Consider the following 72089-nt stretch of genomic DNA (forward strand, 5'->3'; position numbering starts at 1 on the left):
AACCCAGTGCAGTAATTAATATGATAGGAAAACAGATCATCACTATTTGCTCAAAATGCAAATACAAAGATACCATCTACTTGGCACAATCATACAGCAGCAGCAGCTCATAGCAACTCATCATACAGCAGCAGTAGTCTGCAATTCATCATATACCAGCAGCAGCTCATAGCAATTCATCATATAGCAGCAGCAGGAGCAGCTCATAGCAATTCATCATATAGCAGCAGCAGGAGTAGCTCATAGCAATTCATCATATAGCAGGAGCAGGAGAGCTTGTAGCAACTCATCATATAGCAGCAGCAGCAGCTCATAGCAATTCATCATATAGCAGCAGCAGCTCATAGCAACTCATCATACAGCAGCAGCTCATAGCAATTCATCATATAGCATCAGCAGGAGCAGCTCATAGCAATGCATCATATAGCAGCAGCAGAAGCAGCTCATGGCAATTCATTGTATAGTGCATCAGAATGAAAATTTGGCAAAAAATCAGAGGAGATCCTCACCTTGTTGGATGAGCTCATCCTTCAACAGCACCTCAAGGCCATGGCCTGGGAGGAGGGGAGGGGGAATAAGGTGCCTTCTGCCGCAGTGTGGCATCAGCCGTAGTTGTGCAGCACCCGCCGGAGTAGTGCGTTGGACGAACCACAGTGGAGCAGCTGCTGGAGACCATGAGAATGAGGGGCGGCGCCAGAGGGAGGAGCATCCAGGGAGATTTGCCCCTACCCGCCGGCCATGTAGCCTAGCTGGACATAGCATCGTCGAGGACCAGGCCAGATGGGACCAGTGGCGACGGCTCGCTGGAGGAACCCTAGTGCTGCAGGCAGGGGATCGAGGTAGAGGGAAAGGGGAGAGGAGATGCAAGCGGGTAGGGCAATGAATGCTTGCGTGTTTGTTTTTACTTGAGGGTCAGGTGTGACACGGGCGTCGGCAGTTGCATTTTGAGTGTAATATAGGCAGACAACATAGTCATTTCACTATTCCCCTTCCCTTCAATTTTTAGTGAGGTTCTACCCGAAACACCCCCCTCCAAAGCGAAATTAGTTAAGCCCAAGCCCATAACTCAAAAATGACTTCTTTACATCTTTTATGGCTTATTTTGACAATATGCCCTGAAAAGGCGAAATCGAACTGGCCCTTAACCTGCAATTCAATTGTGCGTGCAATGATGAATCACTCCTGCCCGCTATCTGTACATTTAGGCATCATCATACATGGCATAACCTAATACATGTGCATTCCATTGTAGAATCTGGAATATGCAATGTTTATGTTAGTTCATACGTTGCACATGATGTTTAAATGCCCCTTAAATCTGGTCAGTCAAGTGATGGTCTTTAATCCTCCTTCTTTGCTTCTTTTCTTGATATGTAAGATTTGCTCACACATCTGTTCAATTGCTTGTTTGCATCAGCCAGCCATACTAGGACGGTTTGCTTTGATTACTTGTTGTTCTTGACCTAACACTCTAACAGAGCTTGTCAACGATTTAAACACTAAGGGCTGCTATAGTGGGGCCTTGTCTAACTCATAGGTGACATAAAGGTTTGGCTGTACACTACAGTAGGCTCTCCAAGAGTACCTGGAGATCCAGTTCGAAGGTATGCCTAGTTTTTACATAGTGCAGACATAGTAAATGCTCATTTCATTGTGTGCAAGTGCAAGAGATGTGGCATGTTTCATTATGTGGTGTTGTTTTGTTATAATCTCATCCTTTTGTGTTCACAGACTGGAAAGTATGCATATTTATCTTCCAAGGAGACGAGTAACTAGTTGTGTCACCTTGCAGAGGGGGTGCAATGAAGATAAGATTGAGGATTTCCAAGTACAAGATGTTAGGAAGGAGCCTTGCAAGAGAAGTAGGAGCTGCGCTGAGCCTCTTCAACCTGCTAAGCTAAGTCACTGTATGCAACTCAACAGTTCAATTCCTTGTTTGTTTCAGGCATAGTTAATTTTCTCTTTTCAATTGCTTTATTTGTCCTCAGTTAATGAGATGCCCAAATAATCATGCCTGATGTTCGGTACTTGTATCACTATTAGTTGACATAATTAAAGGCCTTACCATTTAATTACTCTGCCGAAGTGTGCCTCAAGCTTTGAAGTCTATTAACCAACTATTATTGCATGAGGCTCACAATCTAGTTTATACTACGCTAATGATTGCATAGTTTTGCCTGCTGTAGTATGTTTGTATGAAACCCTCTGCTGTTCATTATGCTCCCTAAGACTTTAATTGAGGCACAGAATGGCCAACTACTTGCTTACTTATACGCAATGTGCTGTCTAAATTTGTAACTTGTCTGTGTTTTCGATTGGGCCCCAACATCATGCTCCTCTGGTGAGCTAAGAGGGATTTCTGTATGCAGGCTGCACAGACTATCTTTTTTATAATTTTTAAAATATCACCTGCTTATGCTTCATGACGTGTAACATTTTTTTTTGAAAGTGACGTGTAACATTATTGTTAGTCCTGTTTTGCCATGTAGTACAAAATAGTGTCTTGTTCGCTTCACTGTTGTAACTATATTTTTGCCCTAGTCATGTGTACTTACAGAAACATTTCAGGATGAAGTGACATCAACACAAAGATCTGCGAGCAGTGCGGCATGGCCGTTAGCGAATGATTATGGATTGGAATTGGAATGTGCTGATGTTCTCGAGCATCAACTAGAGGTGGCAAGACAACATGTACATGATTGTCAACGTATAATCAACAAGTTGAGACTGGACATGCAGGTATTAGATGCAGGAGTCAAAAAAATGAAACAAGACACTGAGGTAACCATGAAGGAACTGGAGATTTTGCAGACTGAAATTTGTGCTATCTGAATCCGGCCAATCCTATTTTCTGAAGAGATTATGGTTCAAATGGAGTTAAGTTGATGCGCGTCCATGATGTATGAGTTGTATTTGCCCAGTGTATGTAATTTGCTGTTTGTGTATGCTTTATTATCACCTGTGCCGAACCATAATGCCCAGTGGGTATAATCGGCTGTAATTTCTTTATTGTATAGTGTAGGATTATTCTACCTTTCTATGCCTTGATCTCTTTGTTATATAGTGTATGCTTTTTAGAGGTGATAGTAGTGAGTAGGATAATTCTTTGAATATGCTATATCGTTCAAACGGGGGCCAACTCGCCCGACCATGGCCCTTCACGGGCCATCGGATCCATGGGCCTTCTACGTCTCGTAGGATCCATGGGCCTTCTACGTCTCGTAGGATCCATGGGCCTTCTACGTCTCGTAGGATCCATGGGCCTTGTACGTCTCGTAGGATCCATGGGCCTTCTACGTCTCGTAGGATCCATGGGCCTTCTACGTCTCGTAGGATCCATGGGCCGCCGACTCATTTATGGGTCTTGTACGGGCCTTTAATGGGCCGTAGACGGGCCTTTAATGGAAATCGTACGTTTTATGGGCTGACCATAATGGGCCGTTAATAGGCCGTATTTGGTGATGCTATGAAAATGGCCCAACAGACTAATGGTCCACAAACGGGCCGACTGTAACGACGGGCTGAATTTGGCCCACAAGCAGAAAATGACAGTAACGGGCCGTAAGTAACCGAATGCTGCAAATGAGCCCAAGAATAAATGGGCCCTCAGAAGGTCGAAAGTTAACTTGGGCTGGAAACGGCCCAACGGAATAACGGGCCGTTAATGGGTATAAAGTGATACACTGTTCGTTACGGGCCAGTTTCACCACGGGCCGTTAATGGGTGTAAAGTAATACACTATTCATTACGGGCCAGTTTCAGCACGGGCCGCTAATGGGCCAAGAGTTACAAAGGGCCTCATATGGGCTGAAAGACGTCATGGGCTATACATGGGCCAGAAGTGAAAATGGGCTGGAATCATATTGGATGGCCCAGATGACGCTACTGGGCCTAATTCGGATAGGGCGTAACGGGCCTTGGGTTAGCGGGCTGTAAATGGGCTATATGCGAACAGGTCGTTAACAGGCTTTCCATGGGCCGGCCCGCCAGCTTTTGACCAAGTCAAACGGGCCGGCCTTTTCACAGGAATGGGCCACTGTTGGGTCGTGCCATGTGTCGACGTATCATAGGCGCCTTCTGTCCAGTGAGTGGATGACATCTGTCCCAACGATGAGCCGACACGTGTTTCCTCTAGCCAATGATGATTTTACATGTGGAAAATCCCCATTGGTCGGGGCTGTTAACGGGTTATCGGATCCAAAACCCGACCCGATAGCTTAACGGTGTTCCGTTACGGTGGATGCCACGTGTCGGTCACCCTTGACGAAAGCACTTCTGTGACGCGCGATTTATCGTCATGGAAGTGGACACTTCCGTGATGATAATTTTGGTAATGTCATGGAACACTTCTACGACAGCACAGGATCTTGCCCTTCTCTGGTCGCTCGACCACCAGCACCGTGCTGACCGCCCGTGAGGTCGCGGCTATGTAGAGTAACAGCGGCTCCTTGTCGGTCGGCACGGCCAGGACTGGTGCGGTGGAGAGCATGCGCTTGAGGTCTTGGAAGGCCTTGTCTGCCTTGTCGTTCCATTCGAACGGGCCCGTCTTCTTCATCAGCTGGTACAGGGGTAGCGCCCTCTCGCCCAGCCGGCTTAGAAACCGGCTGACCGAGGCCAAGCATCCGGTGAACTTCTGGACATCGCGCAGCCGAGCCGGCTTGCGCATGCGCTCGATGGCCTTGATCTTCTCCGGATTCGCCTCAATGCCGTGTTCCGAGACGAGGAAGCCGAGTAGCTTTCCGGCCAGGACGCTGAAAACGCATTTTTTCGGGTTAAGCTTGACCTTGTATTCGCGGAGGTTGGCGAAGGTTTCCTTCAAATCGTCGAGGAGCGTGAGGTGCTGCTTGGTCTTCACCACGATGTCGTCCACGTATACGTGGATATTGCGGCCAAGTTGTGGCAGCAGGCATTTCTGCATGCAGCGCTGGAAGGTGGCGCCGGCGTTCTTCAAGCCGAACGACATGGTGATGTAGCAATACGCCCCAAAGGGCGTGATGAAGGACGTCTTCAGGGCGTCGGCCGGGTCCAGCTTGATCTGGTGGTAGCCGGAGTAAGCGTCCAGGAAGGACAGGAGCTCACACCCAGCGGTCGAGTCGATGACTTGGTCGATCCGCGGGAGGGCGAACGGATCCTTGGGACAGGCCTTATTGAGGCTGGTGTAGTCGATACACATGCGCCAGGACGAGGACTGGATTGGCCAGCCACTCGGGGTGAAACACTTCCATTATGAAGCCGGCCGCCAAAAGCTTGGCGACCTCTTCACCAATGGTTCTTCTCTTCTCTTCGGAAAATCATCGTAGGGGTTGACGGACAGGCTTGGCGTCCTTGCGGACGTGAAGTTTGTGCTCGGCGTACTTCCTCAGGATACCCGGCATGTCCTTGGGGGTCCATGCGAAGATATCCCGATTCTCACGGAGGAAGTTGACGAGCTCGCCTTCCTATTTGCTATCGAGGCGGGCGCCTACGACAACGTACTTGCTGCAGCTGGGGTCTTCCGGGTTGAGCTTCACTTTCTTGGTCTCCTTGGAGGGCTTGAAGGCGGCCTCGTCGGCTGGGTCCGGGGTCCGGATTGACGCGGTGGAGGCCTCGCATGCCAGGGCGACGATCCGGTCGAGCTGGCGCCGCTCCTCGGCAATGACCAGCGACTCGGCCAACTTGGCACCGTCTCGGGCGCACTCCAGGGACTTGCGGTAATCGCCGGTGACGGTGATGAGGCCCTTGGGACCCGGCATCTTCATCTTCAGGTACGCGTAGTGGGGAACCACCATGAACTTGGCGAGCGCGGGCCGGCCCAGCAACGCATGATACGCGCTGGTCAGGTCCACCACCTCGAACCAGATCGGTTCGCGCTGGAAGTGGCTGCTGTCACCGAAGAGGACATCTAGCCGGACCCGGCCAATGGGGGAGCAGGAGAGGCCGGGTACGATGTTGTGGAAGATCATTCGGGTCGGCTCCAGGTCCTCGGCCTTGAGGCCGAGCTTGGTCATCGTGTCGCGGTAGAGGATGTTGATGCTGCTGCCGCCGTCGATGAGGACTCGGGAGAACTTGCATGTGCGCCGCGCGACGATGGTGGGGTTGAGGACGAAGGCGTAACCACCCGGGCTCGGCATGACTGCCGGGTGATCCTCCGAGTCCAGGTGATCGGGCGATCCGACCAATGCATGAACTCCGGCTTGGCCGGGACGACGGTGTTCACCTCCTGCCGAAGGAGGCGCTCGCTGCGCTTGTTGTCGCCGAGGCTGGTGAAGACGACGTAGGCCGCACTCTGGTCCGGGTAGGCGTCGTCGCGCATCGCGCCGCCAGCTAGAGGCGGCGGTGGAGGCGGAGGCGGCTGTCCCGCGCCTGGAGCCGGAGCCGGAGGGGGCGGGACGTCGCCCCTCATGATGCGCTTGGTGATGGCGCACTGCCGAAGCGTGTGCGTGGAGGGTCTTGCGCCGATGTGGTGCTTGCAGGGGCGTCGAGCATCTGCTCGAAGCTCATGGCGGGTTGCCATGCCGTCTTGCCGGTTTGCCGGCGCTTCGCCGCCGGGTCCGCCGTGGGCTCGGTAGCCGGTTGTCGTGACGCGGCGCCGGCTGGTCGGCCTTGCGCTTGTTGTTCTGGTGATGCTACTGCCGGCTGCTTTCGCCGGCCGACTTCGGAGGGGGAACCGGCTTCGCCTTGCCGGCTTCATCCAGCGCCACCTGGATCTTCATGGCGGAGTCGGCGTTGGCGTACTTGTCCGCCGTCACCATGAGCACGGCCATGGTGGCCGGCTCGGAGCGTAAGAGCTTGTGCTTGAGGAGGGTGCCGTCTCGGCACCCGCTGACAAAGTACTGGATCGCCTGGACTTCATATACGCCCTCGCAGCTGTTCCGGAGCTCGGTCCAGCGTGTGAGGTACTCGCGACCGGTCTCCGTAGGCCCTTGCACGCACATGGCGAGCTGGCTAGGGCGGCTGGGTCGCTTGTAGGTCCCCGTGAAGTTGCGGACGAAGGCTTCCTCGAAATCCACCCACGTGTTGATGCTGCCCATCGGCAGGCTGTTCAACCACGTGCGGGCCGACCCTTGGAGCATGAGCGGTGCGTAGCGCATGGCGAGACGACGATTGGCACTGGTGATGCCAATGGCCGTGGTGTAGTCGATGAGCCAGTCTTCTGGCTTCACCGTCCCGTTGTACTTGGGGGTGTCGCGGGGGAGCATGAATCCTTTGGGGAAGGGCTCCTCCCGGATGCGCGGGCCGAAGCACGCCGGCCCGATAGCGCCGCTCTCCTCCACCTCCAGGGAGCGAGCGAGCTGATCGAGGCGGTGGCGAGCGTCGGTGTCGTCGATGGCGCGTGGACCGAGTCGACTTGCGGCTAGGCCACGGGGGGCCGGGTCGGTTGGAGCCGGACGCCGGCCATGCTGGCCGGGTCTGCGCTGGGTCTCTAGGGCGGTCTCATCGCCCAATCCGCCGGCGGTTGTAGCGGCCGGGTCGCGCCGAGTCCGGGCTCGGCTGGAGTGCGCCTCGCCAGGTGGCGAGGAAGCGGTGTGCAGAAGTTCGCCGGGCCCGCCAAGGCAGGCGGAGCCGGATCCCGCCGGCTTGGCGAGCTGGTTGAGGCGGTCTTGCTGGGTGTTGGCAGCGTGGAGGAGTTCACGCATCCGCCCGATGCGCTCTTTCAGCTCCTCACCCGCGAGCTGGTCCAAGCCGACTGCGGCCGCCTGGGCAGCGTGCATGTTCTTCGCTGGGGTCTCGTAGACGGTTGGGACGGCGCCGAGGGCCCGGCCGATCGCTCCTCCCCGGGCATGCACATCGGCGACCCGGCTTGGCTCGGCCGCGGCGGGCGTGAATCCGTAGGCGGCATCGCGCTCCAGCTGAGCGGCGTCCAGGCGACGCTGAGTGGCGGCGAGCGTCTCGGACAGGTCTAGCATCTGCTCGCGTCTTTCCTCGAGCTGGGTTCGGGCCTCAGCGACGTTGGTGGCGTCAACGTCGGTGCCGATGGGGATGCGGAGGCTCTGCATCACGGCACGCAACGGATCGGTCGGCTCAATCCGATCGGCCGCGGCCCTAGCTTCGGCAGCCTTCCTCGTCTTGCTCGACGAGGAGGAGGAGCCGTCGCCGGTGACGAAGACCTCCACATGGACGTCCATTGCCCCGGCGGAAACGCTGCCGCCGAGGGAGAGGGGAGAGTCGGAGTAGCTGAGCACCTCGCTGGGGTACTCGTCGGCCGCGAACGCATCGAAGATGCGCAGCGCGGCAAAGGAGGCGACAAGCGCGCCGACGACGTCGTCCGCCAATGCGACGGACTCGTCGGCGTAGGAGAAGGGCCCCGTCCGGAGCATGCTCCCGGCCAGCTCCTCGAGCTGCCCCACGGTGGGTGCCAACTGTCGTGGTGGGCGCACGGTAGATGCCAAGGGATGGCTAAAGAGAGGACGAGGCTCGAGGGCGCTGGTGGGCTCCAGAGGCGAGGTTGGCATGAGCAGGCGCGGGACGCCGGACATACCCAGGTTTGGGGCTCTCCGGAGAGATAATACCCCTAGTCCTGCCAAGTATAGTTGGATGATCGATAGTACAATGTTGCTCCTGGAGCTGTATGGAGGAGGAAGGAAGCTGGTCAAGGCTTGGGCTGCTCCTTCTCTCCGGTGTTGTTGTTTTGTGGCTAGTCCTCCTGCTTTCCCCCTCGAATGATCGTGGGCTCCCGGGGGATTTTATAGTCCAACCCCCCGGGGGTACAATGGTAATGTTATAAGTCGGTGGGTCCGTGTTGTCGGTGTCCGGGGACCCGGGCTGGGCCCCGCTGAGGGCTTGTGGTTCGCCGGGTTCCCCTAGGTGCGGGCCCCACGAGCCTAGGGGGACTGTGCGCCGTCTTGTCGATCGTCAGGGCGTGGCCGAGTTGAGTCGCGTACAGTGCTCTCCGTCAGGTTGTCGCTTGCTGTCGTCAGCGGTGAGGGTGGGGGCACTGTTGCCACGCCGGCCCTGGTCAGCGGGTAGGTGAGGGGCACTGTTGCCACGTTCCTGCTGACCAGAGGCATGGGCGGGGCACTGTTGCCTCGGTCATCGTTGATTGAAGTCTCGTCCCCATCATACGGCCTGGATGGGACGGGAGTTGACCCGCGCCTGGGTTGCGTAGCACGCCATGGGTGGCGCTGGCTTGGTGAGGGGGCTTTGGCCATGCCGAGTTCGGCTGTCTTGCGCCAGTTGTCGGGGCCGAGTCGGCGTGTCTTGCCGGGTCGGCCAGTCTGGCCGGCTTGCGGGGCTTGGCCGGGTCGAGCGACCCGGCCAAGCGCGCGCCGGTATTGAGGGGCGGTGCCAGCCCCGTTGCTTATAAAGAGGATCCGGGTTCCGTTGCCTGCCCGGGGTCCATCCCCCCGACAATGATGCTCTCTGTACGCTTCAATTCTTGTCTATCATGTGAGCATCATTAAAATTATCAATGCCTAGCTAAAAGGGCGTTAAACGATAGCGCTTGTTGGGAGGCAACCCAACTTTATTTTTAGTTTTTTTACTTTTTGCTTCTGTTTAGGAATAAATATTTGTTCTAGCCTCTGGTTAGATGTGTTTTTATGTTTTAATTAGTGTTTGTGCCAAGTTAAACCTATAGGATCTTCTTGGATGATAGTTATTTGATCTTGCTGTAAATTCCAGAAACTTTCTGTTCGCGAAAACAATTGTTAAAAATCACCAGAATGTGATAAAATACTGATTCCAATTTCTGCTGATCAATAAACAAATTGCCTAGGTCGTCCTATTTTGGCTGAGTTTTTTGGAGTTCCAGAAGTTTGCGTTAGTTACAGATTACTACAGACTGTTCTGTTTTTGACAGATTCTGTTTTTCGTGTGTTGTTTGCTTATTTTGATGAATCTATGGCTAGTAAAATAGTTTATAAACCATAGAGAAGTTGGAATACAGTAGGTTTAACACCAATATAAATAAAGAATGAGTTCATTACAGTACATTGATGTGGTCTTTTGTTTTCTTTCGCTAACGGAGCTCACGAGATTTTTCTAAGTTTTGTATTGTGAAGTTTTCAAGTTTTGGGTGAAAGATTTGATGGATTATGGAACAAGGAGTGGCAAGAACCTAAGCTTGGGGATTCCCATGGCACCCCCAAGATAATCTAAGGACACCAAAAATCCAAAGCTTGGGGATGCCCCGGAAGGCATCCCCTCTTTCGTCTACTTCCATCGGTAACTTTACTTGGAGCTATATTTTTATTCACCACATGATATGTGTTTTTCTTGGAGCGTCTTGTATGATTTGAGTCTTTGCTTGTTAGTTTGTCACAATAATCCTTGCTTTACACACCTTTTGAGAGACACACATAATTCGTAAATTATTAGAATACTCTATGTGCTTCACTTATATCTTTTGAGTTATATAGTTTTGCTCTAGTACTTCACTTATATCTTTTAGAGCATGGTGGTGGATTTGTTTTATAGAAACTATTGATCTCTCATGCTTCACTTAGATTATTTTGAGAGTCTTAAATAGCATGGTAATTTGCTTAAATAATCCTAATATGCTAGGTATTCAAGATAGTAAAAACTTTCTTATGAGTGTGTTGAATACTAAGAGAAGTTTGATGCTTGATGATTGTTTTGAGATATGGAGGTAATAATATCAAAGTCGTGCTAGTTGAGTAGTTGTGAATTTGAGAAATACTTGTGTTGAAGTTTGCAAGTCCCGTAGCATGCACGTATGGTAAATGCTATGTAACAAGTTTGAAACATGAGGTGTTCTTTGATTGTCCTCCTTATGAGTGGCGGTCGGGGACGAGCGATGGTCTTTTCCTACCAATCTATCCCCCTAGGAGCATGCACGTAGTGCTTGGTTTTTGATGACTTGTAGATTTTTGCAATAAGTATGTGAGTTCTTTATGACTAATGTTGAGTCCATGGATTATACGCACTCTCACCCTTCCATCATTGCTAGCCTCTTCGGTACCGTGCATTGCCCTTTCTCACATTGAGAGTTGGTGCAAACTTCGCCGGTACATCCAAACCCCGTGATATGATACGCTCTTTCACACATAAACCTCCTTATATCTTCCTCAAAACAGCCACCATACCTACCTATTATGGCATTTCCATAGCCATTCCGAGATATATTGCCATGCAACTTTCCACCATTCCGTTTATCATGACACATTCATCATTGTCATATTGCTTAGCATGATCATGTAGTTGACATAGTATTTGTGGCAAAGCCACCATTCATAATTCTTTCATACATGTCACTCTTGGTTCATTGCATATCCCGGTACACCGCCGGAGGCATTCATATAGAGTCATACTTTGTTCTAGTATCGAGTTGTAATCATTGAGTTGTAAATAAATAGAAGTGTGATGATCATCATTTTCTAGAGCATTGTCCCAAGTGAGGAATAAATAAATAAAAAGAGAGAAAGGCCATAAAAAAGAGAAGGCCCAAAACAATGAGAGAAAAAGAGAGAAGGGACAATGTTACTATCCTTTTACCACACTTGTGCTTCAAAGTAGCACCATAATCTTCATGATAGAGAGTCTCTTGTTTTGTCATTTTCATATACTAGTGGGAATTTTTCATTATAGAACTTGGCTTGTATATTCCAACAATGGGCCTCCTCAAGTGCCCTAGGTCTTCATGAGCAAGCAAGTTGGATGCACACCCACTTAGTTTCTTTTGTTGAGCTTTCATACATTTATAGCTCTAGTGCATCCGTTGCATGGCAATCCCTACTCCTTGCATTAACATCAATCGATGGGCATCTCCATAGCTCATTGATTAGCCTCGTTGATGTGAGACTTTCTCCTTTTTTGTCTTCTCCACATAACCCCCATCATCATATTCTATTCCACCCATAGTGCTATGTCCATGGCTCGCGCTCATGTATTGCGTGAGGGTTTATAAGTTTGAGATTACTAAAGTATGAAACAATTGCTTGGCTTATCATCGGGGTTGTGCATGATGAGAGCATTTTTGTGTGACGAAGATGGAGCATGACTAAACTATATGATTTTGTAGGGATGAACTTTCTTTGGCCATGTTATTTTGAGAGGACATAATTGCTTAGTTAGTATGCTTGAAGTATTATTATTTTTATGTCAATATGAACTTTTATCTTGAATCTTTCGGATCTGAATATTCATACCACAATTAAGAAGAATTACATTGAAATAATGCCAAGTAGCACTCCGCATCAAAAATTCTGTTTTTATCATTTACCTAGTCGAGGACGAGCACGAATTAAGCTTGGGGATGCTTGATACGTCTCCAACATATCTATAATTTTTGATTGCTCCATGCTATATTATCTTCTGTTTTGGACATTATTGGGCTTTATCATTCACTTTTATATTATTTTTGGGACTAACCTATTAATCGGAGGCCCAGCTCAGAATTGCTGTTTTTTTGCCTATTACAGAGTTTCACAGAAAAAGAATATCAAACGGAGTCCAAACGGAATGAAACCTTCGGGAACGTGATTTTCGGAACGAACATGATCCAGGAGACTTGGACCCTACGTAAGAGAAGCTTCCAAGAGGCCACGAGGTAGGGGGGCGCGCCTGCCCCCCCCCCCCCCAGGGCGCGCCCTCCACCCTCGTGGGCCCCCTGTTGCTCCACCGACGTACTTCTTCCTCCTATATATATACCTACGTACCCCCAAAGATCAGATACAGAGCCAAAAACCTAATTCCACCGCCGCAACCTTCTGTACCCACGAGATCCCATCTTGGGGCCTGTCCCGGAGCTCCGCCGGAGGGGGCATCCATCACGGAGGGCTTCTACATCAACACCATAGCCTCTCCGATGAAGTGTGAGTAGTTTACCTCAGACCTTCGGGTCCATAGTTATTAGCTAGATGGCTTCTTCTCTCTTTTTGGATCTCAATACAATGTTCTCCCCCTCTCTCATGGAGATCTATTCGATGTAATCTTCTTTTTGCGGTGTGTTTGTTGAGACCGATGAATTGTGGGTTTATGATCAAGTTTATCTATGAACAATATTTGAATCTTCTCTGAATTCTTTTATGTATGATTGGTTATCTTTGCAAGTCTCTTCGAATTATCAGTTTGGTTTGGCCTACTAGATTGATCTTTCTTGCAATGGGAGAAGTGCTTAGCTTTGGGTTCAATCTTGCGGTGTCATTTTCCAGTGACAGTAGGGGCAGCAAGGCACGTATTGTATTGTTGCCATCGAGGATAACAAGATGGGGTTTTTATCATATTGCATGAATTTATCCCTCTACATCATGTCATCTTGCTTAAGGCGTTACTCTTTTCTTATGAACTTAATACTCTAGATGCATGCTGGATAGCGGTCGATGTGTGGAGTAATAGTAGTAGATGCAGGCAGGAGTCGGTCTACTTGTCTCGGACGTGATGCCTATATACATGATCATACCTAGATATTCTCATAACTATGCTCAATTCTGTCAGTTGCTCAACAGTAATTTGTTCACCCACCGTAGAATACTTATGCTCATGAGAGAAGCCACTAGTGAAACCTAGGGCCCCCGGGTCTATCTTCATCATATTAATCTTCCAACACTTAGTTATTTCCTTTGCTTTTATTTTGCTTTTATTTTACTTTGCATCTTTATCACAAAAATACCAAAAATATTATCCTATCATATCTATCAGATCTCACTCTCATAAGTGACCGTGTAGGGATTGACAACCCCTTATCGCGTTGGTTGCGAGGATTTATTTGTTTTGTGTAGGTGCGAGGGACTGCGCGTAGCCTCCTACTGGATTGATACCTTGGTTCTCAAAAACTGAGGGAAATACTTACGCTACTTTGCTGCATCACCCTTTCCTCTTCAAGGGAAAACCAACGCAGTGCTCAAGAGGTAGCACTCAACACTCATCGGATCGCATACATCAGTATGTATTATTTCCAATAAGTCAGTTGCTCCCTCCATTGTTCCGGAGAACGGAGTCTTAGTCATCTTGCCTATGAGGCATGGTTCGCAAGCATCAAGTGATTCCAAAAGCCCATCAGCATGGAGTTTCTTCATGCGCTTTACACCAATATGACTTAAACGGCAGTGCCACAAATATGTTGCACTATCATTATCAACTTTGCATCTCTTGGCATCAATATTATGAATATGTGTATCACTACGATCGAGATTCAATAAACCATTCACCTTGGGTGTATGACCACATAAGGTTTTATTCATGTAAACAGAATAACAATTATTCTTTGACTTAAATGAATAACCGTATTGCAATAAACATGATCCAATCATATTATGCTCAATGCAAACACCAAATAACATTTATTTTAGGTTCAACACTAATCCCGAAGGTAAAGGGAGTGTGCGATGGTGATCGTATCAACCTTGGAATCACTTCCAACACACATCGTCACCTTGCCCTCAACTAGTCTTTGTTCATTTTGTAACTCCTGTTTCGAGTTACTAATCATAGCAACTGAACCAGTATCAAATACCCAGGGGCTACTATGAACACTAGTAAAGTACACATCAATAACATGTATATCATATATACTTTTGTTCACTTTGCCATCCTTCTTATCCGCCAAGTATTTGGGCAGTTCCGCTTTCAGTGACCTTTTCCTTTGCAGTAGAAGCACTCAGTTTCAGGCTTGGGTCTAGTTTTGGGTTTCTTCATGGGAGTGGCAACTTGCTTGCCATTTTTCTTGAAGTTCCCTTTCTTTCCCTTGTCCTTTTACTTAAAACTAGTGGTCATGGCAATCATCAACATTTGATGCTTTTCTTGATTTCTACCTTCGTCGATTTCAGCATCACGAAGAACTCGGGAATCATTTTTGTCATCCCTTGCATATTATAGTTCATCACGAAGTTCCAGTAACTTGGTGATAGTGACTACAGAACTCTGTGAATCACTATTTTATCTGGAAGATTAACTCCCACTTGATTCAAGCAATTGTAGTACTCAGACATTCTGAGCACATGCTCACTAGTTGAGCTATTCTCCTCCACCTTGTAGGCGAAGTACTTGTCAGAGGTCTCACACCTCTCGACTCGGGCATGACTCTGAAATACCAATTTCAGCTCTTGGAACATCTCATATGCTCCGTGACATTTCAAAACATTTTTGAAGTCCCGGTTCTAAGCCGTAAAGCATGGTGCACTAAACTATCAAGTAGTCATCATACCGAGCTTTGTCAAACGTTCATAACGTCTGCATCTGCTCCTGCAATAGTTCTGTCACCTAGCGGTGCATCAAGGACACAATTCTTCTATGCAGCTATGAGGATAATCCTCAGATCACGGACCAAGTCCGCATCATTGCTACTATCATCTTTCAACTTATTTTTCTCTAGGAACATATCAAAAATAAACGGGGAGCTACATCGCGAGCTATTGATCTACAACATAGTTATGCAAATACTATCAGGACTAAGTTCATGATAAATTAAAGTTCAATTAATCATATTACTTAAGAACTCCCACTTAGATAGACATCCCTCTAATCATCTAAGTGATCACGTGATCCATATCAACTAAACCATGTCCGATCATCACGTGAGATGGAGTAGTTTTCAATGGTGAACATCACTATGTTGATCATATCTACTATATGATTCACGCTCGACCTTTCGGTCTCAATGTTCCGAGGCCATATCTTCATATGCTAGGCTCGCCAAGTTTAACCCGAGTATTCTGCGTGTGCAAAACTGGCTTGCACCCGTTGTATGTGAACGTAGAGCTTATCACACCCGATCATCACGTGGTGTCTCGGCACGACGAACTGTCGCAACGGTGCATACTCAGGGAGAACACTTGTAACTTGAAATTTAGTGAGAGATCATCTTATAATGCTAACGCCGTACTAAGCAAAATAAGATGCATAAAGGATAAACATTACATGCAATCAATATAAGTGATATGATATGGCCATCATCATCTTGTGCCTTTGATCTCCATCTCCAAAGCACCGTCATGATCACCATCTCACCGGCTTGACACCTTGATCTCCATCGAAGCATCGTTGTCATCTCGCCAACTATTGCTTCTACGACTATCGCTACCGCTTAGTGATAAAGTAAAGCAATTACATGGCGATTGCATTTCATACAATAAAGCGACAACCATATGGCTCCTGTCAGTTGCCGATAACTGTTACAAAACATGATCATCTCATACAACAAATTATATATCATCACGTCTTGACCATATCACATCAGAGTAAGCCCTGCAAAAACAAGTTAGGCGTCCTCTACTTTGTTGTTGCAAGTTTTACGTGGCTGCTACGGGCTTAGCAAGAACCGTTCTTACCTACACATCAAAACCACAACGATTTTTCATCAAGTGTGATGTTTTAACCTTCAACAAGGACCGGGCGTAGTCACACTCGATTCAACTAAAGTTGGAGAAACAGACACCCATTAGCCACTTGTGTGCGAAGCACGTCGGTAGAACCAGTCTCGCGTAAGCGTACGCGTAATGTCGGTCTAAGCCGCTTCATCCAACAATACCGCTGAATCAAAGTATGACATGCTGGTAAGCAGTGTGACTATTATCGCCCACACCTCTTTGTGTTCTACTCGTGCATATAACATCTACGCATAAACCTGGCTCTGATACCACTATTGGGGAACGTAGTATTTCAAAAAATTCCTACGATCACGCAAGATCTATCTAGGAGAAGCATAGCAATGAGCGGGGAGTGTGTGTCCATGTACCCTCGTAGACCGAAAGCGGAAGCATTTAGTAACGCGGTTGATGTAGTCGGATGTCTTCGCGATCCAACCGATCCAAGTACCGAACGCACGGCACCTCCACGATCTGCACACGTTCAACTCGGTGACATCCCTCGAACTCTTGATCCAGTTGAGGCCGAGGAAGAGTTTCGTCAGCATGACGGCGTGGTGACGGTGATGATGAAGTTACCGGCGAAGGGCTTCGCCTAAGCACTACGATGATATGACCGAGGTGTGTAACTTTGGAGGGGGGCACCGCACACGGCTAAGACAAATCTTGAGTGCCTTTGGGGTGCTCCCCTCCCCGTATATAAAGGAGGGAGGGAGGAGGCGGCCGGCCTAGGGGGCGCGCCAAGCATAGGGAGTCCTACTAGGACTCCCAAGTCCTAGTAGGACTCCCTTTCCTATTCGGAGTAGGAGAGAAGGAAAGAGAGGGAGAGGGAGAAGGAAAGGGGGGCCGCGCCCCCACCCCTTGTCCAATTCGGTTTGGGCAGGGGGAGGCGCGCGCCACCTCTTGGCCCTTCTCCCCTCTCTCCACTAAAGCCCAATAAGGCCCATTACTTCTCCCGACGAATTCCCGTAACTCCCCGGTACTCCGAAAAATACCCAAATCACTCGGAACCTTTCCGATGTCCGAATATAGCATTCCAATATATGAATCTTTACCTCTCGACCATTTCGAGACTCCTCGTCACGTCCGTGATCTCATCTGGGACTCCGAACAACCTTTGGTCATCAAATCACATAAACTCATAATACAAATCGTCATCGAACATTAAGCGTGCGGACCCTACGGGTTCGAGAACTATGTAGACATGACCGAGACTCATCTTCGGTCAATAACCAATAGTGGAACCTGGATGCTCATATTGGCTCCTACATATTCTACGAAGATCTTTATCGGTCAAACCGCATAACAACATACGTTGTTCCCTTTGTCATCGGTATGTTACTTGCCCGAGATTTGATTGTCGGTATCATCATACCTAGTTCAATCTCGTTACCGGCAAGTCTCTTTACTCGTTCAGTAATGCATCATCCCGCAACTAACTCATTAGCCACATTGCTTGCAAGGCTTATAGTGATGTGCATTACCGAGAGGGCCTAGAGATACCTCTCCGATACACGGAGTGACAAATCCTAATCTTGATCTATGCCAACCCAACAAACACCTTCGGAGACACCTGTAGAGCATCTTTATAATCACCCAGTTACATTGTGATGTTTGATAGCACACAAGGTGTTCCTCTGGTATTCGGCAGTTTCATAATCTCATAGTCTGAGGAACAAGTATAAGTCATGAAGAAAACAGTAGCAATAAAACTGTAACGATCATAATGCTAAGCTAACGAATGGGTCTTGTCCATCACATCATTCTCCTAATGATGTGACCCCGTTCATCAAATGACAACAGATGTCTATGGTCAGGAAACTTAACCATCTTTGATTAACGAGCTAGTCTAGTAGAGGCATACTAGGGATACTTTGTTTTGTCTATGTATTCACACATGTACTAAGTTTCCGGTTAATACAATTATAGCATGAATAATAAACATTTATCATGAAATAAGGAAATAAATAATAACTTTATTATTGCCTCTAGGGCATATTTCCTTCACCTTCCCCCTCTATGCTAAACTCAACCCACTCTGTTCACAAATTCTTCATGTGCGTTCTACTTGAAACCCGTTCAAAATCTTCATTGTGTCCTTGTCAGCTGAAGAAATTGCGAACGAAACATTAAAACTTTCGTATCTGAATTTTTGGCTTTTGCCGCTCAAACCGTTCCACATCCCATGATAGAATTTATCTATTCACCCACGATCTTACACGATCTCCACCTCTCAGTACGTGGGTGACACATGTCGCTAGGATGAGAAGAGTCAGGGGCACGTTCGTCCATTTTCCTCGGGCGAGAGGTTTTTCACCTCGGCTATAAATACCCCTCACCCTCCTCAGACTACATTTACCCCGCTCGACCTCTCACTCCCTCGCTCAAGCTCTCGAGACCTAGTGCCGCCGCTACTTTCATCGTCACCGGTGAGGAAGAACTTCACTGCCTCGACCTCGTCGCCGTCATACTCGCGCCGGCCGCGGATTTCTTCTCTCCGCCGCCGCCATAGCTGTCTTCCTCTGCCAAGTTAGGGCATGGAAGATCTGGACTGACGAACTTCCAATCTAACACTCCCAGTTCGTCGTGTTCTTCGTCAAGGGTAATTAAAAGTTACTTTTACTTCCCTTGTTGATTTTGATGATTTCCATAAAATCTTCAAAAGGTGTTTATTTCTTCAACTTCCACCCTTTAAACACCTCACACAATCATCTATTCTTGATCTGTTTCTCTAAGTGACATTTTTCTTAAAGATTCCTCAATTGTGTGAATTTCTCAATCCATACAACTCTGGAACCTAAGTCAAAGAATGCTTAGTGAAATTCCTCAAGACACATCTAGTCAAATTTCTCAAACTTGTTCATTTTGCAAAAACTTCTGAGAACGCATATGACCTCTCCAAATTCTTCGCACCTATACTCTGTTCACAGGTACACATGTCTGCTACTGAATCACTAGGTTCTCATCAACTTAACTCATTTGCAGCGTTCCTCGAAGACAAATTGCATACCTCTTCAGAGAACTCGATTGTTCAAAATCCTCGGCTGAAGAAAATGGCAGATGGCAAGAAACCTCAGAAGGGAGGCAAGAAACCGGAAGTAAACACTGCATTTGAGATCCCTGGTGACAACTATGCAGGATACTGCACACCCCCTGAGGAAACAAAGAATGAGCGCAAAGTGCGCATTCAGAAGATTGAGAGGAAATGGGCCAGAGAATGGAGGGAATATCGCTATGTCACTCCCAAGTACATGAAGAAATTCGCTGTACACTCTCCTTGCCCAAGACCTCCACTGGCACCTAGCCAAGAAGCTTATCCCACTAGCCTCAAGCACGGTGAGGACTATCCTGATGAATGGGCCAAGCGGCAAGAAAAATTGGCCAAGGTGGCCAAGGAAGCAGTGAGGAAATTCAACGAAGACTCTGTTGCTGCCGCTGCTGAGGCCTCTGCTAGCAAGCCCAAGAAGTCTATGAAAAAGAAGCCGGCTCGCAAGCCCAGTTCTTCAGCAATGCCCTCACGGCCAAGTTCAGCAATGCCCTCACGGCATATTCCTCAAGCTGCTCCAGCTCCTCCAACTACAAAGTCCTCAGCTCCTTCGGCAAAGTCCTCAGCACCTGTGCATATCGCCTCGTGTCAAAGGACCACAGGCATCTCAATTGCCTCAAGATCCTCTGCAAGTTCTTCTGCTCCTCCACAGTCCTCAACAGGCCCCACCTTGCTGAAGACCAAGGCCACTGCTGGACGAGGCACTAGACCAAGTCCTCACAAAAGGCAAGTTGTCTTCCAAGTACCGTCAGATGAAGACGAAGCTGATGATGACAAACTCGTTGAAATCATTAGAGATAGACAGCAACAGGCCGCTAGAGCCAAGGGCAGTGTTGTGCCACTCTTGCTGGATTCGAAGAAGATCCTGGACTTCATTGATCTCTGGCACAAGGACCCAAACACTCCCTTGCCAGAATTAAATCTCTCACCTGGACAAAGTCATATGTTGACGGCTTTCATTGCAGAAGAAAAATGGAAATTTGAGAAAGCCAGGTCGGTGAAGAAAGCTCAGTACAAGAAAGAGCGCTTTCTGAAGCAAAATGTTCTAAAGCTATCACCTGATGAACTTGTTGCTCTGCAATCAGAAATCAAGAAACTCAGTGATGAATTTTACGCATATCGTGCAGAATGGCTTGAAGCCAAAGTTAGATTTGTTAGAATGGCGAAGGGAATTGGAAGTAAATCCCTTCATCAGAATGGCTTGGAGCCAAAGTTAGATTCGTCAGAATCTCAAACGCACATTGAAATTCCTCAGGCTGAAGCATCTGCATAGCCTACTGAAGAACATGCCAGCACTGCTGATGAAACTGAAAGTACCAGGGCTGATGAAGCCATTCCAGCCGCTGATGAAATTGTCAGGGCAACCACTAGTGTTGCGCCTGAGGATCAAGTCAGGCCAGCTGAAACATCTGTTGTTGTGCCTGAAGCAACTGAACAAGCCAGGGCAACTGCATCAGTTGCGCCTGAAGAAAATGCACCAGATTCCTCTGCTCCTCCTGCACCAACGCCAAGACCTATCCTTCCTTCTGCATCAGAAGCGAAGAAAACCAAGGCTGCAGAGCGAGCAATAGTGAAGAAAAGGAAAGCATCTGCTTCCTCAGAGTCTTCTGCACCAAAGAAGGCGAAGACTTTGACAAGCTCATATGACAATCCAATTGATGTTGTTCCAGTTTCAAGCATGCCATCAAAGGAAATCATTCCTTTTGGTGAAGATTATGTGATCCCAAGCGGATCTAATGAAGATGTTCCTTCTGCTGCTTCTTTGGAGCAGTTGGATGAAGAAATTGAAGTGGATGATATCCCTTCAACCCCACTTGTATCATCGCCCATGCCTCAGTTCACGGCTGAAGAGGCAGGCGTTGAAGAATTGGGTGAAGAAGAAGAAGACGTGGACATTGGGAGCACCACTCCAGTGTTGAATGATGACTATTGAGAAAGTCGTCACCCCAATTCCCCCATGTTCACCCCTCTGCAACAGATTCCTCAGTCCCCAGTCCAAACTGAAGAAATGAATACGGGCTCTGATGAACCTCAAGCATATGTTCTTACCGTCCCTGAAGAAATTCCAGCCACTAGTGCTGATGTTCATGCTGCTGAAGAAATGAAGACCCAGGCTGCTACTGAAGCAAGAACTGAAATTTCTCAGCCTATGGCTCCTGAGACTGTGATTCCAGAGGCTGTGAAGACATTGACAGATACACCTCAGCCCAAGCCGAAGAATCCCTTCTCAAAGAAATAGAAGTTCAAAGCTGACGATTTCTTCCATGAGCATGTATTCTTCACAGAATACAACCCATATGACTCTGCTCGTCTTCGCCGCAAGCATTTTTGGACAGCAAGTCAGATGAACTTTTATTCCTCTCTGCTATTCTATAAGGACAAAATCTTTGACCATGAGCATATTCCTCATGTGGATATGGAATTGCTGCCTTGCTTCACCCCGGTACTCAGTGTTCTTCATGACGCTGGGCTACTCAACTTCTGCATTGACATATGTGATTGGAATGAAGAGCTAATTCTTCAGTTCTACGCGACGCTGCACATCACCGGCAATGCTGAAGATGTGAATTCTTGGGTATTGGCTGGATGGCAGAGAACACACACTTCAAAGCACCGGCCTCTAAATTGCTTCATGCCCTGCCTGTCAGTCCTCCCCTTGAAGGTGCACCTCTCATCTATCATGAACCTGAGCTCTCTGATCATTTCATGCAAGTGTTGATGAAGCCGCTGAAGCCTGGCCAAGCCCCAAGAACCAAATTCCTCGTGAAGGAATTGCTTTATGTGCCTCGAACCAATACAGAATTTTGACCAAGACCCTGAGTCCAATCAAAGGCCACGACTCGAATGAAGAAGAGGTTGTTGGCATCATGAAGAATCTGCTATTCAATATCATGCATGGAGTTTCTGTCAACTATCATGATTTCTTCATGAGGACTATGGCCAATGTTGCTCTTTCTCCGTTTGAGTTGACGCCTTATGCTCCCTGGATCATGAAATTCATCAGATCAAGGTCTTCAATCAACTACAAGGCTGATACACTTAACCATGGAAGCTACTTGCCCCCCATTGAAGTCCTCAAGTGGACAATTTCCTCGGCTGATGAGAAGGGCAAGGCCACTATTATTGATGAAGGCATTCGTCCATTGGATGGCTAGTTCCGAAAAGCTACATCCTACTCCACCAATGATGACTCTGCCACTCATGACTCTACCGCCAATGCTTCAAAGCAAAATCCTCAAGGCACAGCTCCAAGGGTGATGACTGATCGTGAGCTTCTCCTCAGTCTTCATCAGAAGGTCGATCGCAACCACAAATGGGTCAAGCGTCAGTTTGGTTCCATTCTTCATAACATGACTGCAACACACAATTCTGTGAAGAAGAACCATTACTACGTCCATGAAGTAGTGGTCTGATACTTTTGCTATGTTCTTCTGCATGCTATTTCCTCATTTATGTTAATGCACACATGTTGAATTACATCAGTCACCATATTTCATCATGCATTTCAAATTCTTCATATCATATGTTAAACGCGTGTATGAATTACAAGATATAGGGGGAGATCTCCATGATTCTACTCTTCAATGTGCATTGCTTCACAAGAGCAATTTCCTCACATATGCACATGTTCAGGGGGAGTTCTTCTATATCTTGCAATCAAATTCCTCAATATCGGTATTTACACTTCATATGTTTATCCCCGTTGAAAACTTAACCTATATTGTCATCAATCACCAAAAAGGGGGAGATTGTAAGTGCATCTAGTGCCCCTTAGTGATTTTGGTGTATTGAAGACTTATAGGTTAAGGGACTAATGTGTTTGTGAGTGTACACAGGTCTATAAGTCTATGAGAAGTTTGATATTTACAGAGAAAGTCGACCCCTAAAAATGAATGTCTTCAACTGAAGACTTTGGCTTTCTGAAGACTTTGAAGGTGAAGAAATTGGTGTGACCGTGAAGACTTAATATTCATGCGAGGAATATGAAGCGTGAAGACTTTTATTTTCATAGTTTCGTTTTCTCTTTGTTGAGTCATAGGAAACACTGTACTGTTAAAGGGGGTCGAGGAAAAACTAAGGAAAAGTTTCCAAGTGATGCTCATCTCAAAATCCTACACCTACCCAATCCTTTTGAGTGAAGCCATTGGAAATCTCATACAGTTCAGTCAATTTCTTCAGTGACAGAGACGAAGATCTTCTGGTCTTTGGGGAATTTGTTCTGACTGAGGAGTTAGGAATTCGACAGTGCGGATTGCCTACAAGTGAGGAACATGATAGCCCTGAGGAATTTGATAGTCAAATTTCCGACCGTTGCTGTGCTATACGCCAGCTGTCCCAAAATATCTACCCACCTAACGGTCATATCATTGAAGGGCATTTATGTCTTATCATGTCGGGCTGCTCCCTAGGCTATAAATAGCCGCCCCCTACAACCACTAGCCGGTTGGCTGCTCCGAGAGAAACTGAAACTTGTCAATTGTGAGCATCCCATCCTCCGAGGACTTTGAGCGAAAATCATCAAGTGAGGAAAACCCAAACCCAACACCTACAAACCCAAAGTGATTGAGCATCACTGAAGAGATTGTTCCTGTGTGGATCCGACGCTTGTTACCTTTAAAGACTGTGCATCTTCCAGACGGTTAGGCGTCATGGTCTAGAGCATCCAAGAGGAAATTGTGGATCGCCGAGTGACCGAGTTTGTGAAGGTTTGGAAGTCACCTGAAGACTTACCACCAGTGATTGGGTGAGGTCTGTGTGACCTTAGCTCAAGGAGATTACGGTGAGGACTGTGTGTCCGGGACTGTGTGTCCTCAGGTTTAAATACCTAGCCGCTCCAACCAGACATACAACTGTCACAGCAGTTGGAACTGGTCTACCAAATCACTGTCTTCACCGAGCTATCTGGTTCTATTTCCTCAACCCTTCCATTTCCTCATTATTGTGTTGTCAACCTGATCGTTACTGTTTGAAGACTTTGACTGAAGACTTTCTCAATTTCCTCAGTTCAATTTCTTCAGTCAGTTTGTCTTCAGCCTGCTTATCCTGTGTTACGCTTTCTATACTCTGTATTCGCTTTCATTTCATCATGATGTCTATGCGTATGTTCTTTTATGTATGCATCTGAGTACTTATTCCACTGCTAGTAGTTCTTCGCTTAGGAATTTCCTCACCCTGAAATTCCTCAGTAAAGAATTCATAAAAATCGCATATTCACCCCCCCCCTCTAGTCGACTTAACGCACTTTCATTATGTTTTCTAGGTCAAAATGACTTATATACCACAAGATGGGCACCGGAGATGGGCCGAGGAGGGCACAACCCACCAAGGCGCGCCTGGGCTCCCTGGCACGCCCAGGTGGGTTGTGCCCACCTGGTGGGCCCCCTCTGGTATTTATTTGCTCCAATAATTCTTAAATATTTCATAAAAAAATCTCCATGAAGTTTCAACTTGTTTGGAGTTGTGCAGGATAAGTAGCCTGACGTAGCTTTTTCAGGTCCAGATTTCCAGCTGCCGGAATTCTCTCTCTTGGTGTGTACCTTGCAAATTATGAAAGAAAAGGCATTAGAATTACTCCAAAAAGCATTATTATGGATAAAAACATTATAAATAACAGTAAGAAAAACATGATACAAAATGGACGTATCATCGATCTAATGCGGAATTAGGAGTGTAGATTAAACCTGCGTTCGGAGACGCCATCAAGTCGATGTCGCCGATCAGAGGACGTAGCAGCGTAGTCGTTCGGGCCTCCGGCACCTTGTCGAACCAATGATTTGATCTTCACGTCAATGGGCAGTGCCTCTAGATTGGATTTGGAGTGAATTTCGGGAGGCAGGTGACTAATACGTTGGACTGATTGTACGTGCTAGTCTGCCCCCTTATATATATTGCGCTGCCTTGACCATGGGACCTAACCATATTAGCATGGTTTTAGCCCCCCAATCACGGGCTGGATTGGTTAATTACCATTTAATTAGTAGTAATCCCAAATTTAATTGGGCCCATATTAACTTATGGTAATTAACGTTTTGACCATTTGATCACCTAATATTTCTAACATTCTCCCACTTGATCGAATGGTTAATCATCATTAGTCCATATCTCGACAAAAATACCATACCAAGGTAATGTATTCACAGTAATCGAATAGTTATTACTTGAACCCCATTATCTATAGCATCATACTCCATCTTGACATGGATAGTTATTCATGGTTGGGAGTTTGTATGTGCATGCAGGCATACTCCCTACTTATGGTCCTAGTAGTTTGTTTCTTTATTAATCATCATGTGCACTTATTGAGCGAAACAAACTTTCTTATTGTCCAGATCAATATTCGAGATCTCATTTATATAATTATCCCAACAATTAGAGGCCTTGAGTTATACTTATGCTAGCAAAATTAGTGGTAAGCCTTTAGTTAGGGGATCAGCTATCATGCACTTAGTACATATATGCTGAATTTAAAATTTGGTCTTGGACAGTATCTTTCACAACATGATACTCACTTAATTGTTGTTACTCGTGTGCTAATGTGCGGATTTCTTATCACACAAAAATATTAGTCATTTACTTAGACAGTAGGCTTAGTTGTGGTAAACTAATTTTATATGTATCGTGCCATAAAGTACATAACGTGATATACTAGCTCCCACTCATCTTAGCGTAAAATCCAATTACCCTTCTTATTTCCTCTCTGAACAACTTTAGTTCTCCATTGCCCTTTTGTATATAACTCCCACTGATGTAAACATTCTATAAATATTAAGAGTGTTTGACGGTGGTGAATATCGGGTAACAATATTGAAAACATTGTTCTTCTAGAACATGGGCCGATGCAAATAATTAGCGACGAAGGTAATAAAAGAGTAATATAACCAATAAGGAACGAAACACATTATGGCATATTAATTCCAAATCCTAAGTACCGTAAAGAACTCATTTATTAGTTTTCTTTACTTATTTCCCTTAATATGACCAATAGTGTGGCCTAAATCAGATAAGGCAAGCAGATGAAGGTGTCTCTTAATGAGAGTGTTTAATTCTCCCCTTCGAAATATGGCTTAAATAATAGTGTCATCATTTATATGAGCACTCATAATACACATCAAGGATTCACAGAGATAACACAACCAGAACCATCATGACAACTCTTAATAACACAATATTTGTTCGCAAAATTACAAATCCATCATCTCATAGAGAAACAAAATAAGGCCCCTCATGCTAGGAACATAAAAGTATTATTAAGACGGAGGATGAACAATCACCAATACTTAAGGAGAAAAACTAATCCTTGTTCATCAGTCTCCTTGCCACTTGGAAATCTAAGACTTTGATCCATCCTTTTCAGTGTCCTCACGAAATAGAATCCCTGAAATGAGTTCGAAATGTGCAAGTGGCACTTGAGTCAACTCATCTTTATTTAGTGGGAAATAAATAAATTATTCTGAAACTTAGGAAATTGATTCATTACCCTTCTTAGCAAGCCATGCCTTAAAGCCATCACATTCTTTCATGACATGCCCATCTTCCTTGCAGAAACAACACTTAGGACCCTTTGGCTCTGTAGCGATGTCCTTGGTGCCAGAGTTCCCTAGCTTGCTTGCATCAATATTAGAGATGTTCATCTTCTTCTTAGGTTTCCCATCACCCTGAGACTTTCTTTTCCCCAAGTTTATGGAAGTAAGATGAGCATAATCTATCCTTTCAACCTTAAGCCGCTCTTCTTTTTGAACGCGCATAGATGTGAGCTCACTCATGGTCCACTTCTCCTTCTGAGTATTATAATTAATCTTGAAGGGACCATACTCCATAGGATAGAAGTCATAATGAAGTGAACCAGAAAGCCCTCATAAATGTCCATGTCCATGCCCTTTAATTTTGCGGCCATATCATTCATAGTCATGATATGTTCTCTCACACCGCTTTTACCATCATACTTCGTGGTGAGCATTTTCATGATCAATGTACTAGCGTAGACTTTTGTTGAGCCTTTAAATTGCTCCTCCACCGACGCTAGATAAGTCTTAGCACATTCTGAATCAGGGATTGCTCCCCTAATCCGAAGAGTAATTGTGCTTTTCATGATCATGAGAGACAAGCGATTGGAGCGCTCCCACTTCTCCTTATTAGCCTCATAAACCTTAAGTTTTCTCAGCAAGGTTTTCATCATCAGAGGACAAAGGAGCTTTTTCCCTAAGTGCATAATCAAGGTCCATGACACCAAGGTCCCATTGAGGTGCTCAATTGAGTTCAGGAGCCCAGAAAGAACTGATGGGTTCAAAGCCGAATAAAACATAAATAAGATGGATATGAAAATTATGAATTATGAAAATATCCATATATAAGGAAACTTAATACATGATATTAATCCTACGTTGGTCTGATTAATAGCATGTCAAATTTAATAGAATCCTTATTCACAACACCGTTGGGCAGTAACAAAAAGGAACAAAATGAAATATCTTTATTGGGAAATTAATTCTAGAAATCATGATCATAATCAACTTTGGTCAGAATATAATCATGCGTCATAAAAATTAATTATTGTGATTATCCCAAGATATATAGTTGCCTTATATAAAAGGTCGGAAAATAATCTTGATCACATACAACGTTGGTCAATATGTAACCATGCAGTACTGAAATTAATCATCACAATTATCCTGAGAATATATAGCAGTGTTAAACCAAAACTTCTCGTTGGTTCCATTCTAATTCAACACTGATGCTCAAAAATAACTGCTGAAATGCACGTACTAAAAATAATCAACCGTGCAATTTAATCAGCATAATTAATTAAACAACAGAATAAACATTGCCTGACTAAATGGCAGCGTCACTTATGCAGCCGAGGAAATAGCAGTGTAGCCCATAAATCATGCACTGCAGCCTAAATAAAGCACTAGCAATTAACTAACAACCGGCAGCTAACAGAACTAATGCACGTATAATCTATCAAGGGTCCAACAGTGCACATGCTAAGGACGTAATTGTATGAAACAGCACCCGGGAGGGGGAAAAACTACTCATAAAATATACTGAATCATACAAATAATTTAAACAGCCATCAACTGCATGAAGGCTAATGAGCAGAATTTCAAGTGCGTACAGAATGACATACACAGCTAATCTAACGCCCAATTTTAGAGGCACTTATTCAGTTACCAGTGTGTAGCCGATCCGTAACGACCTAGTCAGCCTCGTAATGCACCGCCACCAAAACCGAGCCAGCTTCCTATTCTGCCGCCACGGCCAGCGACAAAATCAGATCGAGTGGAGCAGAAGTTACGCAAATGAACAGGCGTACGCGACTGCCTGAGGCGCACGATGGCTCCTGATGCTCACTGATGTGCGAGCACGACCCTGATGCGCGGCGGCGCGGGCACGGCCCCTGATGCGCTCGCGTGGCTCGACTTGTGATGCGAGAATCGTTCATGCGCAAGCGAAGACAGCGGCGACGGCAACACTCGGAACTAATGAGTGGGATGCCGACGGCTCATGCGTGCACAAGGTGCAATTTCTGGCGACGCTGATGCGGACTAAAACGCGGCGGCGACCCTGATAATTGTGTACGATGCCTGATGGCGCAGTTTTATAGGCAGGTTCTACCAGAAAAATTAATCTACATGTTAACTTAGGAACTGATTCACGCAATTAGATCCAACATAGCTTTGATACCAAAATGTTAGATTAATCTAAATACTAACTGGGTGATTAAGCCCGAACTGAGGAATAAATTGGATCTTCTCTAACCACGTGAATACAAAGTTCGATCTAATGCGGAATTAGGAGTGTAGATTAAACCTGCGTTCGGAGACGCCATCAAGTCGATGTCGCCGATCAGAGGACGTAGCAGCGTAGTCGTTCAGGCCTCCGGCACCTTGCCGAAGCAATGATTTGATCTTCACGTCAATGGGCAGTGCCTCCAGATTGGATTTGGAGTGAATTTCGGGAGGCAGGTGACTAATACGTTGGACTGATTGTACGTGCTAGTCTGCCCCCTTATATATTGCGCTGCCTTGACCATGGGACCTAACCATATTAGCATGATTTTAGCCCCCCAATCACGGGCTGGATTGGTTAATTACCATTTAATTAGTAGTAATCCCGAATTTAATTATTGGGCCCATATTAACTTATGGTAATTAACGTTTTGACCATTTGATCACCTAATATTTCTAACACAACCAATTCATCTGTTTCTTGATGAGGCTTGATCTTCTCAACCATGTGTCAGCTTCTCCTATCATGTACATTTGTGCTAATGATACCTTGTATTCTTCAGGTGTTGCTGAATCTGAAAGTACTTATTACATTGCCTTATCCACCCAACTGAGTCAGCACCATCAACTTGGGAAATTCTAGTTTAGGTCCTTTTGTCATTGCTTTCATAAATTGAGCCTGCATATCCTGTTCATAGGTTCTGTAATAACCTTGCCATAACTGCCTCTCTCTGTCTGCTTGGAACTATTGAAATGCAGGTGTGTGTGGCTTGGCCTGATGTGCCACAGGGGTATTCCTTTCAGCAGTTAAATCTTGCATTGGAATTCTCTCTGTAGTACTGGGTTTCTGCACTCTGACAGGAGGTAAATTTTGGAGTTGAGCTTCTTCAAATTGTCTGTTCAGCTCTCTTTCTGCCTCCAAATGTTTCCTGAGATTTGCATTTCTGTGCTCCAGATTTTGCAATTCTGCCCGAGCTAGAGTTGGCGATTTTACTACTTGACTTGCACTAGTTTCAGCTTCATCCTCATTCCTGTTCACTGATTTGGGTACTAGAGATTTCAGAACTAAATTCATGGCTGCCATTTGTTTACCCAATTGTAGCACTGCTTGCTGTACACCTCCTACTTGCTCACATATTTCAGTTTGTTTGGGGCCGATGGATGATACCTCTTGTTGAAGCTTGGAAACATCAGTACACAAAAATGTTGAGTCTTGCTGCAGAATGCCGAATTCCTCTTTCATGGACAGAACGTCCTGCCAATCAGCATCATCTATGCTCTTGGATGTCCTTCCCATCTCCCTGATCTAAGCAGAGGTAAGGAATTTTACCACCAGAGATCTGGCAACCCGTCCTCTCACTCAGATCCCGCCGCCGCCGAGCTCCGCGCCGCCCTGCTACACAAACCAGCGATGGATGTGGGACTTTACTACCTGAGAAGTGTTCTCCCGCAACCATTCCGCCCTACCAGCCTGTAGCCGAACAAATCGCCGCCACTAGCGCCAACAAACACCAGATCGCTGCCGCCCACGCCGCCTACTGTCAGATCGCCGCCACTGACGCCTCCAACACGCAGATCACCGTCGCTGTCGCCGAATCAACATACTAGGGAGGGAATTGGGTGGGATTACTTCTCTGGCCGAGGAAAAACCTTGCTCTGAGTACCAATTTGTCAGGCCCGAGTGGATCTATAACTTTGTTTACACGAGTATATGGTAGAAATCAAGAGATCTCGCTAGATCTGGAGTATATTATCACTGTAAGAGGAGCTATAGTGCAATAGTGTTTAGAGTTCTAGCCCAGAGTTGATAATTGGGGAAATACTGAATGAGATGCTTCGCCACAACCCGGCTCTGCTTATATGGAAGAGAGTTACCTGCCGGCGCGGCAAGAGGTAAACGGTAAATAGTAATAACTACTACAGAAGACGTGCCTGATTCGCTACACCTAACTGAAGAAAGGCCCCCGTTGAATCAGGTGCTGACACAAGTCCCCTCTAATCCTTCTCATAGCAGTGGCAGGATCTAATTGATCTTGATCATGAACCCAGCGATTCCTGGAGTACCATATAGTCCACATCACTTTGACTATTTTTGCTCGTTCCTGCAGACTTAATCCCCAACTAGATTATGAACTAGAGAAAAAGACAAGCACGTTGACAATTGTCAGGGAGTACGTAGTACTACTATGCAGACTGCAGACTTAATCCCCAAGGAATCATTGGTTGTCGGCAGTAATGCAAGTGGAAGTTTATTTTGTGATGCGCTAAGCCTAATTATTCTCAGGCTGTGCATTCTGCAGAGTGCGGGCTGCAGTGTCAAATCTGTATATAACCGTGTGAATTTAACACAGGGGCTTCTCTTGGATTTGTTTCTCACATGTGAATAATCATAGAGAACAAGTATTGGATGAACAGCAGCACGAACATATTCCGGCATTGTTTCAGAGCTTGGACTTTGGGTTTCTGAGAATTCCGGGTTTGAATTTATAGGACTCCCAGACGTACGGTTGTTTCCTGTCATTTTGTTCCCGCTAGTGAAGCTTAGAGAACTAGAGAAAAGAACCAGCGTCTCTTACTTAACTTTAGATGCCACCAGGGAGATAAAAACGGTCTTTTGCCTTTTGGGACACGAGGTACGCGGACGTGAACCCGCATTTGACACTGGTGACAATCATACGAGTCAAATGGGCGACAGAAATCAGTGATCGACGAGTCCCAGTATGGTATTGACTCAGATCCCAACAGTTCCCCGCCCCAGTACATTGATTCAAGTCGATCCTAACCGAACAGGCATGATACTACGGCGAAGGACTACGGCAAGTTTAAACAGCGATCTTGCAACGTCAGAATGACTGCGGCATTCTTAGGTTCCAAACATGCGACACCGACCTACGAGGCAATTAGTAAACCATCTTATTCACCACCTAACATAGCTGCTCACAGTGGAAGCCTAGGGACCGAAGAATTCTTCAGGAACGTGAAACTTCAGACCGATGGCCTATAATGGAAAATACAACAGAACGTCAGAAATGGGAAGGCAAACAATATAGAGCCAATTAAAGCTTCGACAGTTAATTACTAACCATGAAGTAGCATAGCGAACAAAAACATTCAAAAAATAAAAAGCTTTTGGTGGAACAAATAACATAGGAAATGCAGACAAGGTACATGGGTGGGGGATTATATATGAGATGAGATAATCCAGCTTTCCAGAGGAAAAAATGGAATTATTTTCGCATACTAAATTATTTTAGATGGAACCAGCATTCTTTAAACTAGCTTCAAGTTCAACTATAGTCTATTTCATCAGTGATTAGCAAAAAAATGGCAAACTTACCAATAACAGGGATTTGGAAAAGGGTATCTTGGACTTTATTGTATCATTCTGATATGTTGCCTCAGCTAGCAAGTAGGGTCTTATACCCATACAAGGACAATACCGCATGAAGAAGTCAAAATGATAATGGAACTAGAACTAGAACAGGTAACCTAAAGGAAAGGCAATTCTAAAACTACTTCAATCTGCACCTGCTCCCAGAGCCATGCCGGGAAAATTCTGAGCACACTTAAGTTCGTTATGATGGGCTTCTTACTATCGTGAAAGGATGCTTAAATAGTTTATTCACATGGTCTTATCAAATTACAGAGTAAATCATTCAGAGCTCGGCTTACGAATATCCAATTAACAAGTTCTCCTAACACAGAAAGATGGCTGAAAAATCCTGGTTATAACTAAGGGTTCTAAGGCTAGCTTTCCAAACTCCAGATGAAATAATCGTGCTTGATCTGATGGTACCTATTACAAGCTTTAAGATCTACTCCCTCTGAGTGATCCAAAACGTCTTATATTTGTTTACAGGGGGAGTATCCCCTATCTAACTGTTATCTGTCGCTTTTTGAACTGTGTCTCCTTAATTGATTGCATAGCTAAAAGAATAACTTTCAAATAGATAGTTACAAGTTTAAATGCTGATGTACGGTGTGATCAAGTCTCAGTTTCTAAATAAAAAATACTCCCTCCGTTCCTAAATATAAGTCTTTTTAGATATTCCACTACAAACCACATACGGATGTATGTAGACATATTTTAGAGTGTAAATTCACTCATTTTGCTCCGTATGTAGTCCATAGTGTAATCTCTAAAAAGACTTATATTTAGGAACAGAGGGAGTATGCTTCTAAACCCAGTTCATTGGCATTTCTATAAATGACAAGTAAAAGTGTGAGGGGCATTTCAAGTTGCTGAATGTTTGAACTCAACTGAAGAAATGGTAGTGCATTGTAGCTCAAGGGTAGAGGTTTTTTCACCATACCTTAGCGAATTCTATATCTGCGTCACTATGATCATTCTCTCTCCCAGCAGCATCACCAACATAGAAAGATCTGAAAAGGCACGGGAAATTTCAGAAGGAGAGCATGTAGCATGACCAAATCCTAAGGAGAAAAAGGTGTGGCCTGAATTCTTGCAGCAACATACTGAACAGACTCAGAGACTTGCACTATAAGAACAAGGTGGGCAATACTAGTTTGCATAACAGCATAACTCATGTTTAAGCTGAGGCCCTATTCTTTGTGTGGATTTAGCAGCAAACTCAGAACCTCGGGTGCTATAATGGAGCTTCATGTGCTGATCACTCAGCCTAAAGCCCTAAACATAGGATATGTGGTGAATCTTACACGTACTAAACAGTACTTTCATGTAGATCACAAGGACAGTCTTGTGAGTGTGGTTGATATATAAGCAAGTTAGCAACAGGGGCATGGCTCCAAGAAGCAATTGTCCTGAATGAAACCATGGCTAAGCGACACATGCAGCTCACAGAAACAAAGAAAATGAACCGTGTGCATGTCAGCTGCTTGTCCAACAACCACATATGAACAGAGATAACAAAATTACATTCAAAATTAAATGTTTAAGCTTACGCCCTATGAAATAAATCAATTCAAAATGGTGACTCTGGAAAAAAATCGGAAATAGAATGATTACTGGTCCATGTCGATGGCAATTCCAGAATTGAAATGCTCTGCCATCAACCACCACATTCCTGAATTTGGTTTGCGAAACAGATCATCCGGTGTGCCTTTTCCTTTCCCTGTACCACACGCAATGAAAACCTGCAGGAAAACACAAGCACAATAAGCTACAGCTCTTATTATTATTATTTATTATGTCAAAGGATCGGTCAGAAACATAAGAGACACATTTTAACACAAATATTAGAGAAAAGAAGATAGGTTAGCAGAATACCTGAATAGGGACTTTAACACACTCAATAAAGTTGTCAAGGCGTCCAACTTTTGAGTCAACAGCTCTCTGCCGCTTATTCTTCCAGCGCTCAATGTTTGACTCATTGGTGAATATGACCTGCCAACACCATACAACATGATTTTGTATTAACATGCCATGTGTATACTTATCTTGAAATGGAGTACACAGATACAGAAGAAGAGTAAAGTGATGGAATCAAAATAAGAAAGAAACTAACCAACTTGTAGCCATCATTGTACAGGCTTTGCAACTTGTCAGGAATTGATTTATGCTGTAAAGACCACTTGTCTGCACCAATGCTACATTTGCAGTAGGTCAAAAGTTATCAACTGTCTCCCTAGTGTAACAGCTCATATAAGAGAAGCATTCAAATCAGAAACTCCATTTATAAAAAGTCAGTCTCCGGAGATCACATCGCACAAGCCAGCACCTAACGGTTGTACTCAAGACCATCAGGTAAGCATTTTTTTTCACAACTCGAACTCTAGTAGATCTAGGTACCAAGTATTTTTCTCAAGAGAAGGTTACTTGAAATGGACGGTTGTGAAAAAGGAAACCACTTAGGTCAAGAACACCAAGACAGGGGCGGTGATGAATGATAAAGTTGTGATTTCCTACAGTTTAAGATTCTTTAAGATTAGTGTATCATACTATACATGTTCTTCAGGAACATGTGGTAATGAGCGCCCTATGTAGAGAGCCGACGTCATGCATGCATGGACTAAACTTTTTTAATCAATTTTTCACATTTAAATAAGAAGCATTTTGGATTTTAACAGACATACCATTCTGCACTTCCAGTTATGACAAGATGTAGGACACATTAGTCCATAACTTACAGATAGATGACATTATATGAGATTGCCCAACCAGACAAACATTGCCCATAGAACTGAACTGTAACACAAATCTTTTCTGTAGCAAATCAATTAAAATGTGTCTTCATTATAAAACGATGAATATTTGATACCACATTCACAGAACAAGCATGTAGAACACTCTTATCAAACATAACATATTTTAAGAAGGGAAATTATATAATATAATACATCTTCACTGAGGTTTTGGCGAGGCACCCGTCGAAATCAAACGCAGCAATCTTGGCTGAAGCATGAAGGCCATCATCCTGAACATTAGAATTGCACAAAGTTACTTTCTGACAATTTTACAAGACGGTATGTAACCAAAAGTAGTAGAGTGATATTGACTGTTTAAGGATAAAATAATTCTTGAGAGCTGTTACTTTCTTTTTTTTCCTCAACACACCTGCTCACGGAAAATAACGGTATCAAAAGCCTTCCAATGAGTGGGAAGGGTAGCATCCTGCATCAACAGACAATAAGGTGTGCATGTAGTAACTCAGTACAATAAAATGTTTATCAACAACCAAAGAGAGAGAAACACCTGAGTAAGATTAGCTAGGAATTACAAGACTACCTTGTATGTTTTCTTGATATCAGAAGGCGAAAAGGGTATCGCTGTACCAACTGTTTTGTTCCCTGGAGATGACTGTTATGGAAAACAAAACCAGCATTATAAATCAAATAAATAACCATGCAGCTGAGCTCCAAGGTGAAGTTAAGAAAACAAAGAGTAAGGAGGTGGCAACAGTATAAACCTTTTTCGCTCAAAAGAAGTGACTCAGTTGTCCTGTCAACATTACCCCACTTCACAGCCTTGGTTATTTAATTGATTTAGTGTAGTAGGATTTTTTTAGAAAACGTGTAAGATACAAAGATGTGTACTAGTCATTTCTTAGGATGGACTCTCAAAATAAAAGGATCAGCATTCACCACCTTGGTAAAGAACATAGAATGTGGCGAGGTGCAAGTTATAATAGGCTAACATCTGATACTATCTCTGGCTTATTCATGGAGCTTATCCAACCTTAGTAAGGAAGCTTCAAGCGAAACTTAGAACTATAAACGTCAAATGATTGATGCCTCTAAATACTACGATGCAAAAGGAGAGGGATTTGAAAGTAGGCAAGTCACTTTACCTTTACACATGGTGAATCAAACTAAGCATTCCAAACTAAACAAACTGTGATGTAAGACATGACATGTCACAGAGACAAACAATGATCAAAAGTGCGCCAATTACTAATGTGCAGAAATATCATGTAGTAACAATACCACTTTGTTTAAACTAGATCTATGAGTGGCCAACTGTTATCTCCTGTTCACATCCCATCAAATCCACAAATTTCAAACAATTGACATCCAAACTTCATTAGAATAAAGCCCAGAAAACAATCCACAGTAAATATTGGGCGTCATAAAATACACTTGCCTTTTCAGCCACCTCCACTTCAGGTAAAGATATATGGGAATTTCCTTTGTTCGGACTTGATAGTTCCACTGGACCGACTGCAGCCTGGTCTCCCTTTTTATTCTGAAAATGGGTAAATTTTATGGACATGCACATACTTCTACAAAACTATTGCAAAATATGGTAGTATTTAGTACTCCCTCCGTAAACTAATATAAGAGCATTTAGATCACTATTTTAGTGATCTAAACGCTCTTATATTAATTTACAGAGGGAGTACTCAGAAATATTCATCATACAGCAGCGTAGGCATTTCAGCAAGTGGGGAATGTGTTACCTTCTCTAGCTCCCGTAACTCCTCACGATCGTCATCCTGGAGGCCAAAAGTAACAGTTTAGCCACCAACGAAAAATACAAAACAGAACTAAATAACAATGAAATGAAGCCTCCCAGAGCACAAACCTTAATGGAGTCAAACCCCTTGAGCTTCTCAACACGGCCTAGCGGATGCGACGAGGTGGGAAAGCAGGCGACATGGTACCACTTGGTGCTGTCGAAGCCACGGGGGTCATGGGCTGAGACGCCAATGCGAAGAGCGCCCTTGGTGATGCTTGCATTGCAGGCCTTGCAGGTGGAACGGGCGGACTTGGCGTATTCAACAGAGACACTTCCTTTTTCTGCCACCTCTGCTTTAGGCAAAACCTTTGCTTTCTTCGGACTTGGTACTTCCAATGGACTGACTGCAGTCTGGTCTCTCTTATTATTCTGAAAAGAGTAGATTTCTCAAGTTCATGGAACAGTTCATATTTTTATGAAGCAAAACTACATTCTGTGGAGGCACAAGTCAAATCTCTTATTCCTTTGCTCATAAAAAATCGATTATATAGAAAGGTACCCCGAACGTTCCACCTTATGATTTAGGCCTCCTTTGGTTCATAGGATAGGAATAGTATAGGAATAGGAAAATCATAGGAAGTGAGATGACATGCATCTCAAATCCCATAGAGAAAGAGATGTCATTTGATGCATAGGATAGGAATTTTTCCATTGAGTCTAGTCCAATGTTTTTTTTCCTTTGAAATGTGAAGGATTGATACCTATCCTACATAGGAATAGGAATCCATTCCTACAAACCAAAGGGCTCCACGGGAATTTTTTCTACAAAGTTCCTATCCTTTGCAATTCCTACAATATTCCTATGAACCGAAGGAGGCCTTAGCAACATAATTTTACATTACTCAAAATTGCCATCCAATAGGCAGAAATATTCAGCGCAGGAGTGGCGGGAAGACCACTAACAGAACAGGCATTTTCAACAGGTGAGGAATGTGCTACCTTCTCGAGCTCTTGCAGCTCCTCGCGATCGTCATCCTGCACAACCCCAAAAATACCTTGAGTTTAGCCTCCAAGCACAAAACAGAACAGATCGAAAACCGAATGGAACAAAAAAAAAGACCCAAACCTTAATGGAGTCGAACCCCTGGACCTCCTCGACGGGGCCAAGCAGGTGCGAGGAGGCGGGGAAGCAGGCGACATGGTACCACTTGGTGCTGTCGAAGCCACGGGGGTCATGGGCTGAGACGCCAATGCGAAGAGCGCCCTTGGCGATGCTTGCATTGCAGGCCTTGCAGGTGGAACGGGCGGATTTGGCGTATTCAACAGACACACTTCCTTTTTCTGCCACCTCTGCTTTAGGCGAAACCTTTGCTTTCTTCGGACTTGGTACTTCCAATGGACTGACTGCAGTCTGGTCGCTCTTATTATTCTGAAAATAGTAGATTTCTCGAGTTCATGGAATAGTTCATATTTTTATGAAGCAAAACTATATTGAATGGGGGAACAAATCAAATCTCTTATTCCTTTGCTCATAAAAAAATTGATTATATAGAAAGCTACCCAAATGTTCCACCTTATGATTTAGCAACATAATTCTACATTACTCAAAATTGCCATCCAATAGGCAGAAATATTCAGCGCAGGACTGGATGGAAGACCACTAACAGAACAGGCATATTTCAACAGGTGAGGAATGTGCTACCTTCTCAAGCTCTCGCAGCTCCTCGCGATCGTCATCCTGCACAACCCCCAAAATACCGGGAGTTTAGCCTCAAAGCACAAAACAAAACAGATCGAAATACGAACGGAACAAAAAAACAACCCAAACCTTAATGGAGTCGAACCCCTGGACCTCCTCGACGGGGCCAAGCGGGTGCGAGGAGGCGGGGAAGCAGGCGACGTGGTACCACTTGGTGCTGTCGTAGCCCCGAGGGTCGCGCGCGGAGGCGCCGAGGCGGAGCGCGCCCTTGGCGATGGCGGCGCTGCAGCCCTTGCAGGATGAGCGGCCGGACTTGGCGTACTCGACGGAGACGGTCGCCTTGGCGGCCGGCGAGGCCGACATTGCTCCGCGGGCGATGCGGACGACGGCGGGGAGGAAGAGGAGGCTGGGGTTTCGGGAGAAGAGGGGTGCGAGCATGCGAGGTCGGGACGGGCTGGAGGGAAGGGGTGGGGAGGGGACTGGCTAGGGTTTTGTGTAGGTGGTCTGGTCGGCGCTGGAATCACGGCGTGGTGGGACTGGGACGGAGGCGAGGGCGGGAAGAAAGAGGAAGGTGGTGCAGCGAGCCGAGCCGCGGTGGTGTTGGCCGGTGCGGACGCGTTCTCCGTTGCTGCCGTCGTCGTGGTCGTGTCAGGTCGGCTGCATCGTGGGCTGGTCTAACTTTGGGCTCATTTGATTAACCACCATGCTTGCTTGCCTGGCTCGGATATAATGAGACACCAATTGCCATGAAAAAAAGTTGTACATATACGCATATACACATCAACCTGACAAAACTAAAAAACCATCAAAACACTAGGCTTCGCACAAAGAAACATCAGACAAGGAAAAAGATTACAATCAAGACCGAAGAATCCTCTGAACTTCACACCAACGCCCGTCATCAGCCTCCGACACCGCCAGAGCAGCCATAAAAAGAATGACAGATCACCTCATCATCCAAGCTCGATGTGGCTCCATCGTAGGTATGCAGTTTTGCGGACCTTCAAAGTGGATCACCAAAGGCAAAGCCACTACCATTGAACGGATCAGACCGGGGCGACACTTCAAACATTGCCATCGAACTCCAGATCTTGCACCCCTGCACGCTAAGACGTCGAAGAAGGAAACCATACCTGCTAGTCACAAACCACGAACCCAACACACGATCCACCATTCAGATAATGTTGAGGCAGATCACAATCTGCATCCGCTCGTAGACTACCTCCCAAGCCCCGCGTCGGCATTGGAGCAAACGTCGTCGCAACGGCGGAGCCCGAGGACACAAGTCCACCATGAGGATGTCTCCACTGCCACGCCATTCTTGCTTGAACAATTTTCAAATTCACCAACAATCATAGTATTGATCGCCTCGTTGGGGAAGGATCTAAAGCTTCTTTATTTCAGCACCACCATCGTCGTCGCCGAAGCCGAGACGATGAATGTAACGGCATATTTATCCCTTAGTAGTTTTGGTGATTGATGACAATGCTTTTGCGGACTAATCGTGTGTATTGAGCATTTCAGATATATCATAAGCATAAGACGATTTGGTGCCCCTCAAAGACTATTGAAAACGGCGTTTCTCTACGTTTCTTTTCGGTGGATTTGAGTCGTAGGAAAGCCGTACTATTAAGAGGGGGTCCGCGTTGGAAAGGTTTGGGTGGAATCAACACGTACACGTCTTTTTTGCACCACCTTTCCTTTGGCTCTTTGGAGCATCCTCCGTCTCTCCGTGTCTCTGCAAAATGAAGGACTCCTAGTGTTCTTGAACTGGGGCATGCGGTAGTACTGCTCTTTGGAGCGGTAGTACCGCAGGCCCTTGCGGTAGTACCGGCCTCCAGCGCGGTAGTACCGCTCCTTGGGAACGGTAGTATCATGGCCTCAGGCCAGGCGCAGCTGCTCGAGCGGTAGTAGGGGCGGATGTAATTTTTTACATCCGCGCCCTACGCGGTAGTACCGCTCCATGGGCGCGGTAGTACCGTGGGCTCTGGCCAGGCACAGCAGCATGAGCGGAAGTAAGGGCGGATGTAATTTTTTACATCCGCGCCCTACACGGTAGTACCGCTCCAGGCATGCGGTAGTACCGTGTTGGATTTTTATATAGATCAAAACTCAGCGGAAGTAGTCACGGATGTATTTTTATATGTCCGTGCCTTCCCTAGCCTAGACCACTCTTGCCGTACGGTAGTACCGCAAGGGGGCGCGGTAGTACCGCGCCAGCGGTTCTACCGCTCCCTGCCTTAGCGTATCAGGACTGGTCTTAGCCCCTGCCGTGCCAGCGGTAGTACCGCAATCCTTTGCGGTAGTATCGCGGGCCCTTGCGATAGTACCGCTTGTATGGTGCGGTAGTACCGCGCGTCGCAGGCTGAGTTGGTGGATAACGGTTGGATTTGTTCTTGCACTATAAAAGGGGAGTCTTCTTCTTCGAGTTGACCACCCCTTCCATCCCTAAGCTCCATTGTTGCTCTAAGCTCCATTTTCGCCCGATCTCTCTCCCTAGCCAATCAAACTTGTTGATTCTCTAGGGATTGGTTGAGAAGGCTCTGATCTACACTTCCACCAAGAGAAATTTGATTCCCCCCACTAATCCCTTGCGGATCTTGTTACTCTTGGGTGTTTGAGCACCCTAGGCGGTTGAGGTCACCGTGGAGTCATATTCCATTGTGGTGAAGCTTCGTGGTGTCGTTGGGAGCCTCCAATTAAGTTGTGGAGATTGCCCCAACCTTGTTTGTAAAGGTCTGGTCGCCGCCTCCAAGGGCACCAATAGTGGAATCACGGCATCTCGCGTTGTATGAGGGCGTGAGGAGAATACGGTGGCCCTAGTGGCTTCTTGGGGAGCATTGTGCCTCCACACCGCTCCAACGGAGACGTACTTCCCCTCAAAAGGAAGGAACTTCGGTAACACATCCTCGTCTTCGCCGGATCCACTCTTGGTTATCTCGTACCTTTACTTGTGCAAGCTTATATTGTGTTGTATCCTTTGCTTGCTTGTGTGCTTGTTGTTGTTACATCATATAGGTTGCTCACCTAGTTGCATATCTAGACAACTGATAACCCACAAGTATAGGGGATCGCAACCGTTTTTGAGGGTAGAGTATTCAACCCAAATATTGATTCGACACAAGGGGAGCCAAAGAATATTCTCAAGTATTAGCAGTTGAGTTGTCAATTCAACCACACCTGAAAAACTTAATATCTGCAACAAAGTAGTATGGAAGTAACGGTAACGGTGGCAAAAGTAACAGTAGCAGTTTTTTAGTAATTGTAACAGTGGCAACGAAAAAAGTAACTAATCAAAGATCAATATGTGAAAAGCTCGTAGGCATTGGATCGGTGATGGATAATTATGTCGGATGCGATTCCTCATGCAACAGTTATAACAAGGGTGACACAGAACTAGCTCCAGTTCATCAATGTAATGTAGGCATGTATTCCGAATATAGTCATACGTGCTTATGGAAAAGAACTTGCATGACATCTTTTGTCCTACCCTCCCGTGGCAGCGGGGTCCTATTGGAAACTAAGGGATATTAAGGCCTCCTTTTAATAGAGTACCGGACCAAAGCATTAACACTTAGTGAATACATTAACTCCTCAAACTACGGTCATCACCGGGAGTGGTCCCGATTATTGTCACTTTGGGGTTACCGGATCATAACACATAGTAGGTGACTATTGACTTGCAAAATAGGATCAAGAACTCCCATATATTCAAGAAAACATAATAGGTTCAGATCTGAAATCATGGCACTCGGGCCCTAGTGACAAGCATTAAGCATAGCAAAGTCATAGCAACATCAATCTCAGAACATAGTGGATACTAGGGATCAAACCCTAACGAAACTAACTCGATTACATGGTAAATCTCATCCAACCCATCACCGTCCAGCAAGCCTACGATGGAATTACTCACGCACGGCGGTGAGCATCATGAAATTGGTGATGGAGGAAGGTTGATGATGACGACGGCGACGGATTCCCCTCTTCGGAGCCCCGAACGGACTCCAAATCAGCCCTCCCGAGAGAGATTAGGGCTTGGCGGCGGCTCTGTATTGTAAAAAGCGATGAATCCTTCTCTCCTATTTTTTTCTCCCCGAACGTGAATATATAGAGTTGGAGTTGAGGTCGGTGGAGCCTCAGGGGGCCCACGAGGCAGTGGGCGCGCCCCAGGGGGTGGGCACGCCCCCTACCCTCGTGGACAGGGTGTGGGCCCCCTGATGTTGATTCTTTCGCCAGTATTTTTTATATATTCCAAAAATATTCTCCGTGAAGTTTCAGGTCATTCCGAGAACTTCTATTTCTGCACAAAAATAACACCATGGCAATTCCGCTGAAACTAGCGTCAGTCCGGGTTAGTTCCATTCAAATCATGCAAGTTAGAGTCCAAAACAAGGGCAAAAGTGTTTGGAAAAGTGTACGATGGAGACGTATCAACTCCCCCAAGCTTAAACATTTGCTTGTCCTCAAGCAATTCAGTTGACAAACTGAAAGTGATAAAGAAAAACTTTTACAAACTCTATTTGCTCTTGTTGTTGTAAATATGTAAAGCCAGCATTCAAGTTTTCAGCAAAGATTATGAACCAACCATATTCACAATAACACTTAGGTGTCATGTTTACTCATATCAATGGCATAATCAACTAGCGAGCAATAATAATAAATCTCGGATGACAACACTTTCTCAAAAGAATCATAATATGATATAACAAGAAGGTATCTCGCTAGCCCTTTCTGAGACTGCAAAACATCAATGCAGAGCACCTCTGAAGATCAAGGACTAACTAAACATTGTAATTCATGGTAAAAGAGATCCAGTCACAGTCATACTCAATTTAAACTAATAGTAATGCATGCAAATGACAGCGGTGCTCTCCAACTGGTGCTTTTTAATAAGAGGACGATGACTCAACATAGAAGTAAATAGATAGGCCCTTCGCAGAGGGAAGCAGGGATTTGTAGAGGTGCCAGAGCTCGATTTTGAAATAGAGATAAATAATATTTTGAGTGACATACTTTAATTGTCAACATAACAACCGAGAGATCTCGATATCTTCCATGCTACACACATTATAGGCGGTTCCCAAACAGAATGGTAAAGTTTATACTCTATAACACCCACGATGCGACTATATCTCCCACGTGTCGAGGCACGACTTAGAGGCATAACCGCATTGTGGTTTTGTTGCAAGAAGGGTCATCTTCACACAATCCCATGTAATGAACAAGAATGGGATAAAGAGTTGGCTTACAATCGCCACTTCACACAATACATAAATAAATCATACATCATTCAGAGTACACACATAGACCGACTACGGTCAAAGCCAAAAGAAAAGAAGACAACCCAACTGCTAGATCCCTGATCGTCCCAACTGGGCACCACTACTGATCAACATGAAAAGAAACAACACAACGAACAAGATCTTCATCGAGCTCCCCCTTGAGCTCGGTTGCGTCACCTGCACTGGTATCCTCGGCACCTGCATCTGTTTTGGTAGAATCTGTGAGTCACGAGGACTCAGCAATCTCACACCCGCGAGATCAAGACTATTTAAGCTTAAGGGTAGGAAAGGGTAAGGTGGTGAGGTTGCAGCACCGACTAAGCATATATGGTGGCTAACATACGCAAATAAGAGCGAGAAGAGGAGCAATGGAACGGTCGTCAACTAGTAATGACCAAGAAGTGATCCTGAACTCCTACTTACGTCAAACATAACCCAAAAGCCGTGTTCTCTTCCCGGACTCCGCCGAAAAGAGACCATCACGACTACACACGCGGTTGATGTATTTTAATTAAGTCAAGGGTCAAGTTCTCTACAACCGGATATTAACAAATTCCCATCTGCCACATAACCGCGGGCATGGCTCTCGAAAGTTTATACCCTGCAGGGGTGTCCCAACTTAGCCCATTATAAGCTCTCACGGTCAACGAAGGATAAACCTTCTCCCGGGAAGACCCGATCAGTCTCGGAATCCCGGTTTACAAGACATTTCGACAATGGTAAAACAAGACCAGCAAAGCCGCCCGATGTGCCGACAAATCCCGATAGGAGCTGCACATATCTCGTTCTCAGGGCACACCGGATAAGTCAAGCTACGAGTAAAACCAGGCCTCGAGTTTCCCCGAGGTGGCCCCGCAGGCTGCTCGGTTCTGACCAACACTCGAAGGAGCACTGGCCCGGGGGGTCTAAAATAAAGATGACCCTTGAGTCTGCAGAACCCAAGGGAAAAGGGGATAGGTGGTAGCAAATGGTAAAACCAAGGTTGGGCCTTGCTGGAGGAGTTTTATTCAAAGCGAACTGTCAAGGGGGTCCCATAAATCACCCAACCGCGTAAGGAACGCAAAATCAAGGAACATAACACCGGTATGACGGAAACTAGGGCGGCAAGAGTGGAACAAAACACCGGGCATAAGGCCGAGCCTTCCACCCTTTACCAAGTATATAGATGCATTAATTAAGATAAGAGATATTGTGATATCCCAACATAAACATAATCCAACATGGAGCAATCTTCAACTTCACCTGCAACTAGCAACGCTATAAGAGGGGCTGAGCAAAAGCGGTAACATAGCCAAACAACGGTTTGCTAGGAAAAAGGTGGGTTAGCGCCTTGACATGGCAATATGGGAGGCATGATATAGCAAGTGGTAGGTAGCGCGACATAGCAATAGAGCGAACAACTAGCAAGCAAAGATAGAAGTGATTTCGAGGGTATGGTCATCTTGCCTGAGATCCCGCTAGGAAGAAGAACGAGTCCATGAAGAAGACAAACAGATGTAGTTGAACGAATCCTCACAACTCCGGAACGAAACCGAAGCTAACGAGAGAAGCAAACCGGAAAGAAACAAACAACATAGTAAACAACCATCACATACACATGGCATGATGCATGTCCGGTTTAATGAGGCATGGCATGGCAAAGTGCAACAAACAATACTACAAATTAAGTGGAGCTCAATATGAAACGAGTTGCATATTGACGACACACCACATCCAAGTATTTAGTTCTCTCTCGGTTATGTACCCAACAATATTAAATGTTGATTAACATGGCAAGAAGTGAAGCATAAGTAAACTAACTATTTAGGCAAATTAAATGAGGCCGGAACAACAAATAACAATTCTGAACAATCCCCATGTCATTTAGCAATTTTAATGCAAACATCAATTTTAGACATTTTAAATGTTGTTATCATGATGCGGATGACATATGCAAGTTTTAAGCAATTTTTATGAAAATGTTGACATGAGCATGTTATGAAGCATTTGTCACCGTGGTGGAAGAAAGGGGTGCCACGGCAACGAATCCGAAAATGATGCCACGGCAACATATTGGTTCCGGTAGCTCATGGAGATACCGGCGCAAAAGAGAATTGTGCGGACGTGTGGAACACGCAAGAGATGGTGGGGTGCTCCCGGTTACCGGGTGTCCCACAAGATGGTGGCAAGGAAATGAGTGACAGCATGCGACGAACAAGTCGGGCATGGTGCAAACGCAAGCAACTCATACAGCACATGCATTCGTTCACGGGCGGTCGTTCTCTGCGGTTATACCTTTGAAGCGTGACTTTTTGGAACGGATCAAGATCGTAGTGGAAGTAGTGGTTCACAAGTCGGAGAGGAAGTAGTCGTTCATGTTCTGTAGATGCTCGGGGTCACGACAAGGAACTTGACGTCCACGGGGTCTTCGCGGGTCGACGGTAGTTGTACATGGCAATCGTGGACGAACTTGGAGGGTCATCGGTAGTCGTTCACGGTTTTCAGCGCTGGTTGTGGTACACATTCTGTAGATGTTCGAGCGGCGGTAGTGGTACACAGTGTCGAAGAGGAACTTGGCGCATCCAAAACGAAGCAACACAAAAGGGCCTCGGGTCTTGGTAGTCAACGAAGGGAGGCGGGCGGCGAAGCAGCAACAACGTGCCGGCATTGTACAGCTACGACGAACACCATGGCCGTGAGGTGGAGGGGCCCTGGCACGAGACCAGCAGTGGGCACGCTCGTGCAGGAAGGCGGTGAGGTCGACGGCTTGCCCAAATCGCGGCGGAGCGACGGGAACAGCGGCGGGCGAGGAAGCAGAGGGGAGGCGTCGCGTGGAGGAGAGTCGACGGGGCGGCGCTCGCCGGAGTCGGGGCCGAAAGGAACGGATCGAGGGGCTCCTCCCCTGGCGACGGAGCTGACGAGACGGTGGCGCCGTGTAGACAAGGAGGCGGGCGAGGAGGTCCTGGCACGGTGGCGAGCTTGAGGTGGCTGACGACGGAGAGGTGCAGGCGCGAGCAGGAGGTTGGGCGCGCGGCGCTCGCACGCAGAAGCGACGGGGCTGCCAGAGTTGGTCGCATCGCGGCTCAGGGCGGAGCAACACCTGCAGAAGGGAGCAGGGCGCGGGGACGGCAGGGGCGAGACGCGGTGGTGGAGGTCGCTAGAGGGCGCGGCGCGGCTGGACGGCGGGGCCGGACGAGGAGCACGGGTAGGAGGGGATCAGGACGAGGGCGCAGCGCGCGCGGTTCCTGAGGGTGGCGGCGCCAGGGAGAGATCGAACGAGGGGAGAGGGAAATGGATCGGGCAAGGGTTAGGGTTAGATAGGGGCGCGGTTGGGCTTAGGTGGAACGCGGGGATGGGCCGACCTGGAGTTGGGAGGCCCAGCTGGGCTCTCTTCTCTCTCTCTCACTCTCATACTCTCTTTAACAGAAAACAAATAGAGAGAAGAAAAGAAAGGGAGGGGTTAGGGAAAGATTTTTCGCATGGGGTAATTTTCCCGGGCTCATAAAAATGCGCTTGATCCAGGAAAAATAGAAGTGGCCTGATTGAAAGATATAAATTCAAATGCATTTGAATAGGAAGTGAGGGTTGGGAAGGTCCAAAAATGTTCGGCTTTTTGGTGGAGCTCCGGAAAGTGAAGAAAGAATTTAGGGCAGAGTTGGAGACCCAACTTGAAGCAGAAAAGGCATGGAATTATTATGCACGTGTGTTATGGTTAATTCCAAAGTTAATGGAATATTTTAATATAGCTCCCTAATAATATTGGGAGATTTTATATGTTGTGAAGAGAAATCACCATGTGCATTTCCCTCGATTTAAATGGATCGAAGATCCATGCAATTTACTTAGTTGAGTTTTAAAAATTAAATGACATGATGGCATGCTGACATGATGCAATGCAAAATAAATAGAGCATGCAAAAGAAACACACGGCGATCACGAAATATATGGAAGGCGTCTGGAGCGTCGGTCTCGGGGCGTTACATACTCCCCCTCCACCAACAAGCATCAATCCATGGCTTGCCCGAAACAACGAGTGCCTCCAACTAACAACAGTCCTGAGGGAGTTTTGTTTGCAATTATTTTGATTTGAGCATGGGACTGGGCATCCCGGTGACCGGCCATTTTCTCGTGAGTGAGGAGCGGAGTCCACTCCTCATGAGAATAACCCACCTAGCATGGAAGATACACACAGCCCTAGTTGATACATGAGCTATTCGAGCATACAAAACAGAATTTCATTTGAAGGTTTAGAGTTTGGCACATACAAATTTACTTGGAACGGCAGGTAGATACCGCATATAGGAGGCCACAAGGCAGGGGGCGCGCCTACCCCCCTGGGCGCGCCCTCCACCCTCGTGGGCCCCTCGTGGCTCCACCGACCTACTTCTTCCTCCTATATATACCTACGTACCCCCAAACCATCGAGGAGCACCACGAAAACCTAATTCCACCGCCGCAACGTTCTGTACCCGTGAGATCCCATCTTGGGGCCTTTTCCGACGTCCTGCCGGAGGGGGCATTGATCACAGAGGGCTTCTACATCAACACCATAGCCTCTCCGATGATGTGTGAGTAGTTTACCTCAGACCTTCGGGTCCATAGTTACTAGCTAGATGGCTTCTTCTCTCTCTTTGGATCTCAATACAAAGTTCTCCTCGATTCTCTTGGAGATCTATTTGATGTAATCTTCTCTTGCGGTGTGTTTGTCGAGATCTGATGAATCGTGGGTTTATGATCAAGATTATCTATGAACAATATTTGAATCTTCTCTGAATTCTTTTATGTATGATTGGTTATCTTTGCAAGTCTCTTCGAATTATCAGTTTGGTTTGGCCTACTAGATTGATCTTTCTTGCAATGGGAGAAGTGCTTAGCTTTGGGTTCAATCTTGCGGTGCTTGATCCCAGTGACAGTAGGGGAAACAACACATATTGTATTGTTGCCATCGAGGATAAAAAGATGGGTTTATATCATATTGCATGAGTTTATCCCTCTACATCATGTCATCTTGCTTAAAGCGTTACTCCGTTCTTATGAACTTAATACTCTAGATGCATGCTGGATAGCGGTCGATGTGTGGAGTAATAGTAGTAGATGCAGGCAGGAGTCGGTCTACTTGTCACGGACGTGATGCCTATATACATGATCATACCTAGATATTCTCATAACTATGCTCAATTCTATCAATTGCTCGATAGTAATTTGTTCACCCACCGTAATACTTATGCTATCTTGAGAGAAGCCACTAGTGAAACCTATGGCCCCCGGGTCTATTTTCCATCATATTAATTTCCCGTCAACAAGCTATTTCTATCTTTGTTTATTTTGCAATCTTTACTTTTAATCTTTATCATAAAAATACCAAAAATATTATCTTATCATCTCTATCAGATCTCACTTTTGCAAGTGGTCGTGAAGGGATTGACAACCCCTTTATCGCGTTGGTTGCAAGGTTCTTATTTGTTTGTGTAGGTGCAAGGGACTTGAGCATGGCCTCCTACTGGATTGATACCTTGGTTCTCAAAAACCGAGGGAAATACTTACGCTACTTTGCTGCATCACCCTTTCCTCTTCAAGGGAAAACCAACGCAGTGCTCAAGAGGTAGCAAGAAGGATTTCTGGCGCCGTTGCCGGGGAGGCTCACACCAAGTCAAGTAAAGATTTGACTCCCGCCAACGTGCGATTTCTGGCGCCGTTGCCGGGGAGTCTACGCACAAGTCAACATACCAAGTACCCATCACAAACTCTTATCCCTCGCATTACATTATTTTCCATTTGCCTCTCGTTTTCCTCTCCCCCACTTCACCCTTGCCGTTTTATTCGCCCTCTTTTCCGTTCGCCTCTTTTTCGCTTGCTTCTTGTTTGATCGTGTGTTGGATTGCTTGCTTGTCACGATGGCTCAAGATAATACTAAATTGTGTGACTTTGTCAATACCAACAACAATGATTTTCTTAGCATTCCGATTGCTCCTTTTACCGAAGCTGAATCTTGTGAAATTAATGCTACCTTGCTGAATCTTGTTATGAAAGATCAATTCACCGGCCTTCCTAGTGAAGATGCCGCTACCCATCTAAATAGCTTTGTTGATTCGTGTGATATGCAAAAGAAGAAAGATGTGGATAATGATATTGTTAAATTGAAGCTATTTCCGTTTTCTCTTAGAGATCGTGCTAAAACTTGGTTTTTGTCTTTGCCTAAAAATAGTATTGATTCTTGGAATAAGTGCAAAGATGCTTTTATCTCTAAGTATTTCCCTCCCGCTAAGATCATCTCTCTTAGAAACGATATTATGAATTTTAAGCAACTTGATCATGAACATGTTGCACAAGCTTGGGAGAGGATGAGAGTCGGTCTACTTGTCACGGATGTGATGCCTATATACATGATCATACCTAGATATTCTCATAACTATGCTCAATTCTATCAATTGCTCGACAGTAATTTGTTCACCCACCGTAATACTTATGCTATCTTGAGAGAAGCCACTAGTGAAACCTATGGCCCCCGGGTCTATTTTCCATCATATTAATTTCCCGTCAACAAGCTATTTCTATCTTTGTTTATTTTGCAATCTTTACTTTTAATCTTTATCATAAAAATACCAAAAATATTATCTTATCATCTCTATCAGATCTCACTTTTGCAAGTGGTCATGAAGGGATTGACAATCCCTTTATCGCGTTGGTTGCAAGGTTCTTATTTGTTTGTGTAGGTGCAAGGGACTTGAGCATGGCCTCCTACTGGATTGATACCTTGGTTCTCAAAAACTGAGGGAAATACTTACGCTACTTTGCTGCATCACCCTTTCCTCTTCAAGGGAAAACCAACGCAATGCTCAAGAGGTAGCAAGAAGGATTTCTGGCGCCGTTGCCGGGGAGGCTCACACCAAGCCAAGTAAAGATTTGACTCCCGCCAACGTGCGATTTCTGGCGCCGTTGCCGGGGAGTCTACGCACAAGTCAACATACCAAGTACCCATCACAAACTCTTATCCCCCGCATTACATTATTTGCCATTTGCCTCTCGTTTTCCTCTCCCCCACTTCACCCTTGCCGTTTTATTCGCCCTCTTTTCCGTTCGCCTCTTTTTTGCTTGCTTCTTGTTTGATCATGTGTTGGATTGCTTGCTTGTCATGATGGCTCAAGATAATACTAAATTGTGTGACTTTGTCAATACCAACAACAATGATTTTCTTAGCACTCCGATTGCTCCTTTTACCGAAGCTGAATCTTGTGAAATTAATGCTACCTTGCTGAATCTTGTTATGAAAGATCAATTCACCGGCCTTCCTAGTGAAGATGCCGCTACCCATCTAAATAGCTTTGTTGATTCGTGTGATATGCAAAAGAAGAAAGATGTGGATAATGATATTGTTAAATTGAAGCTATTTCCGTTTTCTCTTAGAGATCGTGCTAAAACTTGGTTTTTGTCTTTGCCTAAAAATAGTATTGATTCTTGGAATAAGTGCAAAGATGCTTTTATCTCTAAGTATTTCCCTCCCGCTAAGATCATCTCTCTTAGAAACGATATTATGAATTTTAAGCAACTTGATCATGAACATGTTGCACAAGCTTGGGAGAGGATGAAATTAATGATACGTAATTGCCCTACTCATGGTTTGAATTTGTGGATGATTATACAAAAAAATTATGCCGGATTGAATTTTGCTTCTAGAAATCTTTTAGATTCGGCCACGGGAGGCACTTTTATGGAAATCACTTTAGGAGAAGCTACTAAACTCCTAGATAATATTATGGTTAATTATTCTCAATGGCACACTAAAAGATCTACTAGTAAAAAGGTGCATGCAATTGAAGAAATTAATGTTTTGAGTGGAAAGACGGATGAACTTATGAAATTGTTTGCTAATAAGAGTGTTGCTTCTGATCCTAATGATATGCCTTTATCTACCTTGATTGAGAATAATAATGAATCTATGGATGTGAATTTTGTTGGTAGGAATAATTTTGGTAACAACGCTTATAGAGGAAACTTTAATCCTAGGCCGTATCCTAGTAATTCCTCTAATAATTATGGTAATTCCTACAACAACTCTTATGGAAATTTTAATAAGATATCCTCTTATTTTGAGACTAGTGTTAAAGAATTTATGATTTCTCAAAAGAATTTCAATGCTTTGCTTGAAGAAAAATTGCCTAAGATTGATGAATTGGCTAGGAACGTCGATAGAATTTCTCTTGATGTTGATTCTTTGAAACTTAGATCTATTCCACCTAAGCATGATATCAATGAGTCTCTCAAAGACATGATAATTTCCATTGATGAGTGCAAGGAAAGAACCGCTAGGATGCGTGCTAAGAAAGATTGCTTTGTGAAGGCGTGTTCTTCTAGTTTTTATGAGAATAAAGATGAAGATCTAAAAGTTATTGATGTGTCCCCTTCTAAATCCTTGTTTTGCAATATGAATCTTGATGATGGTGGGACTGGAGATGAGTCAACTTTAGTTAGAAGGCATCCCAAAAATTTGGAGTTTTTAGATCTTGATGCTAAAATTGGTAAAAGTGGGATTGAAGAGGTTAAAACTTTAGATAGCAATGAACCCACTATCTTGGATTTCAAGGAATTTAATTATGATAATTTCTCTTTGATAGATTGCATTTCCTTGTTGCAATCCGTGCTAAATTCTCCTCATGCTTATAGTCAAAATATAGCTTTTACTAAACATATCGTTGATGCTTTGATGCAATCTTATGACGAAAAACTTGAGTTGGAAGTTTCTATCCCTAGAAAACTTTATGATGAATGGGAACCTATAATTAAAATTAAAATTAACGATCATGAATGCCATGCTTTGTGTGATTTGGGTGCTAGTGTTTCCACGATCCCAAAAACTTTGTGTGATTTGCTAGGTTTCCGTGAATTTGATGATTGTTCTTTAAACTTGCACCTTGCGGATTCCACCATTAAGAAACCTATGGGAAGAATTAATGATGTTATTATTGTTTCAAATAGGAATTATGTGCCCGTAGATTTCATTGTTCTTGATATAGATTGCAATCCTTCATGTCCTATTATTCTTGGTAGACCTTTCCTTAGAACGATTGGTGCAATCATTGATATGTAGGAAGGGAATATTAGATTCCAATTTCCGTTAAGGAAAGGCATGGAACACTTCCCTAGAAAGAAAATTAAATTACCATATGAATCTATTATGAGAGCCACCTATGGATTGCGTACCAAAGATGGCAATACCTAGATCTATCCTCGCTTTTATGCCTAGCTAGGGGCGTTAAACAATAGCGCTTGTTGGGAGGCAACCCAATTTTATTTTAGTTTTATGCTTTTTGGTTCTGTTTAGGAATAAATAATCCATATAGATTCTGTTTAGATGTGGTTTTGTGTTTTAATTAGTGTTTGTGCCAAGTTAAACCTATATGATCTTCTTGGATGATAGTTATTTGATCTTGCTGAAAATTCCAGAAACTTTCTGTTCACGAAAACAATTGTTAAAAATCACCAGAACGTGATAAAATACTTATTCCAATTGAAGTAGATCAATAAACAAATTATCTAGGTCGTCCTATTTTGGTAGAATTTTTAGAGTTCCAGAAGTTGGCGTTAGTTACAGATTACTACAGACTGTTTTGTTTTTGACAGATTCTGTTTTTCGCGTGTTGTTTGCTTATTTTAATGAATCTATGGCTAGTAATGGAGTTTATGAACCATAGAGAAGTTGGAATACAGTAGGCTTAACATCAATATAAATAAATAATGAGTTCATTACAATACCTTGAAGTGGTGTTTTGTTTTCTTTCGCTCACGGAGCTCACGAGATTTTCTATTAAGTTTTGTGTTGTGAAGTTTTCAAGTTTTGGGTAAAGATTTGATGGATTATGGAACAAGGATTGGCAAGAGCCTAAGCTTGGGGATGCCAAGGCACCCCAAGGTAAAATTCAAGGATAACCAAAAGCTTAAGCTTGGGGATGCCCCGGAAGGCATCCCCTCTTTCGTCTTCGTCTATCGGTAACTTTACTTGGAGCTATATTTTTATTCACCACATGATATGTGTTTTGCTTGGAGCGTCTTGTATGATTTGAGTCTTTGCTTTTTAGTTTGTCACAATCATCCTCGCTGTACACACCTTTTGATAGAGACACACATGATTCGGAATTTGTTAGAATACTCTATGTGCTTCACTTATATCTTTTGAGCTATATAGTTTTTGCTCTAGTGCTTCACTCATATCTTTTAGAGCACGGTGGTGGTTGTATTTTATAGAAATTATTGATCTCTCATGCTTCACTTATATTATTTTGAGAGTCTTAAACAGCATGGTAATTTGCTTTAATTGTGAAATTAATCTTCCATATTGAGTTCATTGAATATCGTGAGAAGTTTGATACATGATAAGTGTTTTGAGATATAAAGGTGGTAATATTAGAGTGTGCTAGTTGAGTAACTGTGAAATTGAGAAATACTTGTGTTAAAGTTGGCAAGTCCTGTAGCATGCACGTATGGTAAAAGTTGTGTGACAATTTTGACACATAAGGTGTTCTTTTATTGCTTTCCTTATGAGTGGCGGTCGGGGACGAGCGATGGTCTTTTCCTACCAATCTATCTCTCTAGGGGCATGCGTAGTAGTAATTTGCTTCAAGGGCTAATAAAACTTTTGCAATAAGTATATGAGTTCTTTATGACTAATGTGAGTCCATGGATTATACGCACTCTCAACCTTCCACAATTTTCTAGCCTCTACGGTACCGCGCATTGCCCTTTCTCACCTTGAGAGTTGGTACAAACTTTGCCGGTGCATCCAAACCCCGTGATATGATACGCTCTATCACACATAAACCTCCTTATATCTTCCTCAAAACAGCCACCATACCTACCTATCATGGCATTTCCATAGCCATTCCGAGATATATTTCCATGCAACTTTCCACCGTTCCGTTTATTATGACACGCTCCATCATTGTCATATTGCTTTGCATGATCATGTAGTTGACATCGTATTTGTGGCAAAGCCACCATTCATATTTTTTCATACATGTCACTCTTGATTCATTGCATCCCGGTACACCGCCGGAGGCATTCACATAGAGTCATATTTTGTTCTAAGTATTGAGTTGTAATTCTTGAGTTGTAAGTGTCGGTGTCAAAACCGGCGGATCTCGGGTAGGGGGTCCCGAACTGTGCGTCTAAGGCAGATGGTAACAGGAGGCGGGGGACACGATGTTTACCCAGGTTCGGGCCCTCTTGATGGAGGTAATACCCTACTTCTTGCTTGATTGATCTTGATGATATGAGTATTACAAGAGTTGATCTACCACGAGATCGTAGAGGCTAAACCCTAGAAGCTAGCCTATGGTATGATTGTTGTTGTCCTACAGACTAAAACCCTCCGGTTTATATAGACACCGGAGGGGGCTAGGGTTACACAGAGTCAGTTACATGGGAGGAGATCTACATATCCGTATTGCCAAGCTTGCCTTCCACGCCAAGGAGAGTCCCATCCAGACACGGGTCGAAGTCTTCAATCTTGTATCTTCATAGTCCAACAGTCCGGCCAAAGGATATAGTCTGGCTGTCCGAGGACCCCCTAATCCAGGACTCCCTCAGTAGCCCCCGAACCAGGCTTCAATGGCGATGAGTCCGGCACGCAGATTGTCTTCGGCATTGCAAGGCGGGTTCTTCTCCAAATTCCGAGTACCTTTTTGAGTAGTGTCCGGCTTCCCATAAATGTTGCACTCCTTGGCTTCCGTGCCTAATAATGGATATCCTCCATGCGTCGAGCGAATGCGAGAAGTCGGGGCATTTTTACATTTGCCACCCTAGCCATGTGGGTAAATCGTCTATTAAAGAGACGGGGATTCTCAGATCCATATCACACCATCCTCCCACAATGAGTATCCATCGGAGCGCGCCCGGAAAAAGTCCATTCCAACATGTCCGGTCGCCGCAGCTCCTCCTCTCACTCCCATAGCCCTAAGCCCGACAATTGGAAGAAGTGTTCCGTCCCCCACAGCCAATTAGTAGAGTTACAGACCCAGAGATTTCTCCCCCCAGCGTATATGGTCCCCGTTCGAGCCGGGCTTGCCACCTATAATGGCGGGGAGCAAGCGGAGAGCTTTCCCAACCCATCCATGGGGGAGCGGGTATGCCTTGTCCCTTACTTATTAAGAGGGCTTGGATTTCCAATTCATCCGTTCCTCCACGAGCTCCTGGAGTTCTACGGCCTCCAGCTGCACAATTTTACTCCCGCCTCCATATTACACATCGCTAGCTATGTCGCCTTTTGTGAGCTGTTTCTGGGCTGCGAAGCTCATTTTGAGCTATGGAAGAGGCTGTTCTGCCTCGTACCCCGTACACAGGAGGGGTCAATATACCAAGTGGGCGGAGCCGAAATATGGCGCATCGCCGGGACCGGATACCTGTCCGGTACTCCGAAGAAGACATCCGAGGACTGGCCTTCGGAGTGGTTCTATATGGAGGACGTCCCCCTTCCGGACCCTATTCGGATGGGCCTCCCTGAGTTCGACAATGCTCCCTTGAAGAAACGCCGCAGCTGGCGTCCTCGGAGCCCTCAGGAGGAAGATAACGGGGAAGTCCTTTACCTGATGAGTCGGATACGAACGCTGGCCCAGTTAGGATTGACAGTAATTGAGGTTATGTCAATATGTATAATGCGGGGGGTACAACCACTTCAATATCGGGGGCATCCCATGTGGCACTTCAATGGAGAAGACGATGCCACCCGCTGCGGTCGTAAAGGCCCGGACTCCGTCGCTGCTCTAGCGAAAATACTGTCCGGTTTATACAAAGGAGAGGAAGAAGAGTTCATCCGTATCAAGCCACGGGATGGGTTCTCCATGTACAACCCCCCAAGCCGGGTGAGCTGCTACTTTTTACTCCAGACCTTCCCGCATTCTTTGTCGTGAATATTTACCTTGCTATTTCATAGAAGGAGCTGCGAAAAGCTGTGAGGGAGGTCCACAGCCCGCCTCCACAACCAGAGGACCCTGACCGGGCCCTCGACCCCGGACTCGAAGAGGATCCGGACATATTTGTGGAGCTGATTGACAGGACGTTCTATCAATTGAGCTGTGATGATGCCACGGTGGCCATCATAGCCGATTATCCTGGACTACTCCCTGCGTCGCATGTAAGTAAAACCGGAGTCCCAACTTCCGAGAAGGATCCCCTTTTCTGCACTTCACCTATCGCACACATATGGTGTCTTACAGGGAAGGCCCTCAGGACACCATGCCGAACCCGCAGTGACTCACCAACAAGGGGCACCGAAGCCGGGTAGGCTTAAAAGGAAGGCGGTCAGGACTGAGACGCCGTTGCAGAGGTATTAAACAAAACCCCGCTCCATGGTTGTCGTCTTTTAAAATATAATAACGTCCATGTCTCCTAGTAGGAAAAACACTCGCCGGACTATATCCGGAAGGGCTGCCGATCACGCCTCCACCAGTCAGGCTCCAGAGCCGGACATAGAGGTGGACGCAAACATGGGGCGAACGCCGGATGTTCCTCCTACAGAGGATGCGGATAGGCTATCCGCTACAAATTCCGAAGTGGAGAGCGCTATGAATCACAGGCGTCGTCGGGCCGTACTCCGTGACGCTTGTTTCTCCCAAGAGGCGTTCGGTGCCTTCAACTCGGGAGACGCGTACATCCGAGCTGCTCAAAATGGTCTTGCCAGAGCCACGGACTAGTATGTAAAGGATATACGGGTAAGAAAATCTAATAATTATATATGTCAGTAGCCCCTGAGACTTGAAACAGTTGATACAACTGATTTAAGGATCAATAATCGTGTAGGTTCTCATGGAGAAGAATACCCAATTGTCTCAAGAGCTGGAAGAGTGCAAAGCCCAGCTATGGGCCGCGGTTGCTGTGCTGAAGGAGTCCGAGAAGGCCCCCTCTGGTAACACTTGTCTCTATTGCAAAGAATGACACGTACCGGATAGTATGCGGCATGCATGCAAATCTAACAGTAGATTCTGCAGATGACCCCGGAGTGAATCCGGAGGTCATGATAGGGAATGAGCCGCATGCCCAACGACAACTAAAGGCTGGTGAGCGCGTGCTTAAAAAGTTTAGGCAGGAGAAAAATAATCTCCAAGATGCCAATATCCAGCTGGGCATGGAACTGAAAGATGTTCGGGCCCAGCTTGCTGACTCCGTAAAGGAGAATAAGAGGCTTCGACGCGGCATTTTTAGTAAGTGCTTGAACGAACTTTTAAAGAGTTCGGCGAAGAAACCGGCTAACAGAGTTACATCTGCAGGTATGCTGACGGGTCGTCCCGAGGAGGAGATGCCCGGGTCTGCGGGTGATCTTCTGCCAGAGCTCTCACAACTGCACGAACAAGTTCGGCAGGTGATGCAGGGCATTGCCCAAGCCTTGTGGCCATCCGTCTCCCTGCCAGGAGGCATGGGGGAGCTTGTAGATAAGCTCAAGGGAGCGCGGCGGCGCTTCCGATTATGGAAGATATCAGCCTGCCGACAAGGTGCGAGGGAAGCCTGGGCCATGGTGAAGACGCGGTATACCAAGGCTGACCCTAACCACATGGCCGAGGTCGGACCTGTGGGGCCTGATGGGAAAGAGATCCCCGTCAGTTTGGTGTATAACCAAGTAGAATTAGCCGCAAAGTATTCCCAACAGGATTGTAGGCTAGACAGCCTGTTGGATGGTATAGAAGAAGAATTTAGTCAGTCTAAGTGACTATGTACTTCAAGTGACATACATTGTCCCTAGCCGGATTGTAAATCATTTGTCATGGCGGACCTTTTCGCTTCGACCTCTGGACCCGATAGTCCGGAGTGTATCCGAATACCCGCTTAGTTATGTAAAAACCGGGGTACGCGTGGAAACCAGGCGTAGGGGTCATAAGTGCTTGAACAGACAAGTACCCAACTAGCTATGTTATATTACATGGATAGTAAGAAACATCTTCCAGGGAGAATAGTTCCGTTAAGGGTTCCTTTCCCTGGGTACGCATGCCCTAATGTGCATGTCCGAACTGCGAAAAGAGACGCATGCTATAAACATCTGGGGGCATGTATTAAAATAAATGAAAGTCATCTTTTGTTCACCGACCGAATATTCCCTTAAGAACGCTAGCTTTCGGCTTCACCCAGTCTGAGGTACACATCCGGCTGACCCGGCAGTAACAATTGCAGAGGTGCTCCCCTTATGCCCTAGCCAAATTAACGGGAACGTAGGGCATAAAAACAAGAGCCAGGCAACCCAGCTTGGCCAAAACTTAAGTCATATCGATGCATATAATGGCGAAAAAAGGTACATGTGGAAGAATAACACATGTGTGGGGCATAAAGCCCAGAAAATAGTTATATTAAGCTTTTGTATAAGAAGCCCCCAGGTATAATGAGCACGGTTAGTGCATCAAGATTGTGTAGTCAAGACACAATTTAGCCTTTTAAGGCCTTGAAGAAAAAGGAAAAAGAAAGAGATAAAAGACAGATAACGGATATGTAAAAAATTGACGGAGGTAAGGAGACGAACATAGAGTCCGGCACTAGGCGTAGAACCTTCGGAGTCTGGCTGCGTTCCATGGGTTTGGCTCGAGTCGATTGTCCGATGCATCCCGCAGACGGTACGCTCCACCGGTCAGAACTTGGTCAATAATGAAGGGACCTTCCCATTTGGTCTTGAGCTTGTTCTTTTTCTTCTCCGATAGGCGTAGAACGAGTACGCCAACGTTATAGGTTTTGGCCCGTACTTCTCTGCTTTGATACCTTCGAGCCTGTTGCTGATAGAATGCGGAACGGGCTTTTGCCACGTCACGCTCCTCCTCCAGGGCGTCCAAACTGTCCTGCCGATCAAGCTCGGCTTCTTTCTCTTCATACATGCGCACTCGAGGTGAGTCATGAATTATGTCGCAGGGCAGTACCGCCTCTGCGCCGTACACCATAAAAAACGGTGTGTATCCGGTAGTGCGATTTGGCGTGGTCCGCAGCCCCCATAGTACGGAGTCGAGCTCCTCTACCCAATGCGTGTTTGATTCCTTTAAGGACCGCACTAATCTGGGTTTAATGCCGCTCATGATAAGACCATTTGCTCGCTCGACTTGACCGTTAGTTTGGGGGTGATAGACAGAAGCATAATCGAGCTTGATGCCCATGTTGTTGCACCAAAGTTTTACCTCGTCGGCTGTAAAGTTCGAGCTGTTATCGGTGATGATGCTGTGGGGGACGCCATAACGGTGTACAACCCTAGATATGAAGTCTATCACTGGTCCGGATTTGGCCGTTTTAACTGGTTTGGCTTCTATCCATTTGGTGAATTTATCCCCCATGACCAATAAGTATTTTTTTCTTCTGGCTTCCCCCTTTGAGGGGTCCGACCATATCAAGCCCCCAGACCGCAAAGGGCCATGTAATGGGGATTGTTTGGAGAGCGGTAGGCATCATATGGCTTTGGTTTGCAAAAAGCTGGCAACCGACGCAACGTTGGACAAGGTCCTGTGTGTCTGCTCGGGCCGTCGGCCAGTAGAAACCTGTACGGAAGGCCTTGCTTACAAGGGCCCGAGCTGCGGCGTGGTGGCCGCCAAGTCCAGCGTGAATTTCTGCCAAAAGTTTCCGCCCTTCCTCTTCGGAGATGCACCTTTGAAGGACTCCGGTAGCGCTTTTCTTATAAAGCTCTCCCTCGTGGACCTTGTAGGCTTTAGACCGCCGCACAATGCAACGTGCCTCGTTTGGGTCCTTAGGTAGTTCCTGCCTAGTTAGGTAGGCCAGGAAGGGTTCTGTCCACGGGGCGATGACAGCCATAATCACGTGGGCGGAAGGTGTTATTTCGGTGGCGGAGCCTCCGATTACGTCAGAGTGTTCGGTATTTGGTGTTGTGGCCCAGTCCGGACTGTTGTTGCCGGTCTCTCCTTCCCATACCACGGATGGCTTAAACAGCCTTTCCAAGAAGATATTGGGTGGGACAGGGTCGCGCTTAGCGCCGATGCGGGCGAGGATGTCCGCCGCTTGATTGTTTTCTCGGACCACATGGTGGAATTCGAGCCCCTCGAACCGAGCTGACATTTTGAGGACGGCGTTGCGATAAGCCGCCATTTTTGGATCTTTGGCGTCGAAATCTCCATTTATTTGAGATATCGCGAGGTTCGAGTCCCCACGCACCTCCAGGCGTTGAATGCCCATGGAGACTGCCATCCGGAGACCATGTAATAGGGCCTCGTATTCTGCTGCGTTGTTGGAGTCTGTGTATAGTATTTGGAGTACGTATTGGACTATATCTCCGGTGGGGGATGTCAGGACGACGCCAGCCCCCAGACCAGCCAACATTTTAGAGCCGTCAAAGTGCATAATCCAATTGGAGTATGCACCGTACTCTTTAGGGAGTTCGGCTTCTGTCCATTTGGCGACAAAATCAGCCAGTACTTGTGACTTAATGGCTCGTCGTGGTTTGTATATTATGTCGAACGGGAGGAGCTCAATAGCCCATTTGGTAATCCGGCCGGTGGCATCGCGGTTATTTATTATGTCGTTGAGTGGTACTTCAGAGGCCACCGTGATTCAACACTCTTGAAAGTAGTGTCGTAGTTTCCGAGATGCCATGAAGACCGCGTATGCTATCTTTTGATAATGTGGGTACCGTGATTTGCATGGAGTGAGGACAGTGGATACGTAGTATACCGGTTTTTAAAGTGGTAACTTATGTCCGTCCATCTCTCGTTCGACGACGAGCACTGCGCGTACAACTTGGTGAGTTGTCGCTATATATAACAGCATTGGTTCGCCGACATTTGGCGCGGCCAAGATTGGGTTGGTGGCCAGGATGGCTTTTATTTCTTCCAATCCGGCCGTGGCAGCATCCGTCCACTCGAAGTGTTCGGTGCGCCGAAGAAGGCGATAAAGGGGCAGTGCCTTTTCTCCTAATCGGGAGATAAAGCGGCTTAAGGCAGCCACGCATCCAGTTAGTTTCTGGATTTGCTTGAGGTTTGTTGGGATAGCCAACTGTGACAAAGCTCGAATTTTAGCCGGGTTTGCTTCAATTCCTCTATTAGAGACGATGAAGCCTAAGAGTTTTCCGGCGGGCACGCCGAAGACGCATTTTTCCGGATTGAGCTTGATGTCGTATGTTTGGAGATTGTCGAACGTGAGCCTCAAGTCGTCTATTAAGGATTCGACATGTTTGGTTTTAATGACCACATCGTCTACGTATGCCTCCACTGTTTTGCCGATCTGTGTCTCCAAGCATGTCTGAATCATGTGTTGATAGGTTGCGCCAGCGTTTTTGAGCCCGAAAGGCATGGTCTTGAAACAGAAGGGGCCGTATGGAGTGATAAATGCCGTTGCGGCTTGATCGGACTCCGCCATCTTAATTTGATGGTATCTGGAGTATGCGTCGAGGAAACACAGTGAGTCGTGTCCTGCGGTAGTGTCGATAATTTGATCGATGCGAGGGAGGGGGAAGGGATCCTTTGGGCAAGCCTTATTAAGGTCCTTGAAGTCGACGCATAGGCGCCAGGATTTGTCCTTCTTTGGTACCATCACCAGGTTTGCTAGCCAGTCCGGATGTTTTATTTTTCGGATGAATCCAGCCTCCAGTAACTTGGCTAGCTCTTCTCCCATAGCTTGTCGCTTAGGCTCAGAGAAGCGCCGAAGAGTTTGCTTGACCGGCTTGAATCCTTTTAGAATGTTAAGGCTATGCTCGGCCAGCCTGCGTGGGATTCCCGGCATGTCTGAAGGATGCCAGGCGAATATGTCCCAATTCTCGCGCAAGAACTCCCGTAGTGTGGCGTCTACTGTGGGGTTTAACTATGCCCCAATGGATGCTGTTTTTGTAGGGTCCATTGGGTAGACTTGGAATTTGACTATCTCATCCGCTGGTTTAAAAGAGGTGGACTTGGATCTTTTGTCGAGTATCACGTCGTCCCTGTCCACTTTGGAGCGCAGCGCAGTTAATTCCTCGGCCGCGAGGGCTTCGGATAACGCCTCGAGGGCTAGTGGGGCTGTTTTGTTTTCGGCGCGGAGTGCTATGTCCGGATCACTAGCTAGAGTGATGATTCCGTTGGGCCCGGGCATTTTGAGCTTCATGTACCCGTAATGGGGTATAGCTTGGAAGATCGTGAATGCCTCCCGCCCTAGAAGGGCGTGGTATCCGCTATTGAACGGGGCCACTTAGAATGTGATTTCTTCAGACCTGTAATTCTCCGGCGTGCCGAATACCACATCCAGTGTGCTTTTCCCGGCACATCGTGCCTCCCGACTAGGGATGATTCCTCTGAAGGTTGTGCTGCTTTGCTCAAAGCAGTTTCTGTCTATTTCCATTTTTTGAAGAGTCTCCTCATAGATGAGGTTTAATCCGCTGCCACCGTCCATGAGCACTTTAGTAAGCCAGAAGCCGTCCACAATTGGACTGAGGACTAAGGCGGCTGGTGCTCGGGCTGTTCGGAATTTAGGTTCGTCACTGGCATTGAAGGTGATAGCCGTATCGCTCCATGGATTTATTGCTGCCACGTGGCAGACTTCGGCAAGGCTGCGGAGTGCTCGCTTACGCCTATTATTTGAGGTGAAGGTCTCGAAGACTATCAATACTGTATTGTTATTCTCCACGGGATGGTGCTCTGCGGTATTGCTAATGAGGAGATCCTCACCGCTCTTGGCCACCTGCCGGAGTACCCAACATGCTCTAAGGCTGTGAGTTGGTATGGTATCCGCTGTACTGTGAATTTTGCATGGCCCATTAAGCCATCCCTCCAATACGGTTCCACGCCCTGTAGTGGGCTTTTGCTTCTTTGTAATTGGGTCGGGCGACTTACGAGAGTGCACCTTTTTAGTTCGGACTGGGGATTTTGTCAGAGCCGGAGGATCCCAAAATTTTGTTTGGGTTTTCCAGGCGCTTTCCATCGCACAGTACTTCTGTACTATGGCCGCCAAGTCAGCGAAGTGTGCTATGTCATGGCGACTTATGGCGTTGAGGATTCCCTTGTCCGTGCAATTATTGCAAAAGAATGAAATTGCGTCTTCCTCGCGACAGTCCTTTGCCTTGTTCATTACAAGGAGGAATCTGGCCCAATAGTGGTGTACTGTCTCCTGGGGCTCTTGTCTAATGTGGGAAAGATCACTTATATCTGGGTGGCTGGGTAGATTTAGATCCGAACACTGACCCGATCTGAGACCCGGGGGCGGAAGAGTTTCTGAGCTTGGAAGTTCGGGCTCCGGGATGTTGCCCAATAGGTTTGGCCCGCTGCCTGATTCTAGGTTCAGGGTTTGGGCGATGTCCTCCCATAGACGGGTATCCGGCTCGGAGAGCTCGGGAATCCGGACATAGTTTGTCCTCAATATAGAGGAAGAATCGCCGCATTGCTCCTCCACCACCGCTATCTGATGGGTGGCCGGCAGGGAGTTAATCTCCCTTTGGTCGGGTTTAAGCCCAATCCAATCATAGTCCATAGCGACTCCCAAAGCGGCGATGCGATCGAAGAGCTCGTTCAAAGAGGAGAGCTCCATTGGATCCATCTGCTCGGTGAATTCCGAGCCGGCGTGGAGGCTGTTTTCGATGACCCGAGAAGTCATCGTCGGCGCAGCGGCCGAACAGGCGGTCATGACGAAACCGCCTAGTCGGAGAGTTTGGCCTACAGCCAGGGCTCCCCCAGAGGTGATGTTGTCCTTGACAACAAGGCGAGCCATCCAGCCTTATGATGACGGCACAGTGGAACTCTCAATGAAAGCACGAATGTCGGTGTCAAAACCGGCGGATCTCGGGTAGGGGGTCCCGAACTGTGTGTCTAAGGCAGATGGTAACAGGAGGCGGGGGACACGATGTTTACCCAGGTTTGGGCCCTCTCGATGGAGGTAATACCCTACTTCCTGCTTGATTGATCTTGATGATATGAGTATTACAAGAGTTGATCTACCACGAGATCGTAGAGGCTAAACCCTAGAAGCTAGCCTATGGTATGATTGTTGTTGTCCTACGGACTAAAACCCTCCGGTTTATATAGACACCGGAGGGGGCTAGGGTTACACAGAGTCAGTTACATGGGAGGAGATCTACATATCCGTATTGCCAAGCTTGCCTTCCATGCCAAGGAGAGTCCCATCCGGACACGGGTCGAAGTCTTCAATCTTGTATCTTCATAGTCCAACAGTCCGGCCAAAGGATATAGTCTGGCTGTCCGAGGACCCCCTAATCCAGGACTCCCTCAGTAAGTAATAAAAGTGTGATGATCATCATTATTAGAGCATTGTCCCATGTGAGGAAAGGATGATGGAGACTATGATTCCCCCACAAGTAGGGATGAGATTCCGGACTAAATAAAAAAGAAAAAAAGAGGCCAAAGAAAAAAAAAGATGCAAGAAAAAAAATGAGAGAAAAAGAGAGAAGGGACAATGTTACTATCCTTTTTCCACACTTGTGCTTCAAAGTAGCACCGTGATCTTCATGATAGAGAGTCTCCTATGTTGTCACTTTCATATACTAGTGGGAATTTTTCATTATAGAACTTGGCTTGTATATTCCAATGATGGGCTTCCTCAAAATGCCCTAGGTCTTCGTGCGCAAGCAAGTTGGATGCACACCCACTTAGTTTTCTTTTGTTGAGCTTTCATATATTTATAGCTCTAGTGCATCCGTTGCATGGCAATCCCTACTCCTCTCATTGACATCAATTGATGGGCATCTCCATAGCCTATTGATTAGCCGCGTCGATGTGAGACTTTTTACCTTTTTGTCTTCTCTCATAACCCCCATCATTATACTTTATTCCACCCATAGTGCTATATCCATGGCTTGCGCTCATGTATTGCGTAAGGGTTGAAAAGGCTGAAGCGCGTTAAAAAGTATGAACCAATTGCTCGGCTTGTCATCGGGGTTATGCATGATGAGAACGTTTTGTGTGACGAAATTGAAACATGGCCTAACTATATGATTTTGTAGGGATAAGCTTTCTTTGGCTATGTTATTTTGATAAGACATAATTGCTTGGTTAGCATGTTTGAAGTATTATTGTTTTTATGTCAACATTAAACTTTTATCTTGAATCTTTTGGATCTAAATATTCATGCCACAATAAAAAGAATTACATTGAAAATTATGCTAAGAAGCATTCCACATCAAAAATTCTGTTTTTATCATTTACCTACTCGAGGACGAGCAGGAATTAAGCTTGGGGGTGCTTGATACGTCTCCAATGTATCTATAATTTTTGATTGTTCCATGCTATTATATATTCTGTTTTGGATGTTTAATGGGCTTATTTATACACTTTTATATTATTTTTGGGACTAACCTATTAACCGGAGGCCCAACCCAAATTGTTGTTTTTTTGCCTATTTCAGTGTTCCGCAGAAAAAGGATATCAAACGGAGTCCAAACGGAATGAAACCTTCGGGAGCGTGATTTTTTGGAACAAACGTGATCCAGAGGACTTGGAGTGGACGTCAAGCAACCAACAAGGAGGCCACGAGGCAGGGGGCGTGCCCTCCACCCTCGTGGGCCCCTCGTGGCTCCACCGACCTACTTCTTCCTCCTATATATACCTACGTAACCCCAAACCATCGAGGAGCACCACGAAAACCTAATTCCACTGCCGCAACCTTCTGTACCCGTGAGATCCCATCTTGGGGCCTTTTTCGGCGTCCTACCAGAGGGGGCATTGATCACGGAGGGCTTCTACATCAACACCATAGCCTCTCCGATGATGTGTGAGTAGTTTACCTCAGACCTTCGGGTCCATAGTTATTAGCTAGATGGCTTCTTCTCTCTCTTTGGATCTCAATACAAAGTTCTCCTCGATTCTCTTGGAGATCTATTTGATGTAATCTTCTTTTGCGGTGTGTTTGTCGAGATCCGATGAATTGTGGGTTTATGATCAAGATTATCTATGAACAATATTTGAATCTTCTCTGAATTCTTTTATGTATGATTGGTTATCTTTGCAAGTCTCTTCAAATTATCAGTTTGGTTTGGCCTACTAGATTGATCTTTCTTGCAATGGGAGAAGTGCTTAGCTTTGGGTTCAATCTTGCGGTGCTTGATCCCAGTGACGGTAGGGGAAACGACACGTATTGTATTGTTGCCATCGAGGATAAAAAGATGGGGTTTATATCATATTGCATGAGTATATCCCTCTACATCATGTCATCTTGCTTAAAGCGTTACTCCGTTCTTATGAACTTAATACTCTAGATGCATGCTGGATAGCGGTCGATGTGTGGAGTAATAGTAGTAGATGCAGGAAGGAGTCGGTCTACTTGTCACGGACGTGATGCCTATATACATGATCATACCTAGATATTCTCATAACTATGCTCAATTCTATCAATTGCTCGACAGTAATTTGTTCACCCACCGTAATACTTATGCTATCTTGAGAGAAGCCACTAGTGAAACCTATGCCCCCGGGTCTATTTTCCATCATATTAATTTCCCGTCAACAAGCTATTTCTATCTTTGTTTATTTTGCTATCTTTACTTTTAATCATTATCATAAAAATACCAAAAATATTATCTTATCATCTCTATCAGATCTCACTTTTGCAGGTGGCCGTGAAGGGATTGACAACCCCTTTATCGCGTTGGTTGCAAGGTTCTTATTTGTTTGTGTAGGTGCAAGGGACTTGAGCATGGCCTCCTACTGGATTGATACCTTGGTTCTCAAAAACCGAGGGAAATACTTACGCTACTTTGCTGCATCACCCTTTCCTCTTCAAGGGAAAACCAACGCAGTGCTCAAGAGGTAGCAATAGCTGAATCAGGAATGATTGAACTAATCATATTTACAAAAACAAGATAGGTCGAGTTCATACCAGCTTCCCTCATCTCAATCAGTCCATCATATATCGTCATTATTGCCTTTCACTTGCACAACCGAACGGTGTGGATAATAATAATAGTGCACGTGCATTGGACTAAGCTAGAATCTGCAAGAATTTACTACAAGGGAGAAGACAAGGTAATATGGGCTCTTGGTTAAATAAACAATAATGCATATAAGAGCCACTTCAACATTTTCATTATGGTCTTCTCCTCTCGACCCCCAAAGAAAAGAAAAGAGATAAAACTATTTACACAGGAAAGCTCCCAGCAAGGAAAAGAAGAACGAGAAATCTTTTTGGGTTTTCTTTTAATTATTACTACTACAGGCATGGAAAGTAAACTAGCTAAAAGCTACAACTATTTTTTTTGGGTTTTTCTTAAGGTTTTTCAAACACACAAGAAGAAGGCTAGAAAACAGAAAATGAACTAGCATGGATAGTACAATGAAAAATTATGAGCATCGACAACTAGCATGAGTGTGTGAACATGAATGTAATGTCGGTGAGAAATATGTACTCCCCCAAGCTTAGGCTTTTGGCCTAAGTTGGTCTTGTGCCACGGCTGGCCTGGCGGATATCCGAAGTTGTAACTGGGGTCGTACTGAAATGCAGTGGCTATTGCCAGACGAGCTGCAGCTTGGAGGCGAGCTGCCTCTGTCCTCCTCTTCATACTCGTTCGCCTCCTCCCTGGTTATAACATATCTCCCTTTTTCCTGAAAGTCAAAGAAAGCAGGAGTAGCGAGAGCAACATGAACAGTGCGGCGTCTGTCAAAGATTAGTCGGTATTGGAGGAACTGTTCATTCCTCTCAACAAACTAATGACGAACCATAGCATTATAATCTAAATAAGTAGGAGGCAGTTCCATATCATTTTCGTGTATGGGTATCTCAAGATAGTTAGCTACACGGGTTGCATAAATTCCACCAAACAAATCTCCACTAATACTGTTATGATGCAACCTTCGTGCAACAATGGCCCCCCAAGTTTTATTGTTTATCTCCTAATACTGCACTCTTGAGGACACTAAGATCTGGAACGCACATGTGACAGGCTTCATCTTTACCGTTAATACATCTACCTATAAAGAGAGCAAAATAATGTATGGCAGGAAAATGGATGCACCCTATGGTAGCTTGCGTGATTTCTCTAGATTCCCCCACAGTTATACTAGTAAGAAAGTCTTTATATTCAGATTTGCGAGGTTCACTAGCATTCCCCCACTGAGGGAGTTTACAAGTAGTATTAAAATCTTCTAAGTCCATGGTATAAGATTTATCATAAAGATCAAATAGGACAGTGTGAGAATTGCGTGATGATGTAAATTTAAACCTTCTCACAAAGTGTGACTCCCGGATAATTAAGCTACAGTAATCCTCTGGTAATGGTGCCTTGTCATCACATTACTGTTGCTAATCCTTGCTTGATCCAGATCTTAATTCAAATTCAAGTTCAAACTAAAGTCCATAATTCAAATTTCTCAAACACGCAAAATAAAATGTTCAAAGTGTGGCAAATAATCCCTGGATATTTGTCATGTTGGAACCAACCTCTTTTGGATTCCCAAAGTGCCCTTGGAATTTTATTTAGTGGTCCAACAACAATTAAATTGGCCTTTTCAGTTTCTAAAAATGGTTAGACAACTCCTTTTGAGCCCAAACTTCTTGTGCCATCTAAGAATATTGTCTAGTATTTATATGACATGTTTCACATTTTACTAAAGGTTGTTTGGTGGAACAACTAAATGCAAAACATGGGCTAAAAACTAAAACATAAAAGTTTAAGAAGAAAACAAAAGAAAAGGAGAAAAGCCCCACCATCTTTTCCCTATGGACCCAAACCTACAGCCCACCCCCTGTCCCACTGGGCCTTGGCCCAGCTAGCAACAAAAACAAGCCCAGCCCACACCCCAGTCCTCTCCCTCCTCACGCTACAGAAGCAGGGGGCATCGTGGCGGCCATCCCATGGTGCCCCTGGTCCCGTGGCGGCCATCCCGCGCCTCTCCGCCGTTCCCCCGCGCGTATAAGACCGCTTCGGCCTCCTCGACGAACCCTAGATCCCCCTCTCCTCTCCCTCGGTCCCTTTCTCGATGTGGACCGGCGCCCGAGCGCTGCCATGGCTGCACCGTCGTCGTCCGCGTAGCCGCCGGCCTCCTCTCGCCTTTCCGTCGAGTCCACGAGCTCCGCCCGCTTCCGCTACGTCGCCCTCGACCATGAGTCCGAGTCGGGGATCACTGCATCGCCGCCACGCCTCCTCTTCTTCTTCCTCGGCTCCAACGCACTCCGGCGATGGTTCCGGCGCCAGCGAGCCTCCCCCAAGCCGCCTTTTGCACACGTACAGGCTCCCGGTGAGCCCGTACGTCTTTCCCCTCTTCCCCTAGCTTGATACCGTGCCTCGGTTAAGCTGCTGCTGTTGCCGAGCCCCTGTCGCCGCCGATGGGCTTGCCCCCGTCGATGCCGTTCGTTTCAGAGCATGTCGAGCATGCCACCGTGCTTGTGGCCTTGCGTAGGAGTTGCCTGGGCCACTGGATCGTCGAACATGGGCACATGAGCTTGATTCCTTCGGGCTCCAACTCTGGCCACTGCCCGCGGTCGCTCACCGCCATCGCGCGCCCGCGCCGTTGCACGCCCTCGCGTCGCGCCCCTGGTCGCCTTGCCTCCCCCTCCACCGCGCTCGCCTCGCCCTGGGTTCGTCCCTGCTACGCCGGCCGTCCACTGACCGCACCCCACCGCTCCCGTCGTCGCGCGTTGCGCCCACAACTGCTACTTCTTGCTGTTGTCTGCTGCGCTGAACTGCCTGTGCTGCTGGCTCTGCTGCTGCAGCCGCTGTCTCTTGCCTGCGCTGCCTAATGTCGTTGCCGTAGCACCGCGACGCCGCTGCCGTCGCCACCTCCTGCTACTGCCGCCCGCGCTTGTTTCCGCTAGCGCCGCCTCCGCTCCGCCACACCACGGCCGCAGCCACCGCGTCGCTCTGCCCCTGTCTGTCTCTTCGGCTGCACCGCTGTCTGCCGCCGCCCACCGCAGCCCCGCGAGCACTGCACCGTGCCCGCGCCGCTTCTGCCCGCAGGCGCCAGCGCGCCCGCAGCCGCCTGCGCGTGTCGGCCGGTGCCCGTCCGCCCCTTCCCCTCCCCACGGCTCGCCGCCGACCACGCGCCCGACGCCGGTGCCACATCGCACACACGCACCCATGGCTCGTTCGAGGCGGGCGCCATCGCCCGCAGCCCCGCTAACGCCAGCGCCCGTTAGGACCCCTCGGGCCTATGACATGGGGGCCCCATGCCCCTGTCCAAAAAAGTTAAAAAATATTAAGATTTAAAAATAATAATAAACAATTAATTAGTTAGTCAATTAATCAATTAATTACCTTAATTAAAGTTTGCTTAATTAACTTAACCTGCTAATTAACTACCTAATCTTTAATTAGTTAGGTGAGTGTATGACAGGGGGACCCCACCCCCTGTTGACTAGTCAACATTGACTAGTCAAGATTGACTAGTCAACTGGGACCCCTGGACCCACATGTCACCCTCTGGTACACCTCTGTGTACACAGATCTGGGTGCACATAGCATTTTAGCTATTTATTTTGAATTAATAATAAATTCAGGAAATTGTTTAAATCTTTGAAAAATCATAGAAAGTAATCCGTAACTCGGATGAAAAAGTTTTACACATGAAAGTTGCTCAGAACGATGAGACGAATCCGAATATGCAGCCCGTTCGTCTGTCACATGCCTCTAGCATAGCAAACATGCAACCTTCCCCCTCCATTTCGTCTGTCCGAAAATGCCAAACTTCGGGAAAACATTCCCGGATGTTTCCCCCCTTCGCCGGTTGCGTGTAGCACCGGGTTAGAACATGGCTAGCTCTGTCTGTTGTCCTGTTATGCACTTGCTTGCTATGTATTTACTGTTTCTCCCCCTCTTCTCTTCAGTAGACCCCGAGACTGCTGCTGATGCCCCTGTGATCGACTACGTCGACGACGACCCTTCTTCCCTTTCAGCGAAACTTCCAGGCAAGCCCCCCTTTGATCATCCCGATATCGCCCATTCCATTCTCTCATGCTTGCATTAGATTTTGCTACTGTATCTGATTGCTCCTATTCTGATGCATAGCCTGCTTTTGTACCTGCTTATCCTAAACTGCTTAGTATAGGTTGGTTAGAGATCCATCAGTGACCACCACCTTGTCCTTGTTGCACCTGCTTCATCATCGACGACTCGATCAACGTGATCAACGACCAGAGCCCGACACCTCACATCACATCACGCCCCTTTTTGTTGCTCGACTCTACAGAGTTACCATCGAGTGTCGAGGGTGGAACCTCATACATCACTCCTGATGAGATCTCTGTAGTGTAGCTATTCGGTCATGGTCATCAAGGGTGGTTCCTCTTTCACCATTCCCGATACGGCTCTGTCGTGCAACCCCTCAAGTGTGGACCTCAAGGTTGGTTCCTCTTACGTTCACCTTGATGATTAC

General features: G+C 46.1%; 1 protein-coding gene and 1 long non-coding RNA gene across 2 annotated transcripts; both read right to left on the reverse strand.

Moving 5' to 3' along the window:
• Positions 1-26402: 26402 nt before the first annotated feature.
• Positions 26403-30843, reverse strand: LOC141042427 (uncharacterized). Its single transcript, XR_012205155.1, has 3 exons — positions 29098-30843; positions 26765-27561; positions 26403-26662 (listed from the first exon to the last, which is right to left on the reverse strand). It is a non-coding gene; the product is annotated as an uncharacterized lncRNA (long non-coding RNA).
• An 870-nt stretch (positions 30844-31713) lies between these two features.
• LOC109778679 (polynucleotide 3'-phosphatase ZDP) lies at positions 31714-39286 on the reverse strand. Its single transcript, XM_020337237.4, has 15 exons — positions 38720-39286; positions 38594-38629; positions 38018-38320; positions 37891-37926; positions 37018-37320; positions 36893-36928; positions 36577-36678; positions 35722-35793; positions 35551-35607; positions 35334-35410; positions 34502-34583; positions 34264-34380; positions 34003-34130; positions 33329-33398; positions 31714-32013 (listed from the first exon to the last, which is right to left on the reverse strand). The coding sequence occupies exons 1-15, from the start codon at positions 39026-39028 to the stop codon at positions 31966-31968; spliced, it is 1776 nt and encodes a 591-aa protein (XP_020192826.1). The 5' UTR covers positions 39029-39286; the 3' UTR covers positions 31714-31965.
• Positions 39287-72089: the final 32803 nt, after the last annotated feature.

This window comes from Aegilops tauschii, chromosome 3, assembly GCF_002575655.3.
Source record: "Aegilops tauschii subsp. strangulata cultivar AL8/78 chromosome 3, Aet v6.0, whole genome shotgun sequence".
In the NCBI taxonomy this organism is placed as follows: Eukaryota; Viridiplantae; Streptophyta; class Magnoliopsida; order Poales; family Poaceae; genus Aegilops; species Aegilops tauschii.

Excerpts from the sequence above, each read along its gene's own strand:
- LOC109778679 (XM_020337237.4), bottom strand. The coding sequence starts at position 39,028 with ATGCTCGCACCCCTCTTCTCCCGAAACCCCAGCCTCCTCTTCCTCCCC. Across the intron at positions 38,321-38,593 it reads AGCTGCGAGAGCTTGAGAAG|AATAATAAGAGCGACCAGAC; the intron begins GTAGCACATTCC and ends TACTATTTTCAG. Across the intron at positions 37,321-37,890 it reads AGCTGCAAGAGCTCGAGAAG|AATAATAAGAGAGACCAGAC; the intron begins GTAGCACATTCC and ends TACTCTTTTCAG.